Here is a 71,816-nt window from a genome sequence, read left to right as displayed (position 1 = left end):
CAAAATATTTAAATTCTTATTACATTTGGAAAACAATTTCATGTTAAGAAAATATTATTCAAACATATCAATAAGTCAATATTAATTTTTCAAAGGCTAGTAGCACGCACATATCATTATTTTTTATAACACATAAATTATTTGACTGTTGTATTTCTAAAAATTTTAAAATGTGATACTTATTTAAAATATAAACCAATAAACATTTAAATAATATCTTTTATATAAAAATAAAATAAGTATCTGCATGGGTACGCAGATCAAGATCTAGTAATTTGTTTATAATACATGTACGTCAAAATATTTTCCTTAATTGTAAATTTGGTATTTTTTTCTTTTCTTATAAAATATATAAATTTGTATATTGTTCTTTCGTAAAATTTATGGATTCCAGATAATTGCTGAACCATTATAAAATAAATTATGTCCATGTATGTCGTTGATAAATGGTTTTACTACTATTCACCATAAATTGATTTAATACTTATAAATTAATAAACTGACTTAATTAATACTAAAAACGAAAAAATAAAATTTCATACAAACTTGACAAGGTGTTTATAGGTAGTTTTGTTATCTATGGTTTATGTTGACTTTGTGTTAGGGATGTGGCTCTAGGTTTTGAAATCCACCTAAGATTAGATTAGTTTTTTTATTATAGAAAGGTATTCTAGCTTCCACAAAAATGGATCCACATTAAACATTTGTTAACAGTTTATGTTTTCGGCTCATGTGGCAGTTTCCTATCCTGATAATGTCGGAATTTTAATTTCACAATTACCGGAATTGGAACTCTAATGGTTTTACGAACTAAACTTTTATTGATAAAAAACGAAAAATTGTTCAGTTCTGAAAATGGTAATGGCGTATTCAAAGATGTAATAATGGAATATTAAAAATTTAAGTTTTTATGTAGATTTTAAAAAAATTAAAACAAAACATCATTTATCAGCTAGACAAAAGTTATTGAAGCAATTGTAAAACATACAAAAGACCATAAATTGTCTAAAAATTAAACATGTTAGTTTATTGAAAATTGAAAATGTTATCTAAAACGAATTTTTTTTATGCCAACGATATTTTTATGGATTAGAGAGAATATATATTTTTCCTAAAGAAGAATGTTTTTTTAAGGAAAAATAACTGATACAAGGTGTATTTTACAAAATTCAACTATTTTGGCAATAAGTACCTGCACCAAATATCACTTTATCAAATGAGATATGCGCCTGGTATATGCTTACAAAAAAAAAGAGATTCCTCATTATAGTACCTATTACGTCGACGTATAGCATTTCTTTTTTGAGTGAAAGACGTATAACATTTCAAATGTCTTGTAATATAATTTGTTAACTTTGATTTGACAAAAAATATTATTTGTTTAGTCTGTCGGTCAATATAATATCTATCTCTCTTTATATATTTTTTGAATGAAAGGCGTATAACATTTCAAAAATCTTGAAATATAAATTGTTTGTCGGTCAATATAATATCTATCTCATATATATATATATATACTTGTCACAGATCAGTAATATTCCTCATACAGTTCAGGACATCCCAACCAAACATCCTCAACAAGAAAAAAAGCTTTAAAGAACTGTTTTCAGTCTAGCAAAAATGCGTGCATTGGACCCTCCATTGTTCCCAAACTGTGGACGGGCGTCAACGGGAGAGTACGAGAGCTACAACCTCGTCCGAGATAACTATAAAATCAGCACGTTTCTTGATTTTCCGGTACCTAAGACGTATGGAGTGCTACATCATCAGACCAGCTTAGGGGCTTCTGTTTCGTCCGAGGGAAATGGAATAAATAACAATTCGGTCGTGATCAAGAAGCTAAATCACAATGCTAATGAGCGTAACCGTCGCAAGAAAACCAACTCTTTGTTCTCATCTCTTCGTTCATGTCTTCCAAGCTCATATGCGCCGGTAACTAAGTAGCTACTTTGATATGTTATTTGAATACGTTTTATATCAAAACCAATCACCAATAGTTAGTCTGATTACTCGATTTGTTACCATTTAAAAGTAACTAATAAACCTCCTTTTTTCTGTTCGCTTTATTTTATTGCAGAAGAAGCTAAGTATTCCTCAGACGATTTCTAGGAGCGTGCAGTACATACCGGAGCTGAAAGAGGAAGTGAAGAACCTAATACAAAAGAAGGAAGACCTCTTGTTGCGAGAATCGGGTCAAAGAGGACGTTACGCTAAGCAGCAACCAAAGGTGGTTGCTAGTTATTTCTCCACAGTTCTTGCGACTAAGCTTAGAGATAACGAAGTGATGGTCCAAATCTCATCGTCCAAGATTCGTAATTTTTCGATATATAATGTTTTGAGTGGGCTAGAAAAAGATGGGTTTGTTCTCGTTGATATTTCATCTTCGAGTTCTCGAGCAAAACAGCTCTTCTACACCTTGCATCTCCAAGTGGACAAAATGGATAATTACAAGCTAATTTGCGAAGATCTAAGTCAAAGGATCTTGTACTTGTATGAGGAATGTGGAAATTCGTTTAAATAAGAGATATTTGTTCTTATTTCGTTTGAACTATATGTCGTCCTTTTCTATAGATAATATGTCATTCTTGACTAAAAGCGTTGTCTACTTGTAGTCGAGTTGTTTTCTGTTTTTCTCGGAGCCAATGATCGATACTAATAGACATCTATTTTTGTATTACAGCTATGAAATTCATCTACACTTGGATTGAATTGATGTAAGTAATCTTCTGGTTCACAAGCCCTAATCCTTTCCATCTATTTTTTTCATATTTATATCTCATATGTAACAAAAGATAAATATTTATATATAACAAAAGATATATAAAAAGAGTTAACTGAGTTTTGGTGTATTACAAGATTCGGTGAACAATTGACAATTAATAGATGGTCCTGCTGTTTAAAGGCTTAGGTAAAATTATTAAACAAATGATTAATCATTAAACTGTTGACTGACAAAAAAGGATTAATTGTAGTAGATGGGCTTCCTTTTCTCAATAAATATCACCATATATTAAGGTCGATCCAAGAAAAAGGTGTGCCGACATTTGAAAACAAATCTCCCCGACTTGAGAATGATTTAATAAGATGTAAATTGCCCAGTAACCTAAAAAGGCATAAAACTAATATATAAGCTCGTCTAAAAAAGAAGAGTGCTATTGGGATATATAGAATAACCGGAACCGGTTTAACCATGTTGGTTATTAGAATAATAAACCGGGTATTAATAATAGTATATAAACTCTATATCGTTGTAACAGAATGTTAAGTCACAGAAATATAACAAACTTTATCGTCTCTCTCGTCTTCGTTCTCCTGAGCTTAGGCTCAGGTTCTCTACATCGAATATGGTATCAGAGCATTTGCTCGTATCTTCCGCTTCCTCGTGATCGAATCAGAGTACAGATCGAGCTCAATCACAACAAATCGAGTGTTTTGAGCTCCGATTCGCCTCTAGATTCAACGTTTGTGACTTCATCTTCTCCGATTCACTTCGATTCATCTCAGATCTTCATTTTCACTATTCCGATCATCATCTTCATCATCGATGCCGATTTCATATGCTAACGTCGTCGCCTCTACTCCACCGTCAGCTTCGAATCCATCTCCACGAGTTTCCGCTTCTCTTCAGGATCCAAATTCTAATCCACTCTACGTTCATGTCGCCGATCACGCTGGTATATCTCTCGTCTCAGATAAACTCACTGGATTAGGGAACTTCAATACCTGGCGTAGATCTATGTTGATGGCACTAGGAGCTAGAAATAAATCTGTGTTTGTTGACGGAACCTATCCAGAAATAGATGATACTCATCCTGATTTTGGATCATGGACTCGTTGCAACAATATTGTTTGTACCTGGATAGTGAATGCTGTTGACAAACAGATTGCAAAGAGTATTATGTACCTTGATACGGCTCGGCAGATGTGGTTAGACATTCACGATCAATTCAAACAGAGTGATGGACCGCGTACTGCTGAGATCAAACAACAGATATACTCAGAAGTTCAAGGCACACAGACTGTTAGTGAGTACTATACTCGTCTCAAACAACTGTGGGAAGAGCTCAAGAATCATGAGAGTCCTCACACTTGCTGCTGTGGAAAGAATGATTGCGCCAATATGAAACGACTTGTTTCCAGAGATGAACAAGATCGTGTTCTGAAATTCTTAATGGGGTTAAATGACTCTTTCACAGCTACAAGGGGTCAAATACTCATGATGGAGCCAAAGCCTGCTATCTCTAAAGTTTTCAATCTGATATCTCAGGAGGAAAGACAAAGATCCATGAAGCAATCCCAAACCACTCCTGCTACATTTCAGACTTCTCCTGCAGTGAATGCTTCAGATCAAACTGTGGCAGCATATAATCCTGCTTACAAAGGAAGAGGTCGTCCTATGTGTTCTCATTGCGGAGTGGCTGGACATACTGTGAATCGCTGCTATAAACTTCATGGCTATCCTCCTGGATACAAGCCTCCTGGTTCTAACAAGCCACCCGCAGCTAACTCTACTCAGAAACCACAACAATCTTGGCCACCTCGTCAAGAAAATGTGGCTAGTCTCACGGTTCGAGACTCTGGTGATATATCTATGCATGACCAACAGGGAGTTCACTTGGGGAATGTCACAACTGATCAAATACAGATGTTTCTAAAGGCTTTGAACACCAAACCCCGTGAGGTTCTCAGCAACGTCTCTCAGGTTTCAGGGAGCACTTTTACTCTTTCAGATGGAACAGCCTCAACCTCTAAACCACAACCTCATCTTATTCCACATACTTACTCACCCTCAGGTACACAACCTATAACCTATCTTATCTCATCCACTGGTTTTACCTCTAAGCCTAGTTCTTGGGTTATAGACACTGGGGCGGGTTGTCATGTTTGCTGTGATCTGAATCTCTTTACTAAAACTGAAACCATAGAAAACACCTCAGTTACACTTCCTGATGGCACGCGGATTCCTGTCACCATTTGTGGAACCATTCATATTTCTTCTGAGCTTACTCTTCACATGGTTCTCTATGTTCCTAAATTCACTCTCAATCTTCTAAGCATCAGTGCTTTAACCAAAAACAGTTCCATTTCAGCTCTCTTTTCTTCCACTTCTTGTTATATCTTTCCTCATAATCCTTTTCTTCTTCAGGAGCATATTCTGGCCTCCACGATTGGGAAGGGTGATTTGCGTCAGAATCTGTATATCCTTGATGCTCCTAATTCAACTCCTATCTCAAATATTCATTCTTCCTCAACAACGTCTTCTTTGATTTGGCATCAGCGACTGGGACATCCATCTCCTCAGAAAATTCTTTATCTTTCAAAAATTCTTCAGTTTCCTTTTAAACATGATCATGAATCTCTTTGTACCATTTGCCCTTTAGCCAAACAGAAGCGTTTATCTTATTCTTCTTTAAACAATATGTCTAAGAATCCGTTTGATTTAATACATATTGATACTTGGGGTCCATTTCATATTCCTACTGTTGAAGGCTTCAAGTACTTCTTGACAATAGTAGATGATTGTTCTCGAGTTACATGGGTTTATCTTATGCAAAACAAAAGCTCTGTTTCTCAAATCTTTCCTGAATTTCTTCAATACATTTCAACCCAATACAATGCTTCTGTCAAAGCAATTCGTTCAGATAATGCCCCTGAACTTGCTTTCACTTCTCTCCTTAAAACCAAAGGCATTCATCACTACTTCTCTTGCCCATACACTCCACAACAAAACTCTGTTGTGGAGAGAAAACATCAACATATCTTAAATGTGGCAAGATCTCTCCTATTTCAATCCAAAATACCTCTAGAACATTGGGGAGATTGTATCTTAACCTCAGTGTATCTCATAAACCGTACACCATCTCCTTTACTTGACAATAAAACCCCATTTGAACTTCTCACATCTAAACAACCCGATTACACCCACCTAAAAGTCTTTGGTTGCCTCTGTTTTGCTTCTACCCATTCTAAAGATCGTCATAAATTCTCACCACGGGCTGAACCATCTGTCTTTCTTGGATATCCTCAAGGATACAAGGGTTATAAAGTTCTGAATCTTGAAACCAAAGTTATCAGTATCAGTCGAAATGTTATATTTCATGAGACTGTTTTTCCATTTGCTAATACATCTTCCTCAGAATATTCTTCTTTCTTCTCGCAAGATGTATTACCTCTTCCTGTTCCTGATTCTCCTTTTCCAGCCTTCTTTGATTTGAGTCAGGATCATCTTCAACCTGATCACTTCACTAATGTCCCAGTCATAGAGATGCCTTCCTCAGAGGACGTTGTTGCTCCTTCTAGCTCTTATTCTTCACCCTCTTCTTCTTCTTCCGCGCCATCAGGAAGTTCTATTCCAGTAACTAGAGCTAAGAGACAGACACGAGCCCCTACTTACCTCGATGAATATCATTGTTACCTATTAGATCCTTCCAGACCATCCCCTTCCCATCCAACAAACACTACTACCTACCCTATTTCAGCTGTCCTATCTTATGATCACCTTGAACCTTCTTATAGACGTTTTGTCATTGGGATAACCACTGTTTCTCCTCCTAAAACCTTTCATGAGGCTATTCTATCTGAGGAGTTTAATGGCTCCATGAAATCTGAGATGACATCTTTGGAATCAACTGGAACTTGGTCAGTTTGTGAACTTCCACCGGGTAAACATCCTGTTGGTTGTAAATGGATACACACCTACAAATTTAATGCAGACGGCACTGTTGAAAGACCGAAATCGAGATTGGTAGCCAAAGGTTATACACAACTTGAGGGACTTGATTATTTGGATACCTTTTCTCCTGTTGCTAAGTTGGGTACTCTTCGCTTGTTACTCGCTTTGGCAGCTATCAAAAATTGGTCTATCATACAGCTTGATATCAGTAATGCTTTTTTGAATGGTGACTTGGATGAAGACATATATATGGTACTTCCTCAAGGTTACACTGAACTTACTGGTAAACAGGTGCCTCCCAACTCGGTCTGCAAGCTTCATAAATCACTCTACGGTTTGAAGCAAGCTTCCCGACAATGGAATCAAAAGCTCACTTCTGTTATCATTGGTCAAGGTTTCACTCAAGCTCACTCTGATCACTCATTATTTGTGCGTTGCTCAGAGACAGATTTCTTGGCTATATTGGTATACGTTGATGACATTTTGCTTGTGGGAAGTGATGATGCTAGTATTACTGCGTTTAAAGAAGTACTACAGGCAGCTTTCAAACTTCGTGATTTGGGTCAGGCTAAATATTTCTTAGGCTTTGAAATTGCGAGGAATGAGACTGGCATTTCTATTAATCAGAGGAAATATGCTCTTGAGTTGCTTGCTGATGCTGGTCTTCTTGGGTGCAAACCGGTGTCTACTCCACTTGATCCTAATCAGAAAATCTCAGAAACTGATGGTGATCTTTTGACAGATGCTTCAGTGTATAGGAAACTCGTGGGCAGACTTCTCTATTTGACTCATACTCGTCCAGACATCACCTATGCCGTCCACAAGTTAAGTCAATACATGTCAAAGCCGCGTACAACTCATCTTCAAGCTGCTAATCGTGTCTTGAGATACTTGAAGAATGATCCAGCTCAGGGTCTATTCTACTCTGCTTCTTCTTCAGTGCGTCTCACTGGTTTCTCTGATGCCGATTGGGCATCCTGTCCAGATTCCCGAAGATCAGTCACTGGTTATTGTATGTTTTTAGGTGACTCCCTCATATCTTGGAGATCGAAGAAACAACCTACAGTCTCCAGAAGCAGCTCCGAAGCAGAGTACCGTTCAATGGCCGATGCTACTTGTGAACTGATCTGGTTGACTGCTTTACTTAACGATCTCAAGTCTCCACCTATATCTCCAGCTACACTCTTCTGTGACAACCAGTCGGCTCTCCACATTGCCTCCAATCCGGTGTTTCACGAACGCACTAAGCATATTGAAAATGACTGTCATGTGGTTCGTGAAAGGATACTCAGTGGGTTTCTTAAAGCTCTCCATGTTCGTACAGATAACCAGCTTGCAGATCTCTTCACTAAAGCTGTTCAACCTGGTATCTTTGCAAGACTCATGCTCAAGATGGGAATTCACAAGCTGTTCCTTCCATCTTGAGGGGGGGGGGGTATTGGGATATATAGAATAACCGGAACCGGTTTAACCATGTTGGTTATTAGAATAATAAACCGGGTATTAATAATAGTATATAAACTCTATATCGTTGTAACAGAACGTTAAGTCACAGAAATATAACAAACTTTATCGTCTCTCTCGTCTTCGTTCTCCTGAGCTTAGGCTCAGGTTCTCTACATCGAATAAGTGCAAAAAACCCTCAATGTAATCTGTTTTTGCACCTTAATCCTCCATCTTTAAAATGTAGCGGTGAAATCATCAACTTTAGTCAATCCACATAGAAATTCATTCAACAGGCTTATGGAAGCAAGAAATACGAGAGCCAACCTATCACAATTAACTGGAAAATTGAAGTCTTCAGGGAAATAGAAGTCTTCAGCCAACCCTCAATGTAATCTGTGTGCAGCAGATTGTTTTCAATTGAGAAATATGGTTTCAAAAGTACAAGAATGATCGAGATTCTTAATTCTCTGGGCGTTTATGGACCGAGCTATTCAACACCTTGTTGGAATGCTATCTCCGACACTTTGTACTTTGTGAGCGTCGACAACCAATGGGACTGAGCAAAGTTGCTGGACATATCCCAATTCTCATACAATCTTCAATGCAGCGAGGCGACAAGACGAGTCCGTTCGAGCTTGCAATGGGACAACAACCATTGACTCGGCATACTTTGGCTGCGCCAAGGACTGAGTAGAGAAATTCAGGGGCGTTTATCATGGTGAGGCAGTGGGAGGAACATGCTGATCAAGCCCGGGTATATTTGGAAAAGTCCCGCAAACGGATGAAGAAGTGGGCAGATGAGAAGAGACGGTCTTTGGAGTACTCAGTGGGCGACCATGTTCTTGTTAAACTGTTGCCACAAACAGTTCAAGACATTCCGAAGCCTACATAAAAGCTTGATCAGGAGGTACGAAGGACCGTTCGAGATATTTGGGAAGGTGGAAAAGGTTTCCTACCGACTTAACTTACCGGATACACTAAAAATCCATCCGGTGTTACACGTGAGCATGCTAAAGCCTTACCATGCGGACAAAGCTAATCGAGACAGAAGCGTTTCGATTCGAGTACCACCAGTCATGACCAAGTCCTATGACAAGGATATTGAAGAGGTACTGACGTCAAAGAAAGTGAGGAAGCAAGGAGTCCCGAGACAGATTCGTTTTCTCATCAAATGGAAGGGTCAACCGGAGGCAGAAGCAACTTGGGAACCGCAAGATGACTTGTGGCAATTCCGAGAGGCACTGAAGGCATACACGGTGACAAGAGCGTCTCCGGCTCAGATGGGGGAGGATGTCACGGCCCGTTTGAAGCCCAAAACGTCCATGACTTACAGCCAGCATCGGGCCGAGCCAAAGAAGATTCAAGATCATCTTTCTTAGCTTTCTTAGGTGTGAAGTACTTTTGTAAAATATCTAAGTATTTTATATTATTAGAAGTGCGTAGAAAGCTTAAGTGTGAAGTACTTAAGTATGAAGCTACTGAAATAACTTTATGGGAGGGAAATGATCTCGGACATTGATTTGGTTTGATTTCGGCCGTTCGTTGAGGAGGTGAACTTATATAAATAGGGATGCTTGCTTCATTTGTAATATATTCAGTTTCAATGAGAAATCATTTCATAAAGCTCCGACTTCTCTCTAAAACGTCATTCACTCTTTCTCTAAGTGCTGGTCGAATTTTCCGAAAAACTGACTTAACAAATCACAAGGGTGAAAGCTGGCAAGTCCGCACATCCTAATTGCTGTAGAGAAATCAGTCTGTGACAAGTAGCTGTGTTCTTAGATGGGTTCGTCTTCAAATGGTAGGAAAAAAATGAGATACAGTATAACATTTTTAAATTAATATTCTATAAATTAATATACACTAAAAATCTTTGTAAAATAATTTAATTTTATAGTTCCGAATTAAGTTTTTGTTTCAATTAGTATATCGATAAATTAATAATATTTATAAATTAATAAAAAATTATAGTTTTAGTGTAGTCCCAACATAATTAATTTATATAGGTTTCAGTGTATAAGACACCGAAGCTTGATTTTCCACATTAGGGATTGAAAAACATTGTTTTTTTTTTTGTGACGAAAATGGTTGAAACACATTGTTTCATCACTTTCTTAGTCTTAGTTATTTATGCATCTTACAGCGAATAATTTAAAGTATATATGCAGTAGTATTAATAAATTATCATATCTACGCCTACATATATATGAGAAAACTGGATCTAAATTTCAACATGACTTCAGTTATCCCATACAGAAAAAATATAGTTGTAGTATACTAGTATTATGTTAAAAGTTCTTTTTATGTTAACAAGTATTACGTTAAATTTGTTATTACCTTTTTGGTATAACAGAACACAAAGATCAACTAAAACTTGCAATATCAAAACATGTGGTTATTTTCTTTTCTTTTTATACAACAATACAAGTACATTTACTGTTTTGTGTAACATAAGTCTTTTAGCAGGTTCTGTAAAGTAATTGAAAATTCTCTTAAAGTTTACAGTTATTAACTTCATGATCTGTCGATTGCTGTTTTTTTTGTTCTAACAGTAATTAATGCTATTCTTTCATTTTAATTGTTTTATTTGGTTGGAAAACAATTAACCTATATCCATAAACAAGTATAATCTGCCAACAACCAGAAACTAAACCAACTTCTTTGCTATATAAGTTGAAATTCAAATTCAAAATATTCAAAATCAAACAAAAAACACAAACCAACAAAATGGCGAGAACCATCAATTTGTCTCTCATATTATTATTTATTTCTTGTATTCCAAATCTAACCACAAGCTATTCGCTCTCCACAAAATCTCGATGGATCGTGGACGAGAAAGGGCAAAGGGTGAAGTTAGCCTGTGTAAACTGGCCAGCTCATCTCCAGCCCGCAGTGGCTGAAGGGCTAAGCAAACAACCATTAGACTCTATCTCCAAGAAGATTGTCTCGATGGGATTTAACTGCGTTAGGCTCACTTGGCCTCTTGATTTGATGACAAATGACACATTGGCTCTTAAAATCACGGTCAAACAGTCTTTTGAAAGTTTGAACTTGTTTGATGATGTTCTTGGGATTCAAACTCATAACCCCAAAATCCTTAACCTTCCCATATTCAATGCATTCCAGGTAACATTTTAATGGTATATCATTGGTCTAGTCGATCCAATAACAAAAATTAACCAAAATTTACAAAACAAAAGAAAATGTACTTATTCCAAAATAATGTATCTTCTTATAAAGATATATTTGTTTTAACTTTATTTTGTTACCAGGAAGTGGTTTCAAACCTAGGACAAAATGGGTTGATGGTGGTACTAGACAACCATTTGACGTATCCAGGTTGGTGTTGTAGCGACAACGACCTCGACGCTTTCTTCGGCTACCCTAACTTCGATCCCGTTGTTTGGGCCAAGGGTCTGAGCAAGATGGCTACTCTTTTCCGAAATGTGACTAATGTCATTGGCATGAGCCTTAGGAACGAGCCACGTGGTACTAGAGACTACCCTGACCTCTGGTTCAGGTACGCATTTCAAATCATTACCAATTAATGTTTATTTCGTTTCGAATATAATAACCAGGTACTTACAGCATGAAAAATATTTGAATTCCTATTTTTTCGTGCGAATATCTTCGTGATTATTACTAAAAATATATATAAGAACATATGTCCACACATATCGACGCGAAAATGTTTGGATTCACCTTTTGTTTTGACTTTTCCTTTCATTTGTATTATTGTTTTAAAGTATTATTTTATTTTTGGCTATAAATTCACTGACTAATGGAAACTCATATAAAGTTATGTAAGTAGAAATTAGGGTTCACATTCTGACATTCATTGTCAAAATTTCCACGTATATAAGAAAATAAGTACATGCATGCATACTAAACTGTTAATGGTTTACGTGAAGGTTCATGCCAAAAGGAGCAGAAGCAGTGCACGCCGCAAACCCCGAAGTATTAGTCATCCTCTCTGGCATAGACTTCGACACAAACCTCTCTTTCCTTCGTGACCGCTTCTTCAATGTCAGTTTTACCGATAAACTCGTCTTTGAGCAACATTGGTACAGCTTCTCCGACGGCGGTGACACGTGGGTAAAACACAACTCCAACGATATTTGCGCCAAAATCATCGAGAAAGTCACAAATAACGGAGGATTCTTGCTCGACAGAGGCTTTCCTTTGATCTTGAGTGAGTTTGGGACTGACGAGAGAGGCGTTGACATCAGCGGAAACCGGTATATGAATTGTTTGGTGGCTTGGGCCGCGGAGAAGGATTTGGATTGGGCGGTTTGGGCATTAACCGGTGATTATTATCTGAGAACCGGTACAAAACATATGGTTGAGACTTATGGTGTCTTGGATGCTACTTGGAAAAACGTCAGAAACTCTACTTACTTGCAGAAACTCTCCGGAATTCAACATCCATTTAGAGGTCAGATTCTTTTTTTATAATATATAAATCTATATGTTTAGGATTCAATCTGACATCATTTATAATATGCAGGACCCGGTTTACAAGACAAAAAGCTTCTCTTCCACCCACACACAGGCTTATGCGTCACCAATAACCACTCAGGCAATATACCCACACTTCGACTAGAACAATGCACTAAATCGGAGTCATCAACCTTTAATCCCAAAGAAGGCGTTCTTTGGATCAATAAAATGTGCATCGAAACTCCAGATGTTGCTGGAGAAAAGGTGAAGCTTGGAGTTGGCACTAAGTGCTCCAACTTAGGACAAATCTCGGCTACTAAGATGCATTTGTCGTTTAAGACAAATAAGGGTGTGTTGCTATGTCTTGATGTGGATGAAGGTAACAACAGCATTGTCGCTAACCCTTGCAAGTGTTTGACCAAGGATGCTTCGTGTGATCCAGCGAGCCAGTGGTTCAAAGTTCTTTAAATTCTATATATTTTCTATGTCTTTATTATGAATAAAATATTTGTAACCAAGACTACGGTCGAACATATACATCACTAAAATTCAATAATAAGATTTCATGATTTGAACAAAAGAAATGGAGTAAGCTTATACGATATATTTTACATTGACGTTATAAATAGAATTGTATTGGTTGTAGTATGTGTTATACACACGTTCGCACGCTGTGAGGAAATGCAAGGTCCATTTGTTTGATAAATTGACACATTTCTCAAAACATGATTAGTTTGTTAATTATATCTCTGCAATGGCTATACCCCTAGTTCTTCCTACATAATTGAACTAGTTTTATCAATAACCTGCCCCAGATATTACCTTAACAAATGATATATGCGTGGGGCATATGCTTGTGGTATATACTGTATACTTAACAACATGAGATTCCTCGTTATAGTTCGTATAACACAAAATAATATAATATAGTTTGTTAACTTTGATTTGGCAAGAGAGATTTATTTGTTTTTTTGGTTAAAACTATCTATATATATCCATCTATGGTTCAAGACGGGATCAAGACATCCCAACCAAAACAGCTTCAAGAGAAAGAAAAAACTAAAAAAAAATTGTCTTCAATCAACAAAAATGCGTCCATTAGGCCCAGTGTTCCCAAATTTTGGGTGGGTGTCGAAGGAAGAGTACGAGAGAGACAACCTCGTCGAAGATGACCATAGTAACTGCACGTCTCCTGATTCCAGCTTAGGGGTTTCTGAATCGTCTGAGGGAAATAGAATAAACAACAATTCTGCCGTGATCAAGAAGCTTATTCACAATGCTAATGAGCGTAACCGTCGCAAGAAAACCAACTCTTTGTTCTCAACTCTTCGTTCATGTCTTCCAGGCTCTGATGAGAACGTAAGCAGCTTACTCTGATATGTCATCTGAATACGTTTCATATCAAAACCAATTAGCAATAGTTAGTCTGCTTATTCGATTTGTTACTATTTCGAAGAATAATATATGTTATCAACCCCTTTACTTTTCTTTTTGCATTATATTTTAGCTAAGTAATCCTCGGACGATTTCGCGGAGCATGCAGTACATACCGGAGTTGAAAGAGCAAGTGAAGAAGCTAACACAAAAGAAGGAAGACATCTTGGTGCGAATATCGGGTCAAAGAGGAAGTTACGTTATGCCGCAGCCAAAGGTAGCTTCTAGTTATGTCTCCACCGTTTTTGCGACTGAGCTTACAGACACCGAAGTCATGGTTCAAATCTCATCGTCCAAGAATCATAATTTTTCGATATATAATGTGTTGAGTGGATTAGAAGAAGATGGGTTTGTTCTCGTGGATGTTTCATCTTCGAGTTGTTGGGGAGAACGACTCTTCTATACTTTGCATCTTCAAGTGGATAAGGTTGATAGTTACAAGCTAATTTGCGAAGACTTAAGTCGAAGGGTTTTGTTCTTGTTTGAGAAATGTGGAAAACTCGTTTAAATAATAACTTGTTCTTGTTTTGTTTGTGATGTGTCGTCTTTTTGTATAAGATAATCTGTCATTTTTGATTAATGTTTTGCAACGCTTAATGCGTTGTCGACTTGCAGTCGAGTTGATTCTGTTTCTTTTAGTAGAAGCAATGATCGATTACCAATAAACTTACCACTACGTTCGTATTACGTACAGATCTACACCTTTTTTTGTCAACCATCTACACTTAAATTTAATAATATCAGTTAAAATGTATGTAAATATTTTTCTGGTGGCAAAATCTTGATTATTCCTTCTATTCTTTTTGTTTATATGTCTTTTCTAAATAAAACAAATATAAAAGAGTTAAGTTGAGTTTTGGTCTATAAGATATTTCCAATAGTTTACTTCAGTTTTCTTTTAAAATAAAATAAACTCAAAATAAGTTTGAATTTATTCCAATGGTTCCCCTCATTTTCCCTCAAAAAACATATTTCAAATATATTATATTATTATTATTTATTATTAATTCCAAAATGCTTATTATTTTATAGAACAAAATTTTTATCCAAGTAGAGTTTCATTTGAATTAAATCTTCATTATATACATACATTTAGTTTCTAAGAAAATAAAATAATTTATATAAATTTATAATTATATTACCAAAGTATCAATAATTTCTCTAAAGTATAAAACATAAATTTTGAACCTTTTACATATAAAAAAGTTATATAAAATTTTAAGAAACTAATTTATAAATTAAATAAAATTATGTTATTTTGAAGAAAAACATTAAAATGAGAGAAAATCTTTTCTAATGATATATCATTTTGAAAAGAATAATGAGATTTTGAATAATGTTCCTTCAAATTTAGGAGAGATGGTCTTAATAAATAGACTGAGAAAATACAAAAGTGTGCTTAGAAGATTCGGTAATGAATTGACACAGTTATTACTAATAATAATAGATGGTCCTGCCATTTAGAGACTGAATTACGAATCATTAAGTACATGACTAGTGAGAAGCCGTTTGATTGGTTATCCATTGATCTTGGATATATATTGGTAAAGGAAAACGCATTAGGCAGATTGCAAATCTAACCAAAAAATATTAATGGTTCTGTATTTATTACCGCCACTTGAATATTACTATAATTTGGTTTTTCTTAGTGAAATACAAAATGGAACAAAAAAGGGTTTAGACTTAGAGAGGTTTGGTTTCTTTTGGCTTGGTTTAAACGGGTAAGAATAATTTACAGGATGATAGCTGTACCTTTCAGAGTAAATCAGAGAATATTTTAAAGTGTTAATTTGACATCTTGCACACTAACTGAATGATTAAAATTCATTTATACATTTAATAACTACAACTAATAATGATTATCAAAGACAATTAATAATAGTAGTAATCAAAGTCAAAATACGAAATTTTTGATAAAATAGTATTGAATTTTGAGAATACACTTTTTTAGTAACAACAAAAATTGTTAAAATGACAGTTTTTATGAAAATGAGGTAGCATAATAATGGCTTTGTTGTGTTAAGTAATGAGGCTGTATTTATTTAAGAAATATATTAATTTTCAAAATTCTTATGTATAGGCTTAGACCATGAAGAGTGGCTTATGTATAGGGATTACAATTACTAAGTAACAAACAATGTAGACAATTGTTAACTGTTAAAGAATTAGAGTAGGAATATAAGATAACTTCTAGTTAGATTAAGATAATGATGTCTTTACTTTAAGTCCTTATCAACTTAGGACTAATACTTTATATAAATACCAAGCTATTGATAGGATAATAATGGAATAATTCTAATCTATTCCATTACGTGGTATCAGAGCACAAAATTTTGGACCTAAATTTCTAATTTTTTGTCCTTCTTTAAAGTGTTCTTCATACGAAGAACATGAATGACAATAGTTCTGCATCGTCACAGGCAAATCCGAATTCGTTTATCGACTTGAATTCATCTATCTACTACTTACACCCGTCTGATAATCCAGGGGCACTAATCACTTTGGTCCTATTACGAGGAGATAATTATACCAAATCGGCAAAAGAATTGTCAAACTTTATTCGAGCCAAGCAGAAACTTGGGTTCATCAATGGAACCTTAAAAAAACTACTTCTGAACCGGACTTATCTCGCTGGATGGCAACAAATGTTATGCTGGTTGATTGGATACAAACCTCTATAGACCCAAATATACGATCTACGGTGTCTTTTATTCCTGAAGCACATAACATTGGGAGAATCTGCAAGGAAGATTCTCGGTCAAAAACATGGTTCGGTTTCACCAGATCCGAGAAGCTATCAATACTTGTCAACAAAATGGTCAATCAGTAATCGACTATTATAGTCGACTTTTAAAATTATGGGAAGAGCTGGAAAACCTACGAACAACATGTTCATATACCTGTGAAGCTTCATCCGATATTGAAAAAGAACAAGAAGAGATGAGAGTTCATAAGTTTCTCTTTGGTATAGATGAATCTCGACTTTGCAATATACGCTCTCAGATAATCGATGAGGATCCTTTACCGGATACTAACAACATCTACTCCCGTGTCATACAAGAAGAGCAACACAACAATACAACACCATCAACATAAGTTAAAGCTAAGGCTATAGGATTCAACGTTCAAGTTCAACCAGACGCAACAAAAGAATCTAAACAAGTTGCATCAGTGCATGGTCGTGATCAAAACCGATCATGCACCCACTGTTCTCGAAAAGGACATGGTGTTAATGAGTGCTTCCTTTTGCATGGTTTTCCGGAATGGTGGAATGACCAAAAGAATAATACAAATCAAGGAGGAGGTTCATCTGGTTCTTCTCAGCGTGGACTAGGTGGAAGATACTCAAACTCTGGCAGCCGTGGATGTGGTCGCTCGAATTCAACTCGAGCCATCACAAAACAACACCAGTTCTACATTACCCATAGACAATGATCAGATCGCACAACTACTACAACAAACCTCTCAATCTACATCTCGTCTAAACGATTGTCTCGTAATTTTTTTGTCTCAAATAATTATTGATACATGAGCCTCACATCATATGACAAGCAACCTATATCTTCTCACCAATTTTGTGGATATTCATCCATCATCTGTCTAATTTTCGAATGGCCGTGCTTCTCAAGAGATCAAGAAGGGGAAACTTATTCCTAGTCGCGACTTTACTTAGAAGATGTTTTATACATCCCAGATTTCGATACAACATTGATCTCTATCTTTTTTTTTAAATTTAAAAAGCACGATGTATAGCCATCTTTACTGATACTCTGTATGTCTTGCAGGACCATTTTACGAAGACACTGATTGGAACGGGTGAAAAACATGAATGGGTTTATTATTTTACTGGAGTCAAAGCAGCAAGTGTTCATCATACTACATCTAAGAATGCTTCTACATCAGGATTATGGCACCGAAGACTTGGACATCCATCTTCTTAAGTTTTATCATCTTTACCGTTTTTAGTCAAATTGTGTTTTGATTCAGATCAAACTTCTTCTTGTTAAATCTGTTTCCGTGCTAAACAAACACATTCTGGTTTTAGTGAAAGTTCTAACAAAGCATATGCACCTTTTTCTTTGATTCATTATGATTTCTGGGGACCATATCGTACTTCATCTTCCTGCGGTGGTAGGTACTTCCTGACAATTGTTGATGATTACTCACGAGCAGTATGGACTTGTCTAATGCTAGAAAAATCAGAGACCTCGACACTTTTACAAGGATTCTTTGCTTTATGCAAAAAGCAGTTTGGATAGCATGTCAAACAAAACGTACAGACAATTTTTCAGAGTTTATGGTGTTGTCATCGTTTTCAGAAAACATGGGATTCATCATCAGACCTCCTGCGTTGACATGCCACAAAAAAATGGACGAGTTGAAAGAAAGCATCGTCACATTCTCAATGTTGCACGAGCATGCCTATTTCAAGTACAACTGCCATCTACCTCTGAAGTGAAAGTATTCTCTTTGCGTCTCACCTTATCAACTACACTCCATCTCAGTTCCTACAAGGAAAATCACCGTATGAGTTAGTTTTCAGAAATAAACCAGATTATGCTCAGCTCAGGTTTTTTGGGTGTCTTTGCTATGCTCACCGGAAATCTCGAGACAGATAAATTTGGAGATAAAAGTTGACGATGTTTATTCATGGGATATCCATATGGGAAGAAGACATGGCTGTTATATGATCTTGAATCTCGTGAGTTCTTCTCCAGCCGTGATGTGGCGTTTCCTAAAACAAAATTCCCATGTGTTGATTCATAAGACTATGTTACTCCACCATACAATCATTATGATTATACTTGTAAGTTGAAGGGTTAAAACATTAAAACAATAGTTGAAGGTTTATTTTAGGATTCAAAAATAGTAGAAGAGTTTAATCACTAAAACACATTTTTAAACAAATTGAAAGGAAAAAGATAAATAAGTTGATATTTCTCTAATTATCAAATATTTTTTTGTTAACTAAAAATACTTTAGCTTAGAAAGTATGACTGTAAACTGACAGTGGGACGATGGTAGCCTTAGTGAAGAAAAAATGTAGATGCAAAGCCAATTAAAGAGAATTCGTTTATCGGATTATGCGGATTCCAAACAAGAAATGTTTGATTAGCAATTGTTACAAGATTATACGAAAAGAAGATCGGATTGACGGGACCCAGTTAAGAAAAATATTTAAGATAATGAGTTAGACCATTTTATAGGGATATCTAACAAAGCCAAAAATAAAAACCGTCATTAAGTATTTGGCTTGATGAAAAATCTTGAAAATCCTATTAAATATGCCTTGACATGTTCAATGGTCTAACTCATTCTCTAGAAAAAAATATATTTTACTAGTTCTCGTAGAACCAATCTTCTTTTCATATAATTTCGAAATTGTTGTGAATTGAACGTCTTTACATGGAATTCTTATTATGTGATAACCATTTTTTTAACTGGGGTTATAATCTATTTATTTATGTATTTATGCTACCATCGTTCCACTGTAAGTTTACAATCATACTTTTTAAGCCAAAATATTCTTAGTTAACAAAAAATATTTGATAATTAGAGAAAGATCATCTTATTTATATTTTTTCTTTTAATTTGTTTAAAAATGTGTTTTAGTGATTAAACTTTAACTGTTTTTGAATCATAAAACAAACTTTCAATTAATGTTTTAATATTTTAACCTCTCAACTTACAAGTTGTTAACGTATGTAACCAACCTTCTGTTACAAAATTGTAGACGAAAAATGACGTACATTAACAGTCTGTAAATTGAGAAATTAAAATATTAAAAAAATAGTTGAAATTTTATTTTACGATTTAAAAATAGTTGTGAGTTTTAATCACTAAAAACTAAAAACATTAACAGTCTTTTTGTGTTAGTGCTGAACTGCTGATAATTCAATTTTTTTATAAAGACATCTTTCGGTTTGGGAGATGAAAACAAAAAAAAGTATTAAACGGTGAAATGAGTTTATATGATATAAGAAACACAATGAGTTTGCAAACTTTAGTTCTGTATCTCACAGAATCAGATAAGACACCCGAACAATGTCTTTCTTTTTCCTATACACACACATTACAGAAAAAAAAAAAAAAAATTTGTGGAAAAAGAAACTAAATGTTGCATCGGTCATACCCCGAGAACCAAGAAGGTTCGGCGAGCTTTGCCAACTCTGCGTCTTTCTCATAGAATGGCTCGAATTCTTCTCTCCATTGCTCATCACTTTCACTAGTTGATGGTTCCGCTGGTTCATCATATTTAGCGACATCATCACCATTAAAAGAAGCTTGCAAAGATTCTATGAGATTGTGTGACTCTGCAATGTGTTGTCCTTGTTGGTTAAGAGTGCTGATTCCGACTTCTTGTTTCTTCTTCTTCAGTTTATCAATCTGTTTATGTGCTTCTGATGCTTCATACTCTGCATCCCTTGCTCGTTTCTGCGGATACACAGGCCAGGGACATTAGGCTATAGTCATATGATATTAAAATGTTTTGAAACGTACCTGTGCAATTTTCAATCCTTCTTCAGCTTCCTTAAGTCGAACAAGTAACTCTCCTGCTGCTTCAACAGCTTCAGCTGTATCTCTTAGCTGTGACTGGAGACTCTTGTTCTCATCTCTGAAGTATTGTGCCTCTTTCTCTCTTTGCACTTTCAAAGCTGAGATTTCTGCAGCAAGTGCGTTTATGAATCTGGACTCTGCTCCCTTGACTCCTGCTCTCGCTGCCGCCTTTTTGACATCGTCTATTCCTTCTCGGATCCTCCTGTGCCTTGCAAGCAACTGTATATGTTTCTCTTCCAGGTCTGCGTATTGCTCAATCATCCGTGCATGTCCTTGCATCGCCATCTGCATTGCTTCCGTCAACTCTTCTGCACATCTTTTCTCGGTATCCAGCTCCCGTTTCTGCTTTTCCATCAGCTTCCTATTGGTATCAAGCTCAGTTCTTAACTCCTCAGCTAGAGAGATCCAGTTGCTCTCTGCTTCAGTCCAACGAACCCTTTCCTGTTCTAATTTCTCCTCAGGACTCTCGTCAACTGACTCAGGAATGGCATTAAGTTGTGGAGCTTGATTAGGGTCACAAGTGTGTGTCAGCTTAAGCAGAGAACCTCTTTTCCGAGATGATGTGAGAGAAGTGTCAGTGTAACACTGTATCTGCGCCTTTAAATCATGAATCTCTTCCATTAATACTCCTCTTTCTCCCATTTCACCATAGAAGTTCTTGAAACTTTCGAGCTCTTCTTGCGCTCTTTTCAACTCGATCCTCGTCTCCAATACTTCGGGGTGGTTCTCATACATGTCCTTCAGAAGCTGCAGCATTATACATGTGAGGAAACATCTCTTCAATAATTTTTCTATTGAAGATGGAAACCCCCGAAAACATTACCTTATGCTCATGCATGAGAGATGCAAATTCTTCATCGAGGAAATCATCTTTCGATAACACGCCGTCCATGAGGCTTTCAAGACGAACAATCTTGTCCTCTCTTGTTTGTCCTATGATGGCATTGCACTCCCTCTCATGTTTGTACTGTTGCACCTGTTCAATTTTCCAGAGACCATTAGAAAGGTTCCCTTGATAGGTAGAAGGTAGAGAAGCTAACAAAACCAGAACATGAAATAGGAACATACCAGCCGATTAAGCTGTGATATTTCAGAGGCTTGCTTAGTGCAGAACTCTTCCAGAGCCATTTCTCTTCTAATAGACCCTGTTAGAAGTTTTTGTACTGCCTGTAAGGTGCACAAAACTCCCATTATATAGTTACACTTCATACAAAATGCAGAACTAAAAAAATACTATTGTAAATTAAATCCTTACCTTAGGAACTTGGAAAATAGACTTTTCTGAAACTTCGGAGCTGTCAACAGTTACTAACTGAAGATTTGAAATGTCACTTGTTTCTTGAGCATCACATTCTGCTATGCATTTGCATTTACTGCACAGTACGTCTTTTGGATTCTCTTCCGCTAGTATGACAGCTTCGGGGTAAGTTTGCACACCTACATCAGCCTTACTTAATACTGTTGAAGGTTTAGATTCTAGAGCTTTGTAAGAAAACCCGAATGTTGATCGTCTCTGAGCAGTACTCTGGCGATAAGAGTCAAGAATTTGCATGCCTCTGTGGAGGCTAGCCGCCAATTGGTTGGTTGGCACAGGAAAAGCTCCACTTTTCTCTGTAGACAAAGCACTCGGTAGGTTTAACATAGCCGAAGAAGGTTCCACAGTCTCTGTAGTTACTTGGTTTGCTCTCTCAATCTCCTTTTGTGATGCAGTGGACATTGATGATGTCCTCGAGATTTTCCTGCTATTTCTAACCTTTGGAGAGACGCTCTCAGTGGGAGTTATTAGTAGAGGAGAACCATTTACTGGATCTATGCTGAGGCAAGGTGACCCAGGATTTACTGAGGAGTGATCTGTATCATCTAAAGCATCAGCTACTGATGCAATCGAAGAAACAAGAGCTCCTGGAACCAAGTCTTGGCATGATGGAACATTCTCCGCTTTGCTAGGTGAATTTTCATGGTTTATCTCACTAATACAAGAACCAGGGGAATTGGTAATCAAAGGAGACTGTACTCTTGAACCATGATCCAGAGTTTGCACGATTGTTGTGATGCCAGTTTCTGCCACAGTTGACTCGTACTTCTCAGTTTGGCAACTTGCATCCTCCATGTTAACATCTCCATCCTCGGGAAATTGATTGCCTGTAGATTGGCCATCAGATGATTTAAGGTGGGAGTTGTTGAAATCTTCATCCTTCAGGGCCACAATTTGTAAGGATGAATCGATTTTCTCTGCTCTGCTCATCTCCTGAGTGTTCTCCTCGGCAGCTGCAGATGACTGCAAGCCTATCTGGGCACAAAGTCTTTCAACAGCCTCCTCGTCTATTTCCATTTCAGTATCCCCATCATCATCTCCCTGTGCTAATGACTTTGGATGACTCAGGCCAAAGCTTCTTAACAAACTCATACTTCTACGTGCATTCCAGGAAGTGGTATAAGCTGCATTTGGGTTGGTTGGGTTGTTTCCATTGTTCTTCACCCTTTGCAGTTCCTCCTGCATGGTTTACATTAGAAGTTAATTTACATTGTGTATATATTTTATGAGGTGATCAGAAGAATGCATACCCTAAGCTGGCGAATCACTTCCCGCAAGAAGTTTACATCATCCTGCATTACTTCATTGACAACTGCCTTGTTCTGTATCGCCTTTGCACGCTGAGCAAATCTCAAAGTACTGAAAGTTTCACTTCTACAACTGCAATGTATAATGCAAGTTAATTTAAAGTGAACGAGAATATAACTTCTGAAAGTGAGATTTAGGTTTTTAATTTACCTTTGAGAGGGAGAAACTGCACAAACCATAGCTAATTTTGCATTTCCACCAAGAGACTCTTGCAGTAGAAAAGTCAGCCTGGAATCTCTGTAGGGTATATGCCTTTGCTTCCCTGTTTGTGAAATTTCTGCGAGAATGTTGATCAAATTCCTGCAAGTAAAAGCTCATATCGTTAACATTTAACTACGATCTCAGTTTCAGCATAACTTAGAAGTCAGTAGACAATCAACCAGATACGACCACCATTTTTCCTTACTTTTAGTCCTTGTTATCAAAAGAATATTCAAATATGCTACACCATCAATATAATCCTAAAAAATGCAATATTAAATGGAACAGAACAATCAATACGACCACCATTTCCAATTTGTGTTCCTTAGTTTTAGTCCTTTTTTTTCAAAACGCAATGCAATATTACATGGAACAGAACAATTAATACGCAGCCAGGTCAACAACAATATTCTGATCTTACCCAAGTTGAGAAAGTGATCGATTGATATTCCCAGCTTCCTTCAAACGTTCTCCTGCTGCACCAGTTGATTTTTGTCTTTCGGAACCAGCCAGGTCAACAAGATTTATTCTACTTGTTTTGAAGCTGCTTAGACCATCTGCGACATTCTGTTACATTAAAATTCTGTAAGATATCAATTCTCATAGTATTATAACAACCAATAAACAAAATAACTGCTAGACTAGTAAACATCTCTGCCCCATTGCCGTTTCTTAAAAACCTTAAGCCGCCAATACAAATAAAGGAGAACAGCCCACCTTGCAGTGGGATTCAACAACACAAGTAAACACACAGTGCGACCTTGAACTCTCTGCGTTTACACTTGTTGCACCAGTCCGTCTATTTGCCAAGCCCTGCACCAGATTCAAACGCAAACATTACTATGGGAATACTCATTACGGAGCAACAAAATAGCTCAGACGTATATATGCAGGACTTTGACAGGCTTTGGAGATGTAAAGATATTTTGTAGTCATGTTCTTTTTGGCATTATATTTACATAGCATTGTGACAAAGATGAAACGTCAAAGTTCAATAACCAGTCTTTCATGACAACGCACCTATCTCTTAAAAGTTAACAACGGCATCACACTTATAAAACTCCAAGTGTATGCCTACGAATCACTCTAGAAGCTGTGACAAACCTTAATTTCCAAAGAGGAACATGAAATGAGAGGATGTAACAAACCTTAATCAGAAGCTGTGACAAATCCTTCAAGTTTTTGACGTATCCCTCAGTCAGATATTCAACATAAACACCGGACTTGACATCTTCTCTAATCTGGTACGATTAAGTTAAAAACAATGAACACAAGTTTTTTTCCCCTAAAAATGTAAATTAACAATGAACACAAGTTTTTTCCCCCTAAAATGTAAATGAACTTAAAGTGCAAGTTCGTTTTACCATGAGATTCTTTTGGCTCGGATCCAAAAGATCTGTTATTTGCTCGTTGTATATCTGCAACGAAAAATGGAAAAAGAGAAACATCAGAATCATGCTTAGAGATCTGTTATTTGCTCGTTGTAGCATCTACTCATTGAACCTCGAGAAAAGAACAGCGGCACTGGTAACTGAGCTGCCTATCAGCGTGCTTCACTTGCTCCTGCAAACAAAAAAAAAAAAAAACCAAATTCTTAACATGCTACCTCTTTCACAAAACGAAACGGAGTGAAAAGCAAACAACACCAAGCATCACCTCACTGATACGAGCGAAGAGCATCTCAAAGACACGTGGAGTCAAACCTCTTTGGTCACCACTCAAGTGCTCTTCCAACAATCCGTTAGCAGGACCCCACATGGTATACGTCTTCCCACTACCAGTCTGTTCAATTCACAAGTTAAAAAAAAAAATCACAATCATCAACTGCAGCAACCCAAGCCTAAAGAAACACACTGAAAAAAAAAATGAAAAGTCACCTGTCCATAAGCAAAAACAGAACTGTTAAATCCAGCAAGACAGTTTTCAACAAGAGGGGCTCCAACAAGCTGAAAGATCTCATCCTGTAAAAGATCACAAGAATGTTAATAACTTATCAATACCTCATCAACCAATGAAAACAAGAGGCTTACCTGTGTTGACTCAGGGTCAGCAATGGAGTCGAAAGTGAACGTATGCTCACTTATCGTGAGGGCATCGCTGGAGATCTTCTTAACTATCATCTCCTCTTCCTCACCTTTGCTTGGAGGCTTCACTCTCACTATAACCTACAATCAACATTCCAGGTTTATTTCACGAAACGAAAACTTTCTAAAAATAGAAGTTTAAAACTACCTTCACGCCAGAATCGGAAACTCCACCAGCTACTCCGTTTTCCGACGCAGCTTCGGCGATGAGCTTCCGTTTGAGAGGATTAGCCGACGGGGGACGCGGAGGAAGCGGACACTTCGTTTTCGCCGGAGACGACTTGTAATCAGGCGGCAACGAGTTCAGATCTGGAGGCGGAGCATTCTCTTTGGCGGATCTGGTCTTCCTTTGGGACTTGGGTTTAGACGAGCTAGGGTTCGGCGATTGCGGCTCTCCGACGTCTCGCAAGACGGCGTTTCTTGGCATCATGAAGTGTTTCATTCTCCCGATTCGAATCCCTAAAGAAGAGAAGAAGGGAACAGTCTGTGTTCGGGCAAAGTAACGAGGAAGAAGGGAAGTAGAGAGAGAGAGAGAGAGCCGTTGATGGTGAAGAAATTTGAATTCTAGATTTGTTTCTCACATCATCACATGGGTGTATTTCATCTTAATCTCTGTGTTCGCGAGATGAAATCCAACGGTGGAGACAAACTTAGGGAGGGCCCATGCTTTATTTATTATTTTTCTCTTGACATATTTCGATCCCCACGTGACAGGTGTTTTGTTGGGCTTACAATGGAAAGCCCAATTATATGACAACAATAGCCCAACCAACATTCTGCATATACGTTTCCCATTAGGATACTTCAGTCCTCTTATACGTTATTGCTCTCAGCTTATTTAAAAGGAAACTAGATTTTGACCCGCGTTTTGAAAATTGACAAATATTTAGTAAATGTCATATTTTCATATATTTGTTTTTTTTATAAAAGACTTAGGGGCTGTTTGTTTCACCATTTGTCATTTTCCATTCAGATGATTCATTTATATGATCTATCTAGATTTTTGTACATGTTTGTTTGTTCATCCAGATATCTCTTCTAGATGGATCATCTAAATGAATCATATGTTTGTTTCTTTATTTTCATTTCCATTCAAATGAGTTTAGTAAACAAATCACCAAAATACCCTTGTGTTAGTTTAATCATATGGTTGATATTATTTTTAACTATATTACATTTAATTATTTAGTTTAATATATTTACATTAGAATTATTTCAAAAATTAACAAGTATTTTTTGCGGTTTGGGCGGGAAAACAAGATTTCTCGGTTTTAGTGGACAAACACATTTTTTGGTTTTGGTGTGAAAATACAAATTTTTGATTTTGGCGGGAAACACGTTTTTTCGGTAATGATATTTTTCAGTTTGGCGGGAAAACAAGATTTTTCGGTTTTGGTGGAAAACGCGTTTTTGCGGGAAAACGAGATTTTCGGTTTTGGCGGAAAAACGATTTTTTGCGGTTTTTGCGGGAAAACAAGACTTTTCGTTTTTGGCGGGAAAACACGTTTTTGCGGTTTTGACGGGAAAACAAGATTTTCGGTTTTGGTAGGAAAACACGTTTTTGTGGGAAAACGAGATTTTCGGTTTTGGCGGAAAAACACGTTTTTGCGGTTTTGACGGAAAAACGAGATTTTCCGTTTTTGGCGGGAAACGCGTTTTTGCTGTTTTTGCGGAAAAACGAGATTTTCGGTTTTGGCAGGAAAACACGTTTTTGCGGGAAAACGAGATTTTCGGTTTTGACGGGAAAACACGTTTTTGCGGTTTTGACGGAAAATGAGTATTTTCACTTTTTTGGCGGAAAAACGCGTGTTTGCTAATTTGGCGGGAAAACGAGATTTTTCGGTTTTGGCGAGAAAACGAGTTTTTCGGTTTTGGCGGAAAAACGAGATTTTGTGGTTTTGGCGGAAAAACACGGTTTTGCGGTTTTGGCGGGAAAACGAGATTTTCCGGTTTTGGCGGAAAAACGCATTTTTGTTGTTTTGGCGGGAAAATGAGATTTTTCGGTTTGGCGGGAAAACGCTTTTTTTGCTGTTTTGGCGGGAAAACGAGAATTTGCGATTTTCACTGGAAAATGAAATTTTTTCGATTTTAGCGGGAAACACGTTTTTTGTGGTTTTGGCGGCAAAATGCGTTTTTGCGGGAAAACAAAAATTTTTGGTTTTGGCGGGAAAACGCGTTTTTGCCGTTTTGGCGGGAAACAAGTTTTTGCGAGAAAACGAGATTTTCAGTTTTGGCGGGAAAACGGAATTTTTCGGTTTTGGCGGAAAAAAATGTTTTTGTGCTTTTGTCAATTTTTACGTGGGACAAAATGATATTATGTTTAGGTTTATAATTTGTAAATTACATTAGGGGCATAATAGACATTATACCATTTGAATAAACCATCTTCATTCAAATGATCCAAATTGGTTCATTTGAATGGACTTTAAAATTAAGCCTAGATTTCCAAAAGTCATCCGAATGATTCATCTGAATGAGTTGCACTTTTAGTGTCTAAACAAACAAAACTCTCATCTTCATTCAAATGACTCATTCAGATGGAGAAACAAACATGCTCTTAAGCTTTTTATCTTTCTTTATTGTGTTTCATTTTAAAAGAGTATAGGCCTGAGCACAATATCCTGACCCGAAGAACCAACCCGAAACCGACCCAAAAATCACGGTCCCGAATTCGATCAGACCCGGGGTAAATATCCGAATGAGTTCTAAATTGCTATATCCAAAGAACCGGTCCCGAACCGAGAACCGAATGAGTACCCGAAGATATCCGAAATGTGAATATATATCTAAAAATATATGTTATAATTATATTTACAATTATTTTAATATGTTAAATTAATATTATAAGTTAACTATAGTAGTTCGGTACTTTTGAGTATTTTTGGATAAAATAAGATAGTTTGGATAAAAGTTTACCCAAAAAATTGTATAAAATAGATATTTTTGGTTACTTTTGGTTACTTTTGAGTAATTTGGATACAAAAATTTAAACCGAATCGGATACTTTGGTTACTTTGTGTACAAATAACCGAACCCATTTTAGATACTTTGGTTATTTGGTTATTTTTCAGGTTCTTATGCATGAGAACCGAACCCACCCGGACCCGGAAAAACCCGACTCGAACCCGACCCAAAATTTTATAGTACCCGAAATGGGTTTAATTTCAAAACCCAAAAAATCTGATACTCGAAAGAACAGATCCGTACCCGAATAGGTACCCGAACGTCCAGGTCTAATGAGTATTTATGTTTAGAAATTTTTTAATGAATTAAGTTGGTATAACTCTAATAAATTAATTTTATTATGCGGTTAAGTTTTTAATAAAAAATTATATACTTTTAATAAAGATTTATACTTTTCAATGAAAAATTCAAATTTTTTATGAATGCTTAAATTATATTAAAAAAAAAGAAAAAACATAATAATTAAGTGATTAATTTTTGTTCACTACACAAAATATTAAGAATGGTTGAAAATAAATTATTTGAACTTGGAAAAAAAAATTAGAATTAGATCTAATTTTTTAATCGGCCCAAAAAGCCCAAGAGAGATGATGTGGTCAGTGGGCTGGATCCAAAAAATGACCCAATATGAATGTGTTATTAATATTAATTGATTGCCCTTAAAGAAATATGCAATGTTAATAAAGAAAAGGATATTTTTAGTAAAAAACTAATAGGATCATGCTTTAATAGTATAGATATGCCTGAGCACAATATCCTGACCCGAAGAACCAACCCGAAACCACCCCAAAAATCAGGGTCCCGAATGAGTTCTAAATTGCTATATCTGAAGAACCGGTCCCGAACCAGATCCGAACCGAGAACCGAATGAGTATCCGAAGATATCCGAAATGTGAATATATATCTAAAAATATATGTTATAATCATATTTATAGTTATTTTAATATGTTAAATTAATATTATAAGTTAACTATAGTAGTTCGGTACTTTTGAATATTTTTGGATAAAATAAGATAGTTTGGATAAAACTTTACCAAAAAAAACTGTATAGAATAGATATTTTTGGTTACTTTTGGTTACTTTTGAGTAATTTGGATACAAAAATTTGAACCGAATCGGATACTTTGGTTACTTTGAGTACAAATAACCGAACCCATTTTAGATACTTCGGTTATTTGGTTATTTTTCAGGTTCTTATGCATGAGAACCGAACCCACCCGGACCCGGAAAGACCCGACTCGAACCCGACCCAAAATTTTATAGTACCCGAATGGGGTTTAATTTCAAAACCCGAAAATCTGATACCCGAAAGAACCGATCCGTACCCGAATAGGTACCCGAACGTCCAGGTCTAATGAGTATTTATGTTTAGCAAATTAAACTTTATTTTTAAATGAATTAAGTTGGTAGAACTCTAATAAATTAATTTTATTATGCGGCTAATTTTTTTAATAAGAATTTATACTTTTAATAAAGATTTATACTTTTCAATGAAAAATTCAAATTTTTTATGAATTCTTAAATCATATTAAAAAAAAAGAAAAAACATAATAATTAAGTAATTAATTTTTGTTCACTACACAAAATATTAAGAATAGTTGAAAATAAATTATTTGAACTTGGAGAAAAAAATAAGAATTATATCTAATTTCTTAATCGGCCCAAAAGACCCGAGAGAGATGATGTGGTCAGTGGGCTGAATCCAAAAAAATGATCCAATATAGATGTGTTATTAATATTACTTGATTGTCCTTAATGAAATATGCAATTTTAGTAAAGAAAAGAGTATTTTTAGTAAAAAAACCAATAGGATCATGCTTTAATAGTATAGATAGGCATGAGCACAATATCCTGACCCGAAGAACCAACCCGAAACCGACCCGAAAATCAGGCTCCCGAACCCGATCTGACCCGGGGTAAATATCCGAATGAGTTCTAAATTGCTATATCAGGAGAACCGGTCCCAAATCCGACCCAAACCGAGAACCGAATGAGTACCCAAAGATATCCGAAATGTGAATATATATCTAAAAATATATGTTATAATTATATTTATAATTATTTTAATATGTTAAATTAATATTATAAGTTAACTATAGTAGTTCGGTACTTTTGAGTATTTTTGGATAAAATATGATAGTTTGGATAAAAATTTACCAAAAAAAACTGTAAAGAATAGATATTTTTGGTTACTGTTGGTTACTTTTGAGTAATTTAGATACAAAAATTTGAACCGAATCGGATACTTTGGTTACTTTGAGTACAAATAACCGAACCCGTTTTAGATACTTTAGTTATTTGGTTATTTTTCAGGTTCTTATGCATGAGAAACGAACCCTCCTGGACCCGAAAAGATCCGACTCGAACCCGACCCGAAATTTTATAATACCCGAATGGGGTTTAATTTCAAAACTCAAAAAATCCGATACCCGAAAGAACCGATCCGTACCCGAATAGGTACCCGAACGTCCAGATCTAATAAGTATTTATGTTTAGAAAATTAAACATTAATTTTTAATGAATTAAGTTGGTATAACTCTGATAAATTAATTTTATTATGTGGTTAATTTTTTAATAAAAATTATATACTTTTAATAAAGATTTATACTTTTCAATGAAAAATTCAAAATTTTTATGAATGATTAAATTACATTAAAAAAAGAAAAAACATAATAATTAAGTGATTAATTTTTGTTCACTACACAAAATATTAAGAATGGTTGAAATAAAATTATTTGAACTTGGAAAAAAATAAGAATTAGATCTGATTTCTTAATCGGTCCAAAAGGCCCAAGAGAGATGATGTGGTTAGTGGGCTGGATCCAAAAAATGATCTAATATAGATGTGTTATTAATATTACTTGATTGCCCTTAATGAAATATGCAATGTTAGTAAATAAAATAGTATTTTTAGTAAAAAAACAAATAGGATCCTGCTTTAATAGTATAAATTGCTTACATGTAACAACTCAATATTAGAGAAAGAAATAACATATTATGGCTTCAAAGTTGATTTGCTTATCCTAATCGAAGATCAAGTTTCCTGGCTAACCTAATTAGAGACATTTAGGAAAATCCTCAAAGCTTCAGAAAAATTGTAACGATTCTACCGTTTACAACTAATGGATTTTCCACGCTCATTCACTTGGCATGTGAACCTCATTCTGTGCAAGGGGTGATGTGTAAATTTTCTGAATACTCAATGGTCTTGTTTATTGATCAAGCAAGCACCACGTGACTATAACTGGAAATTTAAGTCTTTGCTATCAGGGCGGATGCGGGTCGGCCGATTCAAAAAATTCACCATGCGGATGTGGATAGAGTCGATTTTAAGTGGAAGGTGTGGTCAGTCAAGTTTGAATCGCGGGTATTCGTCATCCAAAAAAAAATTGTAAAACCAAAGATATTTCGTAACAATATAAAATATTTTAAATATATAGTTTTACTTATAAATATAAAAATTATACTATTTTTATAAGAAGACTAATATATAGTTAAAATAATTATTTTATTAAATTTTATATTATTCGCAGGTTCCGCGGGTTATCCACAAATCTGAATGGAGCAGGTAAGGATATACGATTTTTTCTTCACAGATCATGCGGGTCAAAATTTTGAGTCAAAAGGTGAATCGACCGACATGTTAGCAGTCTGGCGGGGTGGGTTAACCCACAAACCCAATCTACATGTGATTTTTCTCTTGATTTAGCTTCAATTACACGATATCGCAAATCACTTTCCGATGAATCTTCCTTTTTTCCACTACTGTAATTACATCTTGCTTAAATCTGGAATGTTCAGTATATGTAACCGAAAAGGTAAATGCACTATTGTAATATACGTACCCAAATTAATTTTTTAAGTTTTTCATACAAAACAAACAAGTATATTACAAAAATCTTCTTTCACGCTAGTAATGTGGGAATAAAACAGAGGCCACCTTATTATTGTAACATAGCAAAGTTTCGCATCCCATCTCTTGAAAGCTAACAATGGTATCACACATATAGGGCACCAGCGTTACTGCACTCTAGTCTTATTTTTATATACCAAAAGCCTATTTTATAAAGTTGGTCTAAAATTGTCATGAATTTGTAGGATGAAAATGTAAGCTCTTTGCACCTGCCTGTTTGGGCCACATGCATTTTATAGCATACACAATCTTAACACATACAAAAAAAACCTCTCTCTCTCTCTTATCCTCTCTGCAGAAAACCTCCGCCATAGTCTCGTTCTTCTCCGGTAGCGGCTCCGAGCTGCTGCCGGTGGCTCCTCTTCCTTAATCTCTCTTTTTCTCTTTGCCTCTTAAGCTCCTCAGCCCCTTTTTCGACATGTCAAGACTCTAGAGAGCCGTTCCGTCAACAGAGCTTCGGTCACGGGACGCCGACGACGATTCTGTTTGGTGGACGTGCTTGTTCCGGAGTGGCGACGAGGCTAAGGTGGTTAGGATGTGGCGAGGTCGGCTTTTTCGGTGGCTGGATCTGGGTCGACATTTTCCTTTTGTTCGATCTGGTTTCGCCGGAGTTCGTGGCGCGTGGTGCTCCGATTAGGCTATCCTGTCCTGGATCTTCTCGGATCTGTGTCGGTGTGGGGTGGTGGTGTCGGCTCTTGTTCCTCCGCCTTGGTGTCTCGGTGTAGGAGGAGCCTTCTACTCCATCTAGTCTGGACTTCGATGGTGTTCTCTCCTCAAGGCGTGCGTGGGTTGGCTTCTTCTGGCGGTGTCATTTGAAGCTCTCCGGCGGCGCGTGTGGACCCCCGACGAGGTGACGCGTGGAGTTGTCTACGCTTTGGCGTTGTCTCTCCGGATCTCTGCTTCGGTCTTGCCTAGTCTCATCATGGCTCTGTTCCGTGGTTCTTCTACCTCCAGAAGTGCACATTTTGGTGGAGATGTAAGACCCGAACCTTGATCCTAAGACCCAACTGATCCGCGGCCTTAACCTGATGATCTAAGTGCAATTGGCCGGTTTATGTCCAAACATTTCTAAGTCATTTTCAAGTGATCTGAGGTTCATATGCAATTCATAAGCAATGCGGAAGCTAAGATAAAACATTCATTTTATTAATATAAACCATGTGATCCATACAATGTAGTAATATCAATCAGTTTGCACAATAGGCTATCATAAGTTCCATACTATCTAAACACACATCACACATCCATCCTTGGCTTGAGTCTTCACAGCTCCTTGGCTTTCCCACGATCCTGACCAGATCCTGCAATCATATAAATCCCATCAAATACACAATCAAACCGATATCCTAGCAACAAGTCTAGCAATACATGGTTAAGTCCCTTAGAACTAGTTTCTGTCCCAAACCTTGACCCACTCGGATAGGTCTCTAAAAATTATGCAAACACCATGATAAATCATGATAATTCACAACCAAGAGAATGGTCAAGTCAGAATCCACAGAACAGGTCCGGATCATACCGATCTCACCCTAGACCCGCCTCCATGGCCATAACTTACCACCTCTAAATCAGTGATATAAAATTATCCTTTCATCATGATAATTCATGAAAAATCCCAATTAAGAGATATATGAAGTCAGAATCCCCAAACCTCAACCGGAAGTAGGAGATCTAACCTTACATGCCCAACCAAGGCCATGGAGAGAGTACACTGTCCTATCCATGCCTTGAGGGTCCGACCATGAGTTTAAACCCACGGACAACATTAGTATATATAATAAAAGAGATAGGATGAGAGAAAAGGGAGAATAGATGCAACCAACATCACTTGGTCCATGCGGACCATCCATCCGGACACACGGATCATGGCGATGGTAAGTGGTTAGCATCACTAACCTTAGGAGTGGCCGACGATGGGTTCTGATCCTTCCCACTAGCCTTCTTGGTTCCTCTTGTATCCATCTTCACACGGTTCCTTCCCACAACTCTTCCTTGGTCGCCGGTTAATGACAATCACCACCGCACACTCACACGGCCAAACAAGCAACCGTCGGTCTCTTTTTCTCTTCTGGATTCTCTGGCAATTTTGGCAGAGTTTCCCCTCTTTGTCTGATGACAAATATCGATGCCCAAGGTCCCTATTTATAGAGAAAGGCTTTGACAACCGTTTTTGGACGAATGGGCGCGGGTGAATGGCCGAATGGGCACATGTGGGTATCACCGCATCTCTTCGGCCCAACCGTCCCTCAACTGCCTCTCAACTGCTCCCATACATCGATCTTCATCCTCTGGCACATTGCCAAGTGCCTGACTTCATCACCAAACCCACCTGGTCCCATCCGGACCGCACCACCATCTCACCGGACCATAACCGCCCATGGTCCGGTCACACCATGTCAACTCATAACACTCCTCCAAGCTGAGATGAGCTAACCACCAGTGTCACCAGCTGAGTGAGCTAACACTCCAGCTACTGGAGCTGACCAGAACTCTTGTGAGCTACTGTGAGCTCCCTCACACTTCATCCTAGCTGCCCGAGCTTGTTTCACACTTCGGCCAGCTGTCTAAACCCTTGTCCAGCTTCCTTAAGCTTGAACCTTCCTTGCCTTGGTTAAGTTCCAGCATTCTGATACCCTTAACCCACTCCCCGGACCATGATACGCCTTGTCTTAGGTCATTAGACCTGATTTGGTGCATCCCCTCGCACCATGGTCCATCCGGCCGATCCTATCTAGGATCGGGGACATGACAAGTCTCCCCCACTTGATAGGGATTCGTCCTCGAATCCAGACCAAGTGCATCTTCACTAACATACTGATCATACCACTAAGGATACTCAGCCTTCATTCTTGCCTCGGTCTCCCAAGTGATAATGTCCTTGCCATTACTCTCCCACACTACCTTGATCATAGGTACTGTCTTCTTCCTTGTTGTCTTCTCTGCCCTATCTATGATTCGAACCGGCCTTGTCTCTAAAGTTAGGTTCTTACCAAGATCTTTGGGAATCTCAGGCAACACCACATCCTGCTCGGATAGACACTTCCTTAGTTGGGACACATGGAACACATTGTGATATGCATCCATTGCTGATGGCAAATCCAACTTGTATGCCACTGCGCCCACTCTCTCTGTGATCCTGAATGGACCCAAGTACCTAGGATCCAGTTTCCTTCTTCCAGAATCCCTGGTCCTGCCTCTGAAGGTAATCATCTTGAGATACACTAGGTCACCAACCTCAAACTCAAGATGCTTCCTCCTCTTGTCCGCATAGCTCTTTTGTCTATCCTGAGCCTCCTTCATCTTCTCTTTGACAAACTTGATCTTCTCTGTGGTCTCCTCCACAATCTCAGGACCAATCATGCTGCGCTCCCCCACTTGGGTCCAGCATAATGGTGTCCTGCATGGCCGCCCATACAAGGCCTCATATGGTGACATACCAATGCTTGTATGGAAGCTATTGTTGTAAGCAAACTCCACCAAAGGCAAGTGCTTCTCCCAGGTCTCTCCCCAGTCCAAAACACAGGCCCTTAGCATGTCCTCCAACGTCTGGATTGTCCTCTCTGACTGACCATCAGTCTGAGGATGATAAGCTGTACTCATGTGCACTCTTGTGCCTAAGGCCTTTTGGAAAGCTTGCCAAAAGTAGGATGTGAACCTCGGATCTCTATCCGACACAATGCTTGCAGGTACACCATGAAATCTCACTATCTCATTGATGTAAATATGCACAATCTCATCCACACCATCCCCCTTCTTGATTGCCAGGAAGTGAGCCGACTTGGTTAGCCTATCGACCACCACCCAAACAGCATCCTTCTTGTTTCTGGTCGTAGGGAAACCAGTCACAAAATCCATGGTAATGTGATCCCACTTCCATTCCGGAATGGGTAAACTTTGGAGTAGTCCACTGGGCACTTGGTGCTCCGCCTTGACCAATTGGCAAATGGGACACTTTGCCACCCACTCGGCCACATCAGTCTTCATGCGCACCCAATGGTAATACCTCTTCAAATCTCTGTACATCTTGTTCAGTCCAGGATGTACTGAGAACTTAGATCTATGAGCTTGCCTCATAATCTCTTCTTTGAGTTCCTTATTGTTAGGAACACTTATCCTTCCATTAACCAAGATGGTACCATTGCTTGTGGTTTGGTACTCAGTCTTGTCATTGAGAGCAACCTTTTGAAGGTTCTCATCCAGCTTCTGAGCTATACAAATCCTGGTAAGGAGATCGGCCTGATCCACTGCCTCCAACCCCAATGGCTCATCAGCACTAGCCAGTGTGTTGAGGTTAAGTGACCGGACCATCCCTTCCAATATATCAGCCTCTTTTTCAGCTGAAACCTCAGCCCTTCTCCGGCTCAAAGCATCAGCCACCAAGTTGGCCTTCCCTGGATAGTAAGTTATGTCCAGATCATAATCTGCCACAAACTCCATCCACCTCCTTTGCCTTAAGTTCAACTCAGGCTGAGTGAAGATATACTTCAGACTCTTGTGGTCTGTAAGTATCTGAACCTTAGCACCATAAAGGTATGATCTCCAAATCTTCAGGGCAAACACCACAGCTGCCATCTCCAGATCATGAGTGGGGTAATTACCCTCATGCTTCCTCAATTGCCTTGAGGCGTATGCAATGACCTTCCCATGTTGGGTCAGTACACATCCTAGTCCAGTGATGGAGGCGTCTGTGTACACCACATATGGTTGGTCCTCCTCAGGCAGGACAAGGACTGGTGCACTAGTAAGCATGTCCTTAAGCGCAGAGAAACTTTTCTCACACTCCTCAGACCATACAAACTTAACATCCTTTCCTGTCAACTGAGTCATAGGCTGTGCCAAGCTAGCAAAGCCCTTCACAAACTTCCTGTAGTAGCCGGCCAGCCCTAAGAAGCTCCTGACTTCAGTGGCGTTCTTAGGCTGAGGCCATGCCTTTATGGCCACTACCTTCTCCGGGTCAACTGACACACCTTCACTTGACACAATGTGTCCAAGGAAGCCAATGCTCTTCTGCCAGAAGCTACACTTGCTTAACTTAGCAAAGAGCTGCTGCTCTCTCAACCTTCCCAGCACAGCCCGGAGATGCCTCTCATGATCCTCCTTGCTCTTGGAGTATACAAGTATGTCATCTATAAAGATGATTACAAATTCATCCAAGAAATCTCGGAAGGTACCATTCATCATCTTCATGAATGCTGCTGGTGCATTGGTCAGACCAAATGGCATAACCACAAACTCATAGTGGCCATACCTGGTTCTGAATGCAGTCTTCTTTATATCACTTGGTTCAATTGGGATCTGATGATACCCTGAAGCCAAGTCAATCTTGGAGAACCACTTTGCTCCCTTAAGCTGATCCAACCGCTCATCTATCCGAGGCAATGGGTACTTGTTCTTGACAGTAACCCTATTCAGCCCTCGATAGTCAATACACAGCCTAAAGCTACCATCCTTCTTCTTCACAAAGAGGACTGGTGCTCCCCAAGGCGACACACTAGGGCGTATGAAACCCTTATCCAACAACTCCTCTAGTTGTTTCTTTAGCTCGGCCATCTCAGCAGGAGCCATGCGGTAGGGACTTTTTGACATTGGGGCCGTCCCTGGTTCCAGTTCTATTATGAATGGGTCCGACCTATCAGGGGGATGCCCTATGGGACCTAAACACATCCTCAAACTCACTGACCAGCGGAATCCCGTCCGGGTTACCACCCCCAACAACCTCCTTAGTGGTGATTGTGGCTATATAAGCCTCACAACCCCGCTCAAGCATCCTTTCCGCTTGGACTGCTGATACCACTAAGCATCCAGAGGTTGGACGAATACCTTGGAACCTGATCGGGGGTCCACACCCACTCTCAAACAGCACCCTCCTCCGGTGACAGTCTAAGGTGGCCCGATTCTTTCCAAGCCAGTCCATACCCAAGATCACCTCATGATTCTTGAGTTGGACCACAACAAGATCCACAGGCATTACCATGTCCTGGATCACCACTGGGATATCCTTCACTCGTCCTAATGAGGGCATCAATTGGCCTCCAGCCGCACTCACCAGGCCAGGATCATCCCCTGTCCCAATCTGGAACAATCCCTTTCCGACCAACCATGGACTCACAAAACTATGTGTAGCTCCAGTGTCGAAAAGTACATGTGTTTCCACACCACCAATACTTAGGGTCCCTACAGGAAACCCAATCTAAGCATCTAATCCATTCTAGGTTCCATACCATGCATTTCTAAAAATTTAAAAAGAATATGATCAGATCATTACCAGTGATCTCCATGAAAGGCTTGGCCTCATCAGTGTCCTTAGACAACTCATAGACCCTTGGTGCAGATGTCTGGCCACGGCTTGGTTCCGGCTTGCTCACCTCAGACTTCATCCTGCCTGATCCAGCCTGAAGCTTAGGACAGTCCTTTCGGAAGTGTCCGGCCTTCCCACACTGGAAACAAGTCCTAGAGTCACCACCAGCCGCTTGACCACGACTCTGATCTGGTCCAGGACAGTCCCGGACTGAGTGGTCCATCTTGCCACACCTTGTGCAAGCTCCCATAGCTCTCCAGCATTGCCATGCTTTCCACCAACTCAGAGACAGTACGGAAGGTACGGACTGAGCAGTAGGTCCGGAGTTCGACCCTAAGGCCTCTTATGAACCTGCGGACCTGAACCTTCTCATCCTCCAACTCCTTACCCACATACTTCCTGAGCCGGTTGAACTCCTCTTCATACTCCCTGACTGACCTACGCCCCTGGGTCAAATCCAAGAACTTGGCCTCCAAACGATCCCATGCTTCAGCTGGGAAGTACTTGTGGTTGAACTCAACCTCAAAGTCAGAGAACTTCTCAATAGAACCATTGGTGCGCTTGTCCACAGACAGCCACCAATTGTGTGCATCTCCCTCCAGGAAGTGCACTGCTATGTCTCTCTGGTACTCCTCAGGGCACCTTGTGGACTTGAAGTTCCGGGCCAGCCTGTCCCTCCATTCATCCGCCTCCATAGGGTCAGCACTTCCAGCAAAATGCTTTGTCCCTAGGCGAGATATGTGCTCTAGCACCTTCAGGTAATCCACCTTACCAGATCTTCTAGCTGGCGGATCAAGTTCAATCACCTCATCAACTGGTGCAACTTGTCCAGCAGCTCCTGGTACCACCACCTGAACTTGTGGAGCTTGCCCCACGGATGAATTCACCAATGGAGTGATCACTTGGGTCATAGCCAGCATCTGACTACCCATGAGCCTGATTGCATCAAGCACCTCTTTCATGGTAGGTTCCATCAGCTGGTTTCCTTGGTTAGCTCCACCATTGGCTGCACCAATGCCTCGGCCGCCCTGATCACCAGCATGTGAGGACTCTCCCTCAGCCTCCATGTCATCTTGTAGCTGCCTTGCAGCTTCCTCAGCTTGCTCTTGCAGCTGTCTAGCTAGTTCAGCTTGCTCCAGCTGCTGCCTAGTTTCCTCAGCCGCCTTTTGCTGCTGTTCCACTAGACCTCCATGAACCTCAGTCGGATTGATCCGAGCCAGAGGCAATCCAGTTGTACTGTCCATGCCAAGGCTTGGATTGGGCAGCACCACACTTGGATTGGTTCCATCCGCGCCACCTTGGCCAGATGCTCCAGCTCCATCCTTAGCCCTCTTGGACTTGCTCCGACTCTTACCACCCTTAGGAGCATCAAAAACAACACACAAGATCAATGTTAGTATCACTTAACCAATGATCCAACCAAAACAGTTCCTAAGACAAAAATAAATCAAGCCCTATACTGTGAGACTCCAGCCGGATGTGTGATGATCAAACCATAACCCCCAAGTCCTAGAATCAAGCATGCTCTGATACCAACTTGTAAGACCCGAACCTGGATCCTAAGACCTAACTGATCCGCGGCCTTAACCTGATGATCTAAGTGCAATTGGCCGGTTTATGTCCAAACATTTCTAATTCATTTTCAAGTGATCTGAGGTTCATATGCAATTCATAAGCAATGCGGAAGCTAAGATAAAACATTCATTTTATTAATATAAACCATGTGATCCATACAATGTAGTAATATCAATCAGTTTGCACAATAGGCTATCATAAGTTCCATACTATCTAAACACACATCACACATCCATCCTTGGCTTGAGTCTTCACAGCTCCTTGGCTTTCCCACGATCCTGACCAGATCCTGCAATCATATAAATCCCATCAAATACACAATCAAACCGATATCCTAGCAACAAGTCTAGCAATGCATGGTTAAGTCCCTTAGAACTAGTTTCTGTCCCAAACCTTGACCCACTCGGATAGGTCTCTAAAAATTATGCAAACACCATGATAAATCATGATAATTCACAACCAAGAGAATGGTCAAGTCAGAATCCACAGAACAGGTCCGGATCATACCGATCTCACCCTAGACCCGCCCCCATGGCCATAACTTACCACCTCTAAATCAGTGATATAAAATTATCCTTTCATCATGATAATTCATGAAAAATCCCAATTAAGAGATATATGAAGTCAGAATCCCCAAACCTCAACCGGAAGTAGAAGATCCAACCTTACATGCCCAACCAAGGCCATGGAGAGAGTAGTCCTATCCATGCCTTGAGGGTCCGACCATGAGTTTAAACCCACGGACAACATTAGTATATATAATAAAAGAGATAGGATGAGAGAAAGGGGAGAACGGATGCAACCAACATCACTTGGTCCATGCGGACCATCCATCCGGACACACGGATCATGGCGATGGTAAGTGGTTAGCATCACTAACCTTAGGAGTGGCCGACGATGGGTTCTGATCCTTCCCACTAGCCTTCTCGGTTCCTCTTGTATCCATCTTCACACGGTTCCTTCCCACAACTCTTCCTTGGTCGCCGGTTAATGACAATCACCACCGCACACTCACACGGCCAAACAAGCAACCGTCGGTCTCTTTTTCTCTTCTGGATTCTCTGGCAATTTTGGCAGAGTTTCCCCTCTTTGTCTGATGACAAATATCGATGCCCAAGGTCCCTATTTATAGAGAAAGGCTTTGACAACCGTTTTTGGGCGAATGGGCGCGGGTGAATGGCCGAATGGGCACATGTGGGTATCACCGCATCTCTTTGGCCCAACCGTCCCTCAACTGCCTCTCAACTGCTCCCATACATCGATCTTCATCCTCTGGCACATTGCCAAGTGCATGACTTCATCACCAAACCACCTGGTCCCATCCGGACCGCACCACCATCTCACCGGACCATAACCGCCCATGGTCCGGTCACACCATGTCAACTCATAACACTCCTCCAAGCTGAGATGAGCTGACCACCAGTGTCACCAGCTGAGTGAGCTAACACTCCAGCTACTGGAGCTGACCAGAACTCTTGTGAGCTACTGTGAGCTCCCTCACACTTCATCCTAGCTGCCTGAGCTTGTTTCACACTTCGGCCAGCTGTCTAAACCCTTGTCAAGCTTCCTTAAGCTTGAACCTTCCTTGCCTTGGTTAAGTTCCAGCATTCTGATACCCTTAACCCACTCCCCGGACCATGATACGCCTTGTCTTAGGTCATTAGACCTGATTTGGTGCATCCCCTCGCACCATGGTCCATCCGGCCGATCCTATCTAGGATCGGGGACATGACAGGAGAAGTCTTTGGGTTTTGTTCTCGATTGTTAGTAGTCTCGTTAGCCACCGTTTGGCTACATGTTAAAGCTTTAAGAACCTTCCTCTTGTTCTAAGAGATGGAGTGCGTGGGCGTTTGTTATGGTCCGAGAGTCTACGGAACGTAACTCATTGTCCGTGGCGGCGTGCTGGATTGGCGTCTATCCCGATACTGGAGTTTGGCTTTTCAAGCTTCGGTAGGATGTCCTCCTTCTTTTGCAGGTACCCTTCCACAAGACAGAGTGGTCACAGCTCAACCGGCTTTTGTTCTCGATGGATGAACTCGCCATGGCGATCAATCTGGCGGTTTCAGGTATGAAGCTTTCAGGTTATGTTTATCCATCTCCGCACTTAATTGGAAGTAGAGATTCCGAATGTGAGGAGATCGTCATGAACTAGCTACGTTGGTGATGGCATAAGATGAACCGGCAACTTCAGAAATGAGGTGAACGCCACCCTCGAATGCTTACCATCACTGGTCGAGAACGGGGATTGACAGTCTGATGTTGATGGATCTAACTAGCGGAATGCGCCGGTTTAGAGGTGGTTGAGCGAAGCTAGGGACGAAACGTTTAACATTAGACCATTTTGTTCAAATCACGTTTGTACTCGATGCTTTAATTCCCGGTTTTCGGGTAGATAAATAATATAAATATATTTAAAAAAAAAAAAAAAAAAAATCTTAACACATACATACACATGCTTCTAAGTAACTAATGTATATATATCTGACTGTTATGCAATAAGATATATATATATATATATATATATATATATGTATATATATGATACCATGTACACCTATCATATAATTGCATAATTTAGAGATATAATCAGTTTGAATAAGTTATTTTGGAAGACAAGAAAAATATAATATGTATTGTGTCGTGAACAAGAAATGAAACGGACAGCTTGCAGGGCTAATACAACCAATTGAAGCTAATTATTAAAGCTAAAGTTATAAACAGAAAAGCTACCTGTCTGTTACTATATATCACTGTTTAGTGTTCGTTTTTATTTTGTCTGTTTGTCATTATTGTTACGATTATTTTGTAATTATCGACCATATTTATATATACGTGGCTCAATTTGTATATCAAACTCATGTTGCAAATTAGATTGATAAGATTGTCAAAAAAGATGGAAGTACTGTTCATTCTGAATGCTTTTCAGTACCTCAATTATCGATAATTCATGTACTGAATACCATTCTAAAAGTGAATAGAAACACATGGAACGGGAATTCGGCCAAAAAAAATCATGAACTTTCCACAAATTACCATAATAAATACGAACATATTGGCTGGCCAAAAAAATACCGAACTATATTTGATTTTAAACTTTAATCAGTAAGTTATCGCTGACTCGCCAAATTAAACACACCGTTACAGAATGATTAAACGACGTTTGCAAAGATCGTTAAGTAAAACTACGTCGTTTTTATTATCAAAAATATGTTGTTCGCGTGGATCGAACCTGAGAGCTCATGGCCAAATGACGAAGTTTTTTGTCACTAGACTACTATCACTTTTAAGAATATTCATAACATGTTTTCTTTTATTAAGTATCAAACAAATCTTAAAAATCTAAATTTTTTTAAAAAAATTCCAAAAAATCTTAAAAATTCAAGAAAATTCTGAAAAGTAAAATTAAAATTGAAATTACAAATAAGTTTTTTTAAATATTTATAATTTCAATTAAGTTTTTTTAAATATTTATAATTTCAATTTTAATTTTAATTTTCAGAATTTTCTTGAATTTTTAAGATTTTTTGGAATTTTTTAAAAAGAATTTAGATTTTTAAGATTTGTTTGATACTTAATATTTCCTGGTGTAGAAGCATTAATGAATCTTTAGTCAAATCACTGGACCAAGGAAATCACATAGGAAAAGTTAAGAAATGACAAGTTAGTGGGCGAGGACAAAGAAGAGTCAGAATCAAATGAAGAAAGAGCTTAAGAACATGTTTTCATGCAAATATTCAAAGAGTTCGCGACGTTAGGCACGTGAACTTGCTTCACTCTTCAACATACAATTGGACCATTCTATCCATGCGCCAATCTGTTGCAATTATTAAGCTGCTTAGATGAGGCACCCACACTTCACAATGCGAGGATTATCTTCTAGTTTGTATAAATAGATTTCTAGAAAAAGAATTATCATATTACCCGAATTTGATTTCCCATTTCTTCTAATTTTTTTTTTTGCTTAAAATTTCTTCTAAATATTTGATTTCTCATTTTAGTTAACTAATTACCTGTTTTATATGATTCTGCATATTGATTCTTAAATTTGTATCTAAAAATAGTAACATGTCATGTCTTCCTTTGTACCAATCTTGTTAGTTATATATATTCCAGACCAGTTCATCGCTTTTTGGTACTGCTATGTCTACCTTACCATTAACTCTTTCTTTTCTTTCTTTTTGCCACATCTAATTCTTTTTTTTGGCTGTACAGGATGAATAGACTAAAATATATAGATATTAAAAAGTTAAAAGTTATAGTCGCAAATATTATATGTCATATATGAAATATTGAACGAAATTGTGCATGTTTATATAAGGTAAGCTTCGATTTTTTAAACACTTGTATAATTGATTAGGTGTAGTATATTTTGTGGAAGTAAATCTATAAGTGTAAGCAAAGATTTATATAAAATTATTTATGAATTTTAGATAAAACAAAACATACGCAATAAAATTATTGTTTTTATATTATAAATTATGAATATAAGATAAAACGAAACACAAACAATATAATAATAAAATACGAAAGTAATAAATTATAAAGAAACAAATAAAAAACAGATAAAACCACAACTACTGTGAAAAGTGTCTTCAATTGAAACTTTCGTTTGCAATCTTTTAAATAGTAATAACAAAGTATATCAGCTTACCAAACTAAACACAATTATTTAACAAAGTCTTATGACTTTCATCTTAATCTTCAATATAGACTTCTATGGCTTCAAACCAGAGATGAAGTTCATAGCACTCATTGTCTTTGCGTTTTTGAAATGTGTACATTGTGATATGGTAGATGAAAATTTAATATGTTATATTTAGTAATAATTAATAGGGTTTAGGCCACCATAATTATTACATTACGAGATTAATGGCAAAAAATCTCTATAAATTCGTGCATAGTTTTTAATTGGTAATGATAATTTTATTATATTAGTAGTAACTTTCCTATATTAACTAAAACCAGAATGTGATTTGATTAACATGTGCATATCAGTTTTTCTATTTTTGGCTATTGCATAAATTACTAATATGATTGGTACTGTAATAACAAATAGGGTTTATGCCACAATAATTGAGTCAATCAAATATATTACATAGACTAAATTAATTTTTATAAATTATGGTCAAACATAAAATTATCAAAAAGAATCAAATAAATATAAAAAAGAATATTATTGGATTTTATGTTAATAGACGCCATCAAATCCCCCATTAATTTAAATTCACGGGTTGATTCCCTACTTATTTACTTGAATTATATAATTTTTTTTCATATATAATAAGATTTTATATATATGTCTATTATATTTACTTGAATTATATATCTTTAGACAAATAATATATGTGTTTTAACAAGTCGAGGTTTTGATAACATTATTTTCGTGAACATCCGAGAAATGTAGCTATATTTATATGAATATGCCACTTCTAAATTAAAAAGCACTAGGGTAGTTTGGTTCTTCTCTTGCACTTTATAAAAATCTGATAAATCTCATGTTATAGTTGGGGTTTATAATGTTATAATGCTCATGAATATTCATACAAAACTCATGATATAGTTAGGTTTTTCTCTTGCGTTTTATAAAAAACTGCAAACGATTTGTAACAAACTTTCTTAGCTGTATTTTGTAATGCAAACAATACCATATCATTTTCTTCACTTGGCATTGTAGATACATATTGTGGATCCTAAATTGTTTGAGGTTACAAAATAGAAATAATAATTTTTGAAAGTAATGAAAAAATATTCGTTTAAAAAAAGAACAATGTTATTTATAATAAAATGCCGTTCTATTTGACTTTGGTTCATGACAATAAATTTTGAATACATCATGAACCGCCGTTTAGGTGAATAGAGATATAGTTATTTGAGTTTAGGCTGGTAAATTATTAAATACCAATGTATAGAATCAAATAGCTATCAGTTTGATTGACAAAAACACTAGATATCAAACGTTTAGTCTTTAGTGTGACAAACATATACTATAATCACTATCTAGTTTTAATGTTCAATGGCATTACATGTAATTTATCTAAGCAATAGAAGTCTTTTAAAAATAAATGTGTAAGGAGAACTCTCATGATAACACACAAACAATGATAATTTTGTTAATCATATATGAGAACGAGGTTAATTAATAAATGTGTTCCTTAAATAATAAAAAGAAAATTAATATATGTCTAGCTTTTGGTATGTCATTTTACATACACCCACACATACAAAACTCTATGGTGTTAGTCACGTATAAACCATATTATTTTTATACAATTAAAAGTATCTTTTGCGAATAGGTTTCCGACAGAGTTTCATGGTGTCTGGACACTTTGTATCAATATATGTGTTGGAGGTTGAGCTCAAGTGTATAAGTGCGGTGTGCGGATTGTCCCTTCTTCCTTTATTTGGACGTGCAAGTGTTTGTATGCATATATGTATGCGTGTGTAAGTATACACATGTGCGTGTCCAACATATCTGGAATTGATGAGGTAACAAAGAGCAAAGCTTATATTATCAGAATTTGCATCACTTTGCTACTGTCTTCCGATAATAACTTATCTTTCCTTTCTTGTTCATTTCGAAAGTATTCCCCAAAATTCTACGAAATATACTTTTACATGTAGTAGTACTCTAGGTTGCATGGAAGCTTTGTCGGACGTCCGTTTCCCGCTTCGGAACCGGAATCGGAAGCTTGTGGAAGCTTTCGGAATCTCGCTTCCAATGCGCTTCCAAAAATACATTTTTAAAAATATGTTGGAAGCTTACGATTTCATTTTGGAATCACGTTTCCGTTTTTTTTAAATACAATATCATAAATAAATAAAAATAGAAGAAACATTGTTTTATATAATAGTGAAAAGAGAATATAAATATACAAAAATTAAAACTAATACTATATATTGTTTTTATGCATTGAGGGTTTATTAGAAAATAATTAGTATAATAATATTTTATAAACTTAGTTTATGCATAGTTTCACAGTTTTAACATGAAATCATGTAAAATTATTATAAATGAATATTTTCTTTTATTTTAATTTGAATCATATAATTGTTAGTCATATTTGTAATTTATATATATATATAAAAATATACGCTTCCGATACGTTTCCACTTCCTAATTTTATAAGAAGATGCGCTTCTACGCTTCCACACGATTCCGCTTCCGCGTTTCCGCTTCCGCGTTTTCCAGTGTTATTAAACCCGGACCGAACCGGCGGTCGGACCAGGTTCAACCACGAACCAGACACAAATGCGGGTTGGATTAATGCCAAAACCCAACTATAGTCTAACCGGTTAAAAACCCTATCGAACCGTTAAAAACCCGTGAACCAGTGACCCAACGAACCGGCTAAAGCCTGGTTCTTGTATTAAACCCAAAAATTTATTAATAAAACAATTAAAATTTGTTTCGAAGATTTTAAGAATTGAAAACTTAGATTTGAAGAACTCATTCATGGTATAATTTTTAATTTTATTTCAGAGTATAAATTTTTAACTAATGTGTCTATAATTTTTGTAAAGGTGATGAAGATTTGGAGTGACAAAAACCCGAAGAACAAAATTTAAATATGTTTTTTTTCTACTGATTTGAGATTTGGACTATTATATTGTTCTATTACTTTTATTAAATTTTTAGTTTGTTACTTTTTAAAATTTCTAAACATTATGGTTATTGAAATATTTTATTTGATATGATCTTTGTCTTTGTAAAAAATATACATATTCAAAATATCATTAAATTTAGTTTAGTCTAATCAAACCCGGATCGAACCGGATCGAACCTGGTCGAACCACATTGACTCATGACCCAAAAAAAATCCGGTTCGCTTGCCGGTCCGGTTTTAATAACACTGGCGTTTCCGCTTCCGTTTCCATATAACATAGGTATTACTTCTATATATATATATATATATATACGCATGTACCACTTGTGTGATTGATAGAGTTCACAGTTGCGTATGTATAATTATTAGATACACGTATATTATTTTATTTTCATGGATGAGTAAATAAAAAATATCATCAAAGAATAGGAACTGTTGTGAAAATGTGTTTTATTATTGAATCAAAGTGTTCTTTATATAGGAAATACATGGCGACATGGGCCTAAATACAATAGGCTATAAACGGGCCAAGACTACAAGTAAATATCTAATAGGCTAGACATCCATAAACATAATATTCATAACACTCCCCCTTGGATGCCAGAACCATATAGAGCTTGTAGTGTGCTTAATGTTGCCTCATTAAAACCTTACTCGGAAAACCCAGTGGGACAAAACCGAAGTGAAGGAAAAAGAGTACAACACACACTACTCCCCCTGTTCTGGACCTCCGTTCTTCAAGTCTGGCGCATGGACACTTTGATGGTTTAGCTTCATGGGCGCCAAATCTTGAACTGGTCCTTCTGTTGCCACGTCCCAAACGGATAGGTATACTTCATAGATGTGTAGTTGGTGTAGACATGGTGAAGAAGTCGGCTAACATTTCTCATGACTGAACTTGTAGTACTTTGTGCTTCTTCATCATTCTCCAAATGTGTATAACATGTTTGAGACCTTGTATAAACCTGTAACATTTATTAAAACCAAACAATCCCTTTTCTTTTGGGTTTGGTTAGTATAAATCAATCTCAAACTTTTAGTTCCTTAGAAGGTAACTTAGGATATATTGATCATTGTGGGAACCGAAATTCGCACTGTCGATTTTGATTAAGTAAATCGAAGGAAAACTAAGTAAACCTAGCTTTCCCTGAAGGCTCGGATTCTCTGCGATAACCAAACGAAAATGATAAAACAAAGCAACGTAGCGGAAAGATTGCACTAAGGCGTTTTATTAAATAGATGGTACAATATTCTTCCGAAAAAAGGGAAGTAGAGAAACGCTGAAACAAAAAGCGACGGAAACAAAGGAGACAAAGCGTTATAAGCTTTGCTCCGCTAGTCTAACCTCCTAAGTCCTAAGCTAGCAGGAATTCTCTAAGTCCTTAAGTTTCGGATTTGCTCTCTCTCTAGGATTTTTTGCTCTGCCTTCCTTCCTCTCCCCAAGCTCCTTTATATACTCCTTTTATGACGGTCTATTCTTCTTCTGGGCCGCAGGGCGGGCTTCTTTCCATTTTCGTCGGCCTCCGCGTTTTTTAGGAAACTTGACATTTATCCATCCGACGATTTAACATTTATCTTGTTATGTAAAGATAAGCGTAAATCGTCGTATCCATCTCAGATAATCGTAGACTGACTGTTCGATCGCGTTTGGTCCCTTTCGGACCGTCTTTAGGACTTCCGTTGTTTTCTACGATCTCTTTAGAAGTTCCTCGTTCATTCGTAGAGTTGAGATGAATGGCGTTTTAAGATGACCATCGCTGTTTCGTACGAAGAATCTAAGATCTTCCTTCCCGTCGATGTCTTACGAGTTTTCCGAAATGTTTCCGATGGTTTCGCGAAGACTTAGGAAAGACTCGAAGTACAGATTTCTGATTGCCGGGAACTAGGACTCGTGTACCGAAGATCATCGACCGAAGACCCGAGCCAGCACGGGACTAGCCGCCCGGCGGTCACGGCCAGCACGGGCGGTAGCCGCCGGCGGCCACGGCCAGCACGGGGCTAGCCGCCCGGCGGCCACGGCCAGCACGGGTGCTAGCCGCCGGCGGCCACGGCCAGCACGGGGCTAGCCGCCCGGCGGCCACGGCCAGCACGGGCGCTAGCCACGGCCAGCACGGGGCTAGCCGCCCGGCGGCCACGGCCAGCACGGGCGCTAGCCGCCGGCGGCCACGGCCAGCACGGGGCTAGCCGCCCGGCGGCCACGGCCAGCACGGGCGCTAGCCGCCGGCGGCCACGGCCAGCACGGGGCTAGCCGCCCGGCGGCCACGGCCAGCACGGGCGCTAGCCGCCGGCGGCCACGGCCAGCACGGGGCTAGCCGCCCGGCGGCCACGGCCAGCACGGGCGCTAGCCGCCGGCGGCCACGGCCAGCACGGGGCTAGCCGCCCGGCGGCTACGGCCAAGGCCTGGGTCGGCTGCTCGGTTCCTTCGGTCTTCGGGTGTTCGTGTTCGTTTGTCGGAAGGTTTTTCGTATGACAAATAGACTTAGCCGTTGATTTCGAGATAACCGTTTTTGACCCCAACAGTTAGCCCCCCAGCATGCAAGACGCGGGAGCGATTTTGTGTGCGAAGGATTTGAAAATCGAAATTTTCGGCTATGAATATTTTATTCCGAAAAACTCTACCACCTTTGATTTCTTATAAGTAGCACTCCATCTTCCTCTCATTTTTCATTCACTTTCTTTTCCTCAAATTTTTTAGAAAACATGGCTTTCTCTCCAAATGACAAGAAGGATTCTGATGTCGAAATGAGTGAAGCTAACCAAGCCTCGTTGGCGCAAGATTCTCCTGCTCTTACGCAGACATTCGTCGAGGGGTTCAGTTCTTTTCAGGACAAGATGGAGCGACGCCGTGCTGAGATGGAGTCTAGCGTGGCAGGTCCCAGTGCTACTTCTGTGGTTCCGACTCTCGGTTCCGATGTCACTTTAACCCCGGATCCCGCGGCTTTGGTTCTTGGACCCGACGTTACCCCAATCTCGATCTCCACACTCCCAGCCTCTGGACCCGATGTCCCTTTGCCTGCTGGAGAAATTGTCGTTTCGGAGCAAGTACCCGATGTCCAGGCTCGCCCGGAGGATTCCCCTTTCGCGCCGATAGTGGTTTCGGAGGATGCGGTTGAAGTCATGCCTCCTCCTCCAGAAAAGAAGAGAGAGATCGTTTTGGGACTTCCCGCGTCCAACGCTGTTCCGCCATCGAGGGGACGTTCAAGAGCTGGGGCTGTCGGGTCAGCGAAGAGGAAAAGGTGTACTAGGAGTGAGGAAGGCGAGGTTTCGGCGAGACTATCGCAGCATCGCTCCAAGGTATTTCGTGAGAACCTTCTTTCCTTTGCTATCCCTTCGATTCTCACATTTTTTCATGTGATCAGTTTGTGTCGTTGATCGACGGGATGCTTGGAGATTGTGGATTGGAGGTTACACGTTTGTCCAAGGAGCTGGATTCGTCGCGGGAAACTCTGAAGCGTACCGAGGCTGTGCTTCAATCGATTGAGAGCACTCATGCTGCCCAGACGTCGACGCTCGAAGCTAGGATCAGCGATCTCGAGCGTGATCTGGGAAAGACTGTGAGCTCGCTGCTCAAAGCGAAGGAGGAGAAGAAGAGCAAGTCTTCGGAAGTTCGACGTCTGAAGAGGCGGATTCAGCGCTTTGAGGAGGCGGGAACTTGCACTGCGGTGGAGCTTGCCGGCCCGTCATCCTCGGGTGCCCTTATCCCGGCTCGGAAATTCCAGAGGTCCAGGATGCTGAAATTGTTGCGGACAAGGGTGGTGAGGAAGTCGGCGAGGGTGATGGCGAAGCTGTTCCTGCCTTGGGTGAATCGGAGGATGAAGGCGGTGTCCCGGAGGACGCCTAGGTTGATCAATCCCTGAGGGGATTTTTATTTTGATTATATTTCGGCCGTTGGTTGGCCGTTATGTATGATTTCGGGACTGGCCGTTGGTGGCTTTGAATCCCTGCCCTTTTTAGGGCGCTGTATTGAATTCGCGGTACGCGTTATAAAATATTTTGCGTTTTAGAACTTCTGTTTGTCGAAGTTAGAGGGGCAGGGTGTGAGTTGTCGTCTCATTCCTGCCTCCCTGACGATCACCGTATCCGTAGTTTGTACAAAGCGAGATTTTCCTGCGGTTTACGATTTACGCGAAAATTCGTGGAAACGTACAGATTTGAGTGAAGAGACAAGTTTTGGGATCTCGCGTCGTTGACGCTTTGCCTATGAGATGTTAAGATACCAGCAAGGCTGGGTTTAGGGCACGACCTAGGTTTACTCTCAGACTGAGGCTGTGCGATGACAAATCGGCTTTCGTTTTGCCTGTTCGTGATTTTAACCTGATTCGTACCGTTTTAAAATCCGCGAAGTGGTATCGGCTTATATGATTTGTATGGGCACGAATCGAGCTACTTCCTTTACGAAGTGCTGAACCAAATTTGGATTTTTTGTATAGCGCGCTATGGGATCCTTGTCGGATGTAAAAGAGCCTACCCTTGGGTGGCTTGTCTGTTTAGGACGTTAGAGTTCGTTTGTTGTGATCAGCAACAACGATATGATACCGTTTAGGAGGCGTACGAAAGTTTTAATCGAAAAACGGATGTTCGGGCACGAAGCGACGTCTCGCAGTGCTTTGAAGTTTGTTTTTCTTATGCCATAGAGGACTATGGGCTTTTTGGAAATCGCGGAATGTTTCCGGGCGACAGTTTTATGGTTTGTTCGATGGATAATGGATCCATTGTTAAGGCCGTTAGGCGAATTGATTGTGGAAAGTTTTCGAAAGTTCGGTTTTTTCGAAAATTGTGGGAGCGTGCGGGTGGTCGCGCCCCACTCCCCCTTTTTAAATCGGGGGGATAGCTGAACCCACCGGTTGGCGAGTTGCCTACGTACCTCTTTCGAGGATCAAGCCATCTCGTAGTTCTGTTGTCCACGTTTACGTTCTAGTGGTAGTATTTCTTGAGATGCATAGCATTCCAAGTTCTTGGGATTTTTTCATCTTGCATGTTTGCGATTTGGTACGAACCTGGTCGGACGACTTTTATGATTTTGTATGGTCCTTCCCAGTTTGCTCCCAGTTTTCCTGCGTTTCGTTCAGCAGTGTTTTGGAAGACTTTTCGCAAGACCAGTTCACCCTCTTTGAATCTTCGATGCCGTACGTTCGCATTGTAGTATTTTGCGGCGGCCTGCTGGTAATTTTGAATTCGGATGAGGGCTTGGTCGCGACGCTCGTTGATGAGGTCAAGATTATCCAGCAGCATGGCATTGTTCAGGTCTTCCCGTTCGGGAAGAAATCTCCCCCGTACGCCGGGGAATTCTACTTCCGCCGGAATCATGCATTCTGCTCCGTAAACGAGAGCGAATGGAGTTTCCCCCGTTGCTCGTCTCGGAGTGGTTCGATGAGACCAAAGGACCCCTTCGAGTTCTTCTGCCCATCGTCCCTTTTTGGCTTCCAAGCGTTTTTTCAATCCGTCTAGGACGGTCTTGTTTATGGTTTCAGCCTGTCCGTTGCACTGCGGGTATCTGGGGGTAGACTTGTTAAGTCGTATTTTCCATTTTTCGCAGAATGCTTCGAATCGAGTGGAGATAAACTGGGACCCGTTGTCCGTTATGATTTCGTACGGGACACCGTGTCTGGTTATGATGTTTTTCCAAACGAAGTTCTCGACTTGCACGTCTTTGATACTTGCGTAGGATTCTGCTTCCACCCATTTTGAAAAGAAATCGGTGAGGACCAGCAGGAAACGTTTTTGTTTTGATTTGTGCATTGGTCCGACGATGTCCATCGACCATCGCATGAAAGGGTACGGAGACGAGATGGAAGAGAGGATCTCGGCGGGCTGATGAATTGTCGGGGCGTGCCGCTGACACTTCTCGCATTTCCGAGCGTACTTCTCGCAATCTTTTACCATAGTTGGCCAGTAGAATCCGTGGCGTTTTATTTTTGTTGCGAGAGACCTTCCGCCGGAGTGGTTTCCGCACGATCCAGAATGAACCTCTTCCATGATTTTTCTCGCCTTCTCTCCTTCCGCGCAAGTCATGAGAGGTCCGGAGAATCGCCATTTGTAAATTTCGCCTTCCACGGTTACGTATCGTGCTGCCTGGATTTTTATTTTCCGGGCAGCCCATTTCTCCGCGGGTAGGGTACCATCTATAATGTAGGCTTTGATAGGTTCTAACCAGGGAACGTCGCAGCCATAGTCTGTTTGGTCTGCGTCATCTTCCGGTTGATCTTCGTTTTCTTCCGCGCCTTCGATCTGAGTTCTGATCAGGTTGGCGATTACCGGCGGTCCGATGCTTGGATGCTCTATGAATTCGACGGGAATTATTCTTTTAAGCCCTGGATCCGAGCTCGAGGCAAGAGCGGCTAAAGCGTCAGCCTGGACGTTTTCCGAGCGGGGAATCCTGGTTAGCGCGAATTGCTGAAAATCGTGGGCCAAGTCTTGGACAACTTTCAGATATGCGTTCATCCTTTCATCCCTTGCTTCGTATTCTCCGCTAAACTGGTTTGCGACTAACTGAGAGTCGCAGTAAGCATGAATGTTTCGAATTTTCAGCCCCTGGGCCAGTCGTAGGCCCGCAATTAGCGCCTCGTATTCTGCTTCGTTGTTCGATGCACGAAAATCCAAGCGGAACGATTGCTCGAGGATTTCTCCTGTCGGCGAAGTGAGCCGGATCCCGATTCCAGATCCTTGCTTGGTCGAAGATCCATCGACATGGAGATCCCATGTTGATCCAGGGTCTTCATTAGTTAAATCCGTCGTGGGTAATTCTACTAAGAAGTCCGCGAGTACCTGCGATTTCGTGCAGGTCTTTGGACGATATTCGATATCGTACTCGCTTAGTTCAATCGCCCACTTCGCGAGTCTACCAGACTGGCTTGGACTGTGTAGAATCGTCCGTAACGGAAAGGTAGTAAGCACCACGATGGTATGAGATTGGAAATACGGTCTAAGCTTTCTTGCCGAAGTTATGACAGCGAGTGCCAACTTTTCCATCAGCGGATACCGAGTTTCGGCATCTAGTAATGTTTTACTAATGTAGAAGATCGGCTTCTGTTCTCCGAATTCTTCTTGAATCAGGACGCCACTGACTGCTGATGCGGATACTGCGATGTAGAGGAACAGGGGCTCTCCGACTACGGGTTTTGCGAGGATAGGAGGGGTGGCCAGATACTGCTTCAGCTGTTGGAAAGCTTTCTCGCAATCCTCTGACCACTCGAACTTTTTATTCCCCTTTAAGGTTTCGTAGAAGGGGAGACACTTATCCGTGGATCGCGAGATGAATCGGTTTAAGGCCGCGACTCGTCCGGTCAGCCTCTGGACTTCCCGCTTGGTTCTCGGGGAGGCCATCTCTATCAGTGCGTTGATTTGTTTCGGATTGGCCTCAATTCCGCGGAATGTTACGAGGTAACCGAGAAATTCTCCCGACGCCACGGCGAATCTGCATTTTGATGGGTTGAGTTTCATGTTGTGTTGGTTCAACCTCTCAAAGCATTCCTCTAGGTGGATCACGTGATCGCGTTCGTCGAGAGATTTTACCAACATATCGTCGATATACACCTCCATGGTTTTTCCGAGTTGCTCGGCAAACATTCGGTTGACGAGTCGCTGATACGTGGCGCCGGCGTTCTTAAGACCGAAAGGCATTACTTTGTAGCAATAGGTTCCTCGGTCGGTAATGAATGCCGTCTTCTCGCGATCTTCGGGATTCATCATGATTTGATTGTAACCGGAGAACGCGTCCATGAACGATAGGAGTTTGTTTCCTGCGGTCGCCTCGACTAGACGGTCGATGTGCGGAAGCGGAAAACAATCCTTCGGGCACGCTTTGTTGAGATCGGTAAAGTCAACGCATACTCGCCATTTCCCGTTCTTTTTCTTGACGACGACGGGATTGGCGAGCCAGTCGGGATATCTTACTTCTGTTATTGATCCAACTTTGAGGAGTCTCTCGACTTCCTCATTGACCGCAGTTGCCCGTTCGGGGCCTAACTTTCGCCTCTTTTGTTTTACGGGTTTGTGGGTTGGATCAATGTTGAGTTCGTGACATGTTATGTTAATGTCGATTCCCGGCATATCTTCCGCAGCCCAAGCGAACGTGTTAAGGTTCTTCTTGAGACATGCGATGAGTTCTGCTTTCAACGGATCGCGAAGATTGGCTCCAATCTCTACGCACCGCTCTGGGTTAGTCTCATCGAGGCAGACCGAAATTACAGGTTCGCAAGTGGGCTCACGTTTCCCTTCCAGGACCTCAGCTCTTTGCGATTGCCAGAAGATTTCTGGAGGGTCCTGCGATGCTGGTTCGTGGGTTGCTTGCTTTTTTGGTTTAGTTTCGGGCTCAGAGTTTTTCCGTTTTAACCCGGCGGTCAAGCAGACTTGCGGTGCTTTACGATCTCCTTGTATCGTTTCCACTCCGGAGAGGGTCGGAAATTTGAGGCACAGATGGTAAGTCGAGGGGATCGCTCGCATGGAATTTAACCACGGAGTCCCGACGATCGCGTTATATGCTGCTGGACCGTCGACTACCAAAAATTCTGCCGTCTTTGTGACGCTCCCGGCTCTGACCGAAAGGTCGACCGAGCCGAGGGTCATTGTGATGTTTCCTGAGAGTCCGATTATCGGATTGGGATCGTCCGTGATAGCATTCAGGTCGATTCCCATTCTCTCGAGGGTGTTTTTATATATAATATTGGTCGAGCATCCGGTGTCGACCAATATTCTCGCTACGTCAATGTCCTGGATCGTTAGTCTGATAACGAGGAGTTCGTCATGAGGTTTGGCTTGATCAGCCGTTGCTCTGTCCCCGAATGACACGATGTTGCGGACAGGTGATGTGGCCATGCTGTTGTTACCAATCGTAGGTTTTTGAGTAAGAGAATCCGACCCCCCCTCCTTCTAGCGCCAAACTGTGGGAACCGAAATTCGCACTGTCGATTTTAAGTAAGTAAATCGAAGGAAAACTAAGTAAACCTAGCTTTCCCTGAAGGCTCGGATTCTCTGCGATAACCAAACGAAAATGATAAAACAAAGCAACGTAGCGGAAAGATTGCACTAAGGCGTTTTATTAAATAGATGGTACAATATTCTTCCGAAAAAGGGGAAGTAGAGAAACGCTGAAACAAAAAGCGACGGAAATAAAGGAGACAAAGCGTTATAAGCTTTGCTCCGCTAGTCTAACCTCCTAAGTCCTAAGCTAGCAGGAATTCTCTAAGTCCCTAAGTTTCGGATTTGCTCTCTCTCTAGGATTTTTTGCTCTGCCTTCCTTCCTCTCCCCAAGCTCCTTTATATACTCCTTTTTATGACGGTCTATTCTTCTTCTGGGCCGCAGGGCGGGCTTCTTTCCATTTTCGTCGGCCTCCACGTTTTTAGGAAACTTGACATTTATCCATCCGACGATTTAACATTTATCTTGTTATGTAAAGATAAGCGTAAATCGTCGTATCCATCTCAGATAATCGTAGACTGACTGTTCGATCGCGTTTGGTCCCTTTCGGACCGTCTTTAGGACTTCCGTTGTTTTCTACGATCTCTTTAGAAGTTCCTCGTTCATTCGTAGAGTTGAGATGAATGGCGTTTTAAGATGACCATCGCTGTTTCGTACGAAGAATCTAAGATCTTCCTTCCCGTCGATGTCTTACGAGTTTTCCGAAATGTTTCCGATGGTTTCGCGAAGACTTAGGAAAGACTCGAAGTACAGATTTCTGATTGCCGGGAACTAGGACTCGTGTACCGAAGATAATCGACCGAAGACCCGAGCCAGCACGGGACTAGCCGCCCGGCGGTCCACGGCCAGCACGGGGCTAGCCGCCCGGCGGCCACGGCCAGCACGGGGCTAGCCGCCGGCGGCCACGGCCAGCACGGGGCTAGCCGCCGGCGGCCACGGCCAGCACGGGCGCTAGCCGCCGGCGGCCACGGCCAGCACGGGGCTAGCCGCCCGGCGGCCACGGCCAGCACGGGCGCTAGCCGCCGGCGGCCACGGCCAGCACGGGGCTAGCCGCCCGGCGGCCACGGCCAGCACGGGCGCTAGCCGCCGGCGGCCACGGCCAGCACGGGGCTAGCCGCCCGGCGGCCACGGCCAGAACGGGCGCTAGCCGCCGGCGGCCACGGCCAGCACGGGGCTAGCCGCCCGGCGGCCACGGCCAGCACGGGCGCTAGCCGCCGGCGGCCACGGCCAGCACGGGGCTAGCCGCCGGCGGCTACGGCCAAGGCCTGGGTCGGCTGCTCGGTTCCTTCGGTCTTCGGGTGTTCGTGTTCGTTTGTCGGAAGGTTTTTCGTATGACAAATAGACTTAGCCGTTGATTTCAAGATAACCGTTTTTGACCCCAACAATCATGTCCCATTGTCTCATGTTCGGACATGCCAAATTTATCTAAGTAAAGTGCCAATAACACTTATGGCAGGAGACGTGTATGGCTTTAGTATCAATGTCTTATGATCTGAACATATCCATAAAACTTATCCGACCTAGTATGGCTTGCCATATCAAGGCGTCAATCATATCAATACATTTCTTTTGGTCGGATGTGCATAAGTCTTAAAAGTACTTATGTAAAGTCTTTCCTGGACCAAGGACACATGCCTTGTCCATAGCCATACCACGATTTGAATATAGTGGTCACTGGAACCGGTTTAGTCGGAACATGATCGAGGGGATCGAGCCGAAACGGGGCCGGAACAAGACCGAGATGATTACATGGTCCATCTTTCTTAGATAAATTTCGACCATGAATGCCTTAGTATATCCATGATCTACTCGGATCATGCTATGTCCATATTCATGGCTATCATCTCCACTATAGATCATTGTATTCTTATCATAGCCTGTCCAAGAATCAATCGATCTAATCATCATTTCTTTAAGTATGAACACAAGGAATTTCCTTCATAATATATGCATGGAGTGTTCAGGGACGTTCTTATAGAACTCGTTTCACTAAGTATTACTTAGTCTTATCCTTTACATGCATTATATGCCTTATATGCAGCTGCCTTTCGTTTCAGTCCATGAATAGCTTAGGAACAAAACTATTCTATCAGAATTTCTTTTCTCATCTTTCTGATACTCTTATCATTTCTTTATCCAGTGATCAATCATGCTGCTTACTACATTTCCCTTTTCTTATATCCAGACCTTTATCACTTTCGGATTTGTAGTAGCATCCACCACATAGGAGTATATCTCCTTATAATATGTTCCTTGGTCTTTGTGAGTATCCTTGTGTAATAAAGCCATTCCTTGAATGCTTTAAATAGGAATATGAACACCTTAGTCCATGTCTCACGATTTCTTTTCCTTTCCCACACAGGACCCATTTTTCACTGGTTTTATCTTATCAGATGGTGTTTCTATATATGGCCAATACACCCATCTCTTTTATAGATTCTTTGAATCTTTCTTAAACCCCCACAGTTTCTTTTAGTCTATGAATGCATTCTTGTATTCTCGTGGGTTCTGATCCTCGCTTATATCTTTTAAACTCAAGTGCTATTTTCTTATGCATCTTTATCTTTTGTGTATGTATGTGTCGACACTTCTTTTATAGTGTTCCATTGTGTTCCAGACATGAACTAATCGATTGGAGATTTCATTCTTACTAAGAACCTTTATTACCTTGCAGTTTGGCGTCCCAAACTACATGGTCTGGTATCTTAGATGTTCAGCTGCGCAGCCTTATCTAAATGTCTAGTCTGGTTTCTCTTATGACCTCAGATATGTCTTTTATTTGCACCTTTCTTTTTATTTCCGAGGTTCCTTATCTTATGGAACATGTTGGTCTATCTTTAGACTCTATAGCAACTTGATTATGTCTCTTCTAGGGCATTAATTTCGTGGTGCTTAAGCTGGTATGACTTAGTCATTCTTTTTCTTTTCTTTTCGGGTCTAATTTGTCTGGCATTCTTCTAGCTAGCTTTGTATGATCTTTCTTTGGACGTCTTAAATCATATTCTCTGGTCCGAGGATCTTGCCAAGACAAGGATGGTTAATACCATTCCATTTCTTTATACTTGTACCAGCTTATTTCTTTCTCCCCCTGATGTTGGATAGTCGAATTTAATCATGCAATCCGTAAACCTGGCCTTAATCTGATCACCCATATTTGGCTCAAGGTTTCTTATAAAATCGTGGGAGAAAGCATTCTCATATCTAACATATATTCCCAATCTTATCTCATCTTTTTATGAGGTTCCATCCTAGACGGCACATATTATTGTGGTGGTCTATACATAATCTCTTAGGATGGTCTATGTCTGGATCATGACCCTTTATCATTCTTAGATGGGAATATCTATGCTCACTTTATATGGCCTGATGCATATTTTTATTACATGTAAATCCATGTGTTCCCAAGCATTAGCTAGTGATCAATATCACAAAGAATTCGGCCAAGTTCTATCATGGTCATAGACCATGTCACTCGGATTTTTAGTGTTGTTCATGGACCATGGGAGTGTCATTTCTCCCCCTCATGAACATGCTATAAATATTTTAGATGCTTGGAACATTATAGCCTATTGAGTTTCCCTTGTGTACATGTTACACAACGTGAGATTCTATGGGATAACTCTTTTGTGCCTTTTTCGATATCAATCTTTGCATCAATTTTAAAGACCTGGATGGCTAGTCCAGTCATGCCATAAAGTGTATAAAATTTTGTGGTCAACCTATCTGGTTACCTAGGCCTTTTGCCTTTATCATACTGATCTTTTAGCATAGTTTAGATCAGTTGGGAGTACAGTCTCGACCATTTTTATGCCTTGGGCGATTTTTACTTTCTTTATAATCTTAAAGAATTTATATTTCTTTTGCCCATTGGTTCAATGCGGAAACCATTCATTTTTAAATCTTTATAACTCAATGGGTCTTTTATTAGGTGTATATAATGCCTTGGCCGAGTGACTATACTCTTATTTATAAACTCATATATACTCTTATCCATATCATAGAGTTTTGATGTCGAAATTTTTTTTCAAGGCATCTGAAGTCTCATAATCCATCTGATCATTTTCTTTTTCATGAGTTTCATACTCTATTTGATCAGTATGGTCATGATCCATGTCATCTTCACCATCTCGGTAAGCCATGTTGGCTTCCGGATTTTTCTTCAAACTCTCTATGTAAAGCTCATACAAGTGCTTTGGAGTTTGGCAATTATTTGCCCAGTGATTACCCATACCACATTTGTGACACAAATAAGATTTTATTTAGGGTTTAAAAGACACACTTCGACCTCGACCTCGACCACGGCCACGGCTAAAGCCGGGTGTGGTACTGCGGCCTCGTCCTCGCCCATGTGTCTTAAATGTGTCACGACCTCGTCCATAACCTTTCCCACGGCTAGGGCCAGAATGGTTGTTGTGCTGGACGAGATTACTTTCTTTCTTAGGCTCCAAAGTCAGCCTAGAAATATCGGGTAATGATTTTGTACCGGGAGGTCTCATCTCACTGTTTCCAATTAATAACTCATTATTGGTCTCAGCCAATAGTAAACATGAGATCAAATCAGTATAGGTGGTGAAACATCTTTCTCTATACTGCTGTTGCAGTAACACATTAGAGAAAGTCTTGTTCAGTTACTTATTCACCACATTGTTTCAACATTGAAACTATCTTAAACAGAACCGAGTTGTATTCATCCACAGACTTATAGTATTGAAATCTCAGGTTCTTCCACTCAAATTTTATCTTTTGGTAATAGCACCGTTTTATGGTGATCATATCTCCGCTGTAAGGCGGTCCAAAGTTCTAGTGGATTTTCTTTACTGGGGTACTGATTTCTTTAGACTCTCATTTAGATGGTGGCTAATAACTAATATTGCCATGTATCAATCTTTCTCGTTTGGCAATATCGCCTTCTGTGATTCATTCACCAAGTCCTTTTGACTTTAGGATAACCTCGGTATCCAGTGCCCATTTTAAATTATTATCTCTTTAGAGATTTAGGACATCATAATCCAAGTTGATTTTCGACATCTCATATTATATATCACTCAATCTTTATAAGAAAATCAATCATATAAATCGTGTGATCAAGCAAACAATCGAGTTAATGCTTTCCTAATAAACAAGTCACACGGCTTAGATATATGTCTAAAATATAAAGTTTTTCCTTTTATAGAACGTTTCTGAAAATATAATTTTTCTGAAAATAGAAAGTTTCCTTTTATAGTAAGTTTCCTTTTATAGTAAGTTTCTAAAAATAGAAAGTTTCCTTTTATATTAAGTTTCAGAAAATAGAAAATTTCCTTTTATAGTAAGTTTCTAAAAATAGAAAGTTTCCTTTTATAGTAAGTTTTAGAAAGTAAAAGTTTTCTTTTATAGTAAGTTTCTAAAAATAGAAAGTTTCATTTTCTAGAAATATTCTGAAAATATAAAGTTTTTTTTTATAGTAAGTTTCTAGGGTTTATAAGAAATCGATCATAATTATGTTTTAGGAGATGATCAACTTCAAAGTTTAAAATCGATTTGATCATTCAGATCAATGATGTTTTCGAGATTCAGCAAGCCATTGAGGCTGTGATTTTAATTGATTAACAATCTCATATCGAACTTTAGGTTTAAGAGCTCCGATTTACTCATGGATGGGTTTGGACTTATTAATCTAGCTTGTTAGGGATTTTGCAAGATTTTAATTGTCATAACCTTTAACATCAAACCAAATTCGATTGTTTGTGTTCTCTTTTAGAGTTTCAGACAGTTTACCTTTGTTTAGAGAAGATCTGAAACCGGACCACCAAGAGAAAGAGAGATCGTAGATGGATTAGGGTTTTGACGGCGCAACTTAAAACGGGAGGTGAGCGCGCGTCTGAAATCGGATTGATGTGACGTTTGCGGCACTGGATTCTTCTCGTCGAGAGATTCAAATTGATAGGTTGATCGTCATCTGAGTCCTTACGGTTAGAGAGATATGACAGTTTGAAGTTGCACCCGAAATTAGGGTTTTAGGTCACTTGACGGCGCGTCTTAGAATAGCGATTGAGGGCGCGTCCGACGTCAGATAGAGTCGAGGCCGACGGCGTTGGATTCGTCTCGTCAAGAGCTTCAATTTGGTATGTGGCTCGTCGTCTGGATCCTTACGGTTGAAGAGAACGAGCTGTTTGAAGTGGCGCCGTCAATTAGGGTTTTTGAGGTAGCTCGGGATTTCAGAGTTTCGTGCTGATAACGTGTTGTGAAAATGTGTTTTATTATTGAATCAAAATGTTCTTTATATAGGAAATACATGGCGACATGGGCCTAAATACAATAGGCTATAAACGGGCCAAGACTACAAGTAAATATCTAATAGGCTGGACATCCATAAACATAATATTCATAACAGGAACGATAATAGTAGGTTTGTTGATGCAGCTTGGAACGCAACTACTAGAGAAAGAGGTTTCGGATATATACTTAAGGACCAGTCAAACAAAAACAACATCTTTCACCCGATTTCTGCAAACCGTTGCTTTGTCAGCTCTGCGTTCATACGAGAAGCTATAGTGGTTAAAATTGCTCTATTGGAAACAGTTAACTTGGAATTAAGAACGCTGGCCATCTGGTTAGATTCAGTCTTCCATTACAGTCATCTTATGAAAAGCAAGAGTTGTCGAAGCAAAGAGTGCTGTTTGATATTGAACATTTATGCAGTTTTTTTTATCCATTCGTTTCATTATCTACCAAGACTCAAAAATACCAAAACTGATGCTTTGGCAAAATTGGCTTTGATGAACCTTGTTAATTCTGTTTGAATTCTATTAAGTAATGAAAGTAAGGTTTGTTCAAAAAACAAGGAACAATAAGAAAACTCGAACAATAACAGTAGAATATTTATTTTCACCAATAATAGTTCAGTTAAAAAGGCAAAGGCTTAAATTATATGTTCTTAACTAAAACAATGGTATACCAAAGCCGACCAGTACAAGCATCAATGGATAACAGCTGCGTGAGGGTGAGACATAACCACCTATCAATATATTATTATATAATTAGTTTATGTCTCTTCTTATAAAACATATATGTATTCAACCGAATGGAAAATAGAGGAAAGACACAAGTGCTTAGTTTAAGTTCTTCTTGTGTCCCACACATCTACACTTAATGAAAGGGATTAGACAGACGCATGATCCAAGACCCGACAATTACTTGAGATGTGTTCATTCTTGATTCATATCTAGGGGTGTTAATCAAGACAAGCCAATCAGATCCAGTTTCGATTTTGAATTACTATAGAAAAATCTTATGAGTCCAACTCAATTTTTTATCACAAAATAGATTCAGACACGCTTTCTGGCAATTAAAATTTCATTAGACTTTTCACTGTAATTAACTTTTAAATCATAAACCAATGAAAAAGGAACCAAAAATAAAAAGATATTACATGAGAGCACTGGTAATGAAAACCGTCATAATTTTATTTTTTTCAGATTTTTGCAGTTGCTAAAATCTTCACCATCATTAATCCAAGGAAGCTGCTTCTAGAGGCGGTAAATGTTCAGTTTAATTCGGGTGAAGTGTGTCGTATTCTTGTATCTAGTCCATAGATGCCTCCAGTTTGCTCTCATTGTAAGGAGATTAGACACATTGTAAAGCGCTGGAAACTTGCCTCAATCACATGTCGTATATGCAAGTATACTGCTCATTTGGAATAAAATTGTTTGAGAAACAAAAATCTAGTGGAGGTCAAAGATCAAGGGACTCGAGCAAGGAAGACAAGGAGAGGTTGATCTAGATCAAAACCCAAAGAGAAGATTTGGGCTGTTGTTCCTACTTCTAAGCTTCATCTTCGATACCTACTCCTGCTCAGGTCACAGTAGAATCAAAAATTTACATCAAAGTTTGGTACTGCTACTGATTTTAAGGTAGGGGAAGAAAGTGCTAAGCATGCTAAAACTGTTCGCTCTAGTGGAAAACAGGTTTCAACAAATCGTCCTATCTCAGCAGGAGAGAACCCTGATTGTACTGGTGATGTTTCCTCGGTTGTGGAAGAAAACTCTTCTTGTGTTCAGTCTACTGATTCTGAGCTTGAGGAAGGACAATACTTTGATCAGATTCACGGTTTGAAACAGGTCAGGAAAAAGCATTTTTGAGGACTAATTGATTCGAGGGGCAAGGACTCCAAACACCTCTGATCAATGCCAGGAAACCTTTTTTGTTGGAACGTTTGCGGATCTAATAAATATATTCACCGGAATGGTTTCAAAAATGGATTAGAGTTAATCATCCCATTTTCAGCGGTTCAATTGAAAATCATGTCCAACAGCCTAAGATGAAGCAGTTCAGAGACTCTCTACTGGAAGATAATCTCTGTGAAAAAATTCGGAGGCAACTCCTTTACTTGGTGGATTAAGCAGAAGCTTCACCCATTGGAAAAGAAACCGGACAGAATTTTACCAAATGACCATTGGAATCAGTTGTTCCTTGATGTAGTATCTTTTTTCGATAATCCAGACTTATCTTATCATGGAGCAATGAAAATTACCCTCTTCCCTACCCGATCTTCTCAGCAAGCCTTTCAGATTTTACAATTTTCTTCTCAAGAATGGAAGCTTCTTGCTGATGGTAAATATGTACTGGCATTCCATTAACGTTACTGGTTCTGCGCTGTTCAGGGTCTCTAGGAAACTTAAGCTGCTAAAGAAAGACATTCAAGATTTCAGCAAGTCAAGTTATTCAGGCATTAAGAAGACGACGAAGGAGGTTCATTCGAGCATTCTTGATGCTCAAAACAACTTGTTTACTGACTCGTCATTTGAGAATATGGAGATAGAGCTTGATCAAATGAGTAAATGGGAATTCCTTTCACAAGCTGAGGAGAGTTTCTTCCTGCAAAGATCAAGAGTTCAATGGTTAGGGCTTGGTGACAGCGGTACATGTTTCTTCCATAGAATGATGGCTATTAGGAGTGCAACAAACCACATTCATTTCCTTATTGATGAAGCATGAACTCGCCTGGAAACTCATGCTGATATAGAAAACCATTGTATCAACTATTTATCATCTCTCCTGGGGAGCCCGGTGGATCAGTCTATGTTGATCAGACTGACATTGACACTCTATATGACTTCTCTTGCTCAACAGAAGACAAGATGAAATTTTATCAGAAATTCACTGAAACTGAAATAAAAGAGGCTTTATGTATCTTCACAAGAATAGAACATGTGGACCGGACGGCTACTTTGCGGAGTTTTTCACAGTTTGCTGGTCAGTTGTTGGGCCAGAAGTGACTGAAGCACTGCAAGAGTTTTTTGAATTGGGCAAACTACTAAAACAATGGAATGCAACATCACTGGTCCTAATTCCGAAAGTACCAAATGCAGCTAGTACAACTGACTTCAGACCCATCTCCTTCCTTAATATTGTTTATAAGGTTATTTCAAAGCTTATAATAACCAGATTGAAGGCTCTTTTACCTCGAATTATCTCCCAATCCTAATCTGTTTTTTACCGGGAGGCTACTAGCTGAAAACGTTTTGCTAGCGACTGATCTTGTGAAAGGTTATAATGCAGAAGTACTGAGCCAAAAAGTATGTTGAAGGTGGATCTTCGAAAAGCTTTTGACACAATTTGTTGACACTTTATTCTTGCCTTTCTGAGAATTTCTTCATTGCCGCCTTTGTTCATTAAATGGATAAATGAATCTATCACTTCACCGTCATTTCCTGTTGTCATTAATAGAGCTTCAGGAGGTAACTTAAGAAGCTCAAAGGGTATCAGACAGGATGATCTATTGTACCCTTACTTGTTCGTTTTGGCCATGGAAGCTCTATCAAAACTACATAATGATATATACGAATGGTGTTCAATCTCTCATCATCCAAGAACCGCAGAATTGAAAATATCTCATCTTATGTTTGCGGATGATGGCATGGTATTCTTTGACGGATCAAGTAACTCTCTACATGAGATTACTGAATGCCTTGATGACTTTGCTAGCTTGTCTTGACTGACAGTGAACATGAATAAAATAGAGCTCTTTACCTCGGGCTTGGACCAAAGAAAATTCTTGGCAATTTTTAGATGTGGATTCCCTTCTGGTATTCTTCCGATACACTATTTAGATCTCCCTTTGATGAGCAAGAAGCTTAAGATCAGTGAGTATGATCCTTTAATCAGCAAGACTATTTCCAGATTCAAAATGTGAGCGGTGAAAACTCTATTTTTTCCGGGCTGCCTCCAGCTTCTGAAATCATTCATAACAGGAACAACAAACTATCTGAATCTCGACTTTTGTTCGTTCTCCTGAAGAATTGAATTCGTATGATTGAGTCTCTATGTTCAAAATTCTTGTGGTCCGGTAATATTAACTGCCCAACATTAGCAAAGGTAGTCTGGAAAACTGTTTGCCTTCCTAAGGAGGAAGGTGGATTGGGACTGAGAAGCTTCATCTTATGGAACAAAGTCTTATGTACGTGGTTTATATGGCTTCTATTTTCGAACAGCCAATCTTGTTGGTAGCGTGGCACACTAGACACCATCTTGCAGATCATAGCTTTTGGACTATTGAACCAGTTGATTCTGATTCTTGGGCATATAAGCAACTCCTTAAGCTATGTCCTAAAGCTCAAAGTTACTACAAACCTTATCTAAAAAATGCAAAAAGAATTAAATTTTGGTTTGATGCTTGGAATCCATTTGGCAAGCTTTTAGACTATATTGGACATGGACCACAAATTTTTGGTGTCCCTCTCAACCCTTTTGTTGCTTCCTTAATCAATGCAAATGGCTGGATTATTCAATTTTTGGTGTCCCTCTCAACCCTTTTGTTGCTTCCAGGTACATCTAACTACTATTGCTCTTCTGCTTGCTGATGAGGATGATGCTTTTGTATTGAATGTGAATGGTACTTGTAGCAAAAAAATTATCTTCATCGCTTACTTGGGAAGCTATGAGACCTAGATATAATGTTAAAGATTGGGTAGATGTGGCATAGTTTAAAGGGTATGTTTCTAAGCACTCCCTCACAATGTGGACAGCTAATGGTGACATGCTCACAACAGGAGCGAGATTAGCTGCATGGGGGATGCAAATCTTACTGTCATGCTGCCTTTGTTCTCGAGTTAAGAAACTAGAGACCACCTTTTCTCAGGTGTGAGTATAGCTCTGACATATGGAGAATGGTTTTCATCCGACTCAAGAGCCGTGTGCAATTGTTCATCACTTGGCCTGAGCTGCTAGCGTTGATATGAGGACCTCATGTAACACACAGTATGCCCCTCACCTCTATTTCTGCAACAGAAAGCAAGAAATGTTCGCTAATTCATAAGCTAGTCACTCAAGCGGTCATTTTTTATATCTGGAAACAGCGTAATAACGTCATCCATAAGAACATCTCGCTTACCGCCGCATCAATCTTCCGCAACATAGATCGTGAGAGAAAAACACAATCTCTGCAAGGAAAGATAGAAACTATTCATGGATCTTACGCATCTTTGAATTGGGTGATGATTTAAACATCATCTCAAGCAATTTAGTCTCACCTTGTTTTTTCATTCTTTTTTGTCAAGGTGTTGCTCTCTTTTGATTATCATTTGTAAATTTACTTTCATTTCAATGAAATTGACAAGTTAGCAAAAAGAATCTTTGCAGCTTTGGAGCTAAGGTTTCAATTTTATTACCACTTCATTAATATCTTCATGTGTATTCTTGATTTAAGACACTGGCTATATATATTATACCAAAGAAAACAGACGGTGTAATTTCTTCTGAAATAAGTTAAAGTTGATCTCTAGCTAGTTTATGTGGAGTACTTTAATTTACGTTTTATGAGATTTTATGTTTTATTATCACTCCTTTTCTTACTCTGAAAATTATATTATTACAAACTATGGAAAATATTATAATACTCCTTACGCCATGTTGTAGATCTCTTGTAAACATTTTTTTAATTATTTTGTATAATCTGGTTATCTGGGATGGGAAATCTAAAATTTCACGTGTATAATTCATGAACTTTTAATCAAACTATTAGACCAAAGAAGTTTCCACTTTTATTATCTTCATAATTTAAATTTTATACCCACAAACTTAATTGTCTCATTTTTAGATCTGTTTTGTAAGTAAGGGACGGGGAAAAAAAAGAGAAACAAAAAAAAATGTAGAAAAGTTTCGAACTTAGAATTGTCAAATCTGGCAAAATCGTACAAATATGCATGTAGTAACATGCTCTAGTTTTGAGCACTACGAATAGGAACGATATATATGTACAAACACGCAACTGTTCGACTCTTTTAATCATTATCTTTGTTCTCTCTATTCAAAAGAAAATGTGATAAGTGAGAGTGATAGGTTGAAGGGAACCCGAGTGAAAGAAGAAGACAAGAGAAGGAAAACAAGTAAACTCAGCTTTGTCTTGTCATCTTCTGCAGTGTGGGATTCCACTCTTCTTGTTCTTGTCACCTCTCTAATCTCTCCCTCTCTCTCGGTAAACTTAGTTACCACTTTAGTGGTCTCTCTATATATTCCACAGCTCTCTTTACTTCACCTAAACTAGCTACTTCAATAACACATTGTCTTAAAATTAAAAATCAAAAAAAAAAAAAACACGTAGAGGTTGTGAATGAAGCTGAAGATTTCGATGGGACGAGTTGGGTCGGGTCGGATATCCAAACTCCGTTGCTGGGATTGGTGTAAGGAGCAAAGAACGCGTGTTTATATCATTTGGAGGTGTTTGCTTTTCTTGTTACAATGGGAAGACTAAAGATCGAACAAGAATAGTTATCAATCTAAACGATTAATTCCACACTCGGTTTACAAAGTGGAAGAAAACCAATGGAGATTTGTTTTGTTCGTCTTTAGGAGAATAAACGTGTATGTCGTTTTATCTGGTCAGTTTATTTAGTACACTTTGTCTATATTTATTGTTAGTCAGTTGTATAGTTTAGTCTGTGATGTAAGAGCATCATTATTGCTAAGTCTTTAACATTGGTCTTTAGTACACATATATGTATATGTATATATTATATAAGCGTATATAATTGTTTGATAAGGACTTTACGGAAACCGAAACCGAAAGAACCAATATTAAATGTGTTTCAAAAAAAAAAAAATCTGTGACGTAAGTTAATCTGAAAATAAGCTAATGTTGATTAGACTGGTAATGTAAGCTAAAGAAGTACTAATTATATTTGTCCAAAAAAAAAGTACTAATCATATATTTTACTTTAGCCACTTTCTAGGATGGCTTTCACTTCATCTACTTTTCTTGCAATATATTTACAGTGAAATTGCTCGTTTAGTTTTGTTCAGGGCAAAGTTTCTCTAAGACAAAAACTCGTTTAGTTTTCCACAATTTCTGTGTGGAAAGCCTTCGGCCTAGCCAAGATAGAATACATGTGCGACTATTAAATGGCGGTGAAGTTCTTACTTCTGTTGACATGGAAAGATTGATTGGACGTGTGAGGATACATATTAGTTCAAAATATTATTATCATTGGTTATTATAGTAATCACAGGGATCTAAAGAGAATATGTAACAAACCAGGGCTTCTAGCTCAGTTGGTAAAGGGTTCACATCTGTGAATTCCGCCACCTGGGTTCAACGTGACTAGTCTGGACCACTTCTGTGGGGTCAGGATACCTCTGTATAATTCAAAAAAAAAAAAAAAGAGAATATGTAACAATTTATTTAATGGAAAATTTAAGAAATGAACATAGAAAACGTTGACAGGTTATCAAACCAGAGGAGTATACTTTTCTAAAAAAATTCACATTCTTTTGATTTTTATTAGTTATTTTGATAAAATATTCCTGTGAGAGCTCACCAGTAAAGATACCTTAAGAACTTGTATATAGTTGTGTCAACTGTTATTTTTATCATTGGTTGATATTTTATTTTTACCTATGTGACTTATTTTTATACAAAATACTACTACTTTATTTGTTACTTCGTCTGTTTCAGTTTATTTAGTCTTTAATTTTTTGCATACTAATTTAAATTTTTAACTTATATTTATTTTGTTTCTTTCTGCATTAATTAAAGATAAATTATTTATGATAACATTAATTTTTTTTATCACAAATATAGTTTTCGAGAGTCAAAATATAAAAAAATATTGAAGAGAGAAAACGTTGACAGATTCGCAAACCACAAGAGTATACTTTTCTAAATTTTCACATTATTTTGATTTTTATATGTTAATTTGATAAGATATTTCTGTGAGAGCTTACCAATGAAGATACCTTAAACACTTGTATATAATTATGCCAACAGTTATTTTTATTATTGGTTGATATTTTATATTTACTTATGCGATTTATTTTTATACAAAAATAAATACTTTATTTGGTAATTCTTCTATTTCAATTTATTTAGTGTTTAAAGTTTTTGTACACCAATTTAGAAATTTTTAATTTTTATTTATTTTGTTCTTTATGTATTAATAAATAGTTAAAAATTAAAATAGTTTCAAAACAAATTTTTGAATTTCAAAACAATATTTTGAAAAAATATATATGTTGAAAAAATAATTTAAAAAAAATAATTTATAAAAGTAAGATTTTAAAAATGAATAATTCGAAAATATGTTTTTATTTAAATAATAATTTATATTTATATATCTATAAAGTAAAGGTATAAGGATTTTCTACTATTTAATGAAATTTATTTTGGTCATTCTCTTCTTTGTACGGCTCTTTTGATGAAAATTGCCCTTAATTAAATCTAAGTAAACTAGTAAAAATCATATAATAAAATATAGATGGTCAGAAAAATCAAATAATATTAAAATTTTCATAAAAGTTGAAAATATTATTTAAATTAAAACAAGATAAAATCTGAAAAATCAATTTAAATGATACAGGAAAAACATATATTATGAGCATGCACTATAATTTCCTCTATATTTAACTCTAAAATAGAGTAACTTTATTATAGATTTGAATTTGCTCAAATATTTTACTTTATAATAGAGTTAAATATAGAGCAATGCTATCATTTTATTCTAAATTTGAAATGAAAAAAATAATATTCATCTACATTTCACTATATTATAGAGTAGCTCTATTATAGAGTAAATCAATAGAGCAAACTCAACTCTATAGTAGAGTAACTCTAG

At 38.9% G+C, this 71,816-nt stretch overlaps 6 protein-coding genes across 6 annotated transcripts; 4 read left to right on the top strand and 2 right to left on the bottom strand.

Moving 5' to 3' along the window:
- The first annotated feature begins 1,542 nt into the window (after window positions 1–1,542).
- Window positions 1,543–2,655, top strand: LOC130512434 (transcription factor ORG3-like). The gene is made up of 2 exons (XM_057010413.1): window positions 1,543–1,932; window positions 2,078–2,655. The coding sequence occupies exons 1-2, from the start codon at window positions 1,621–1,623 to the stop codon at window positions 2,519–2,521; spliced, it is 756 nt and encodes a 251-aa protein (XP_056866393.1). The 5' UTR covers window positions 1,543–1,620; the 3' UTR covers window positions 2,522–2,655.
- An 8,084-nt stretch (window positions 2,656–10,739) lies between these two features.
- LOC108858203 (glycosyl hydrolase 5 family protein-like) lies at window positions 10,740–13,129 on the top strand. Its single transcript, XM_057010787.1, has 4 exons — window positions 10,740–11,245; window positions 11,392–11,639; window positions 12,031–12,554; window positions 12,627–13,129. Exons 1-4 carry the CDS (start codon window positions 10,847–10,849, stop codon window positions 13,025–13,027), a joined length of 1,572 nt encoding a protein of 523 aa, XP_056866767.1. The 5' UTR covers window positions 10,740–10,846; the 3' UTR covers window positions 13,028–13,129.
- Window positions 13,130–13,464: 335 nt separating this feature from the next.
- On the top strand, window positions 13,465–14,546 carry LOC130512657 (transcription factor ORG3-like). Its single transcript, XM_057010865.1, has 2 exons — window positions 13,465–13,918; window positions 14,067–14,546. Exons 1-2 carry the CDS (start codon window positions 13,649–13,651, stop codon window positions 14,499–14,501), a joined length of 705 nt encoding a protein of 234 aa, XP_056866845.1. The 5' UTR covers window positions 13,465–13,648; the 3' UTR covers window positions 14,502–14,546.
- Window positions 14,547–19,943: 5,397 nt separating this feature from the next.
- On the bottom strand, window positions 19,944–26,016 carry LOC108835276 (kinesin-like protein KIN-12B). Its single transcript, XM_056986174.1, has 16 exons — window positions 25,608–26,016; window positions 25,406–25,540; window positions 25,253–25,336; window positions 25,032–25,157; window positions 24,879–24,938; window positions 24,740–24,793; window positions 24,524–24,616; window positions 24,093–24,188; window positions 23,797–23,942; window positions 23,325–23,474; window positions 23,117–23,246; window positions 21,807–23,045; window positions 21,620–21,718; window positions 21,375–21,527; window positions 20,495–21,298; window positions 19,944–20,428 (listed from the first exon to the last, which is right to left on the bottom strand). Exons 1-16 carry the CDS (start codon window positions 25,899–25,901, stop codon window positions 20,105–20,107), a joined length of 3,987 nt encoding a protein of 1,328 aa, XP_056842154.1. The 5' UTR covers window positions 25,902–26,016; the 3' UTR covers window positions 19,944–20,104.
- A 12,550-nt stretch (window positions 26,017–38,566) lies between these two features.
- On the bottom strand, window positions 38,567–39,878 carry LOC130494843 (uncharacterized). The gene is made up of 2 exons (XM_056985654.1): window positions 39,563–39,878; window positions 38,567–38,844 (listed from the first exon to the last, which is right to left on the bottom strand). The coding sequence occupies exons 1-2, from the start codon at window positions 39,876–39,878 to the stop codon at window positions 38,567–38,569; spliced, it is 594 nt and encodes a 197-aa protein (XP_056841634.1).
- Window positions 39,879–69,277: 29,399 nt separating this feature from the next.
- On the top strand, window positions 69,278–69,588 carry LOC108853635 (small polypeptide DEVIL 23). Its single transcript, XM_018627043.2, has one exon. It carries the CDS (start codon window positions 69,320–69,322, stop codon window positions 69,458–69,460), a length of 141 nt encoding a protein of 46 aa, XP_018482545.1. The 5' UTR covers window positions 69,278–69,319; the 3' UTR covers window positions 69,461–69,588.
- The last annotated feature ends 2,228 nt before the right edge of the window (window positions 69,589–71,816 follow it).

This window comes from Raphanus sativus, chromosome 5, assembly GCF_000801105.2.
Source record: "Raphanus sativus cultivar WK10039 chromosome 5, ASM80110v3, whole genome shotgun sequence".
Lineage (NCBI taxonomy): Eukaryota > Viridiplantae > Streptophyta > Magnoliopsida > Brassicales > Brassicaceae > Raphanus > Raphanus sativus.
This window is presented reverse-complemented; position numbering and strand designations above follow the sequence as displayed.

Coding starts and splice junctions, on each gene's coding strand:
- LOC108853635 (XM_018627043.2), top strand. CDS start 69,320: ATGAAGCTGAAGATTTCGATGGGACGAGTTGGGTCGGGTCGGATATCC.
- LOC130494843 (XM_056985654.1), bottom strand. CDS start 39,878: ATGGACAGTACAACTGGATTGCCTCTGGCTCGGATCAATCCGACTGAG. Junction 38,845..39,562: donor TGATGCAATCAGGCTCATGG/GTAGTCAGATGC, acceptor TGGACCACTCAG/TCCGGGACTGTCCTGGACCA.
- LOC108858203 (XM_057010787.1), top strand. CDS start 10,847: ATGGCGAGAACCATCAATTTGTCTCTCATATTATTATTTATTTCTTGT. Junction 11,640..12,030: donor TACCCTGACCTCTGGTTCAG/GTACGCATTTCA, acceptor GTTTACGTGAAG/GTTCATGCCAAAAGGAGCAG. Junction 12,555..12,626: donor AATTCAACATCCATTTAGAG/GTCAGATTCTTT, acceptor TATAATATGCAG/GACCCGGTTTACAAGACAAA.
- LOC130512657 (XM_057010865.1), top strand. CDS start 13,649: ATGCGTCCATTAGGCCCAGTGTTCCCAAATTTTGGGTGGGTGTCGAAG. Junction 13,919..14,066: donor TTCCAGGCTCTGATGAGAAC/GTAAGCAGCTTA, acceptor ATTATATTTTAG/CTAAGTAATCCTCGGACGAT.
- LOC108835276 (XM_056986174.1), bottom strand. CDS start 25,901: ATGAAACACTTCATGATGCCAAGAAACGCCGTCTTGCGAGACGTCGGA. Junction 24,794..24,878: donor GCCGCTGTTCTTTTCTCGAG/GTTCAATGAGTA, acceptor TTTTCGTTGCAG/ATATACAACGAGCAAATAAC. Junction 20,429..20,494: donor AAGGATTGAAAATTGCACAG/GTACGTTTCAAA, acceptor GTGTATCCGCAG/AAACGAGCAAGGGATGCAGA.
- LOC130512434 (XM_057010413.1), top strand. CDS start 1,621: ATGCGTGCATTGGACCCTCCATTGTTCCCAAACTGTGGACGGGCGTCA. Junction 1,933..2,077: donor TTCCAAGCTCATATGCGCCG/GTAACTAAGTAG, acceptor ATTTTATTGCAG/AAGAAGCTAAGTATTCCTCA.